Source organism: Prunus avium, chromosome 6 (genome assembly GCF_965620075.1).
Source record: "Prunus avium chromosome 6, drPruAviu1.hap1.1, whole genome shotgun sequence".
Classification (NCBI taxonomy): Eukaryota; Viridiplantae; Streptophyta; class Magnoliopsida; order Rosales; family Rosaceae; genus Prunus; species Prunus avium.
Window position 1 is genome coordinate 22,669,141 of NC_142289.1, and position 72,089 is coordinate 22,741,229.

Genomic DNA, 72,089 nt, shown 5'->3' on the forward strand with positions numbered 1-72,089 from the left:
ATGAAGCCTGGGACCCTGTTGTCACGTGATGATTTGCCTTTAATTCCTTGGCCGCAATTTTGTTCGGCCTTGGCCTCGGCCTACGTTTGAGGCCGAGATGATCATGCCTTAGCATTTCTTCTTTTATTCTTTAAGGAAGGCGAATATGCCCTGGCGAAACGCTGCGTTTCAGCCTCTGCGAACAAGTGCCAGGGCCGAGAGAAAGGGCTCCTTCGGCCAGCTCATGGCCGTGATTTATCAGGCACAAACAGCACTTCTTGGGATTCATCTTCAACTTGTGTTGTCTCATCCTTAGAAAAGCTTCCTTCATATTAGATACATGATTTTCCTTTTTTAGAGACTTAATCACCACATCATCTATGTACACCTCTAGGGAATCGCTTATTGTTGAGGCCCAAAAATTCCAAGGCTGGGCCCAAATATATTTCTAGCCCAGTACGACACCTAACTTGGGAAGAAACCCAACTTGGGTACGCAAGAGTTCGTCATATACGCTTGCACACGTGCCACGCCAAGCAAATAAGCAACACGCCACGCTACAAGCTTAAGTGGGCCCAAGCCACGCGAATGCCTAGGGCTTGCTGAGCGGGTTGTGGTATGGATGGTTACGAGTTTTCATGAGGCCCATTGATGAGCCGAGAAATGGAAGTTTTGGCCTGCTTGGGAGCCTCGAAACTCAAGCCCATTTCTTGAGCCCAATTATGTGGGTAAGCATAAAAGAGAGAAAATAGCCCAATACTTTAGGAAAAATAGCCTAATACTTTAGGAAATTAGCCCATTCCCTTAGTGAACTAGCCCATTACCTTAAAGAATGGCCCAAATGACCTATAAAATATCTGAAAGTCTCCAACACATGGCTGGAGACAAAACAACAACAAAAGCCAAAAGTTACCATGTATGCAGGCTGCTGGGAATCCCCAGCACATGGCCAAAGACAATTCCCAATACAAGCCATCCAAAAAACCAAAGGATACTTGAGCAAAACACCCTTCAAACCAGCGTACATGCCCATTTCTTCCCCCCACTAGATCTAGCCATGGAAGAGGGAAGAAAGAAGGAAAGGAGATGGCCGAAAATGGGAGTCCCCCACTGAAACAGCTACGGGAAAAGCCTAGAGCTCCCAAAACCCTGTTTTTGGTGCGATTGGGCAGAGAGAATTTGACCAAATAGGATGAGTCAAAGGAAGAGAAGAGAAATGAAATGAAAGACTTGGCCAAATTGGATGGAAACCATTAGGGTTTCTTGGAAAGGAGAAGCTTCCAGCGGCTATAAATGAGGCACCTCCTACCCAACAACCAACAACCACATCAAGAGAGCAAGCATCATCTCTCATCCTTACAACACACATCTAGAGAGCAAGCTTCCCTCTCATCTTCAAAACCTAGCAATTTCATGCACTATTCATCCTTCTTTCCCATTTTCCCTTCTGACAGAACTGTTCCAATGCTTGACAGAGCTTTCGTCAAGCTGCCGAAAACTACTCAACACACCCATTGTTATTCCTCCATCTCTCTCTCTCTCTCTCTCTCTCTCTCTCTCTCTCTCTCTCTCTCTCTCTCTCTCTTCAACAAACCTTCTTAGAATCCCTTCCCTATTTCCTTAGAACCCCTGTTTCTCATAGGAATTCACAGCCCTCTGTTGATCTCCGCAAATCTCACGGCCTGGTGCCCCAGGCCGAGGGGATCTGCATCAACACGGGTCGTCCTTCTTTGGTGCAGTGTGTTTGTGCACGGGTGTGCCAGCACGATCTACCGTACATTCGAGGATGGTGAGGCTGGATGGGTAGATGAGTTGCGCGCTTGTTTGAGTTTTCTAATCAGAGCGATTGTGGCCGAGAGAGGAACTGATCTCGGTTGTCGGGTTCACGGCCTGAGCTACAAGGTCGTTAATGGTGGTTGTTAGTGGTGGATTTATAGGTGGTGCTCCGGCGCGTCGCTGGATTGCAACGGTCGTATGATATGTGGGATGAATGGAAAAATAACAACGATGGTGCTCCAGCGCCTTGAAAACCAAGGGTTGTATGATATAGTGATGAATGGATTTTCCTACAAGTTGTCACTACTCCTAACAAAGCAAGTAAAGATACTGAAAGTGCATTACGGGAATATAAATGACAGAAGGTAAATGACAGGAAAATATAATCTGCTCCGTTGGAGGCTTGTGTTTGGTGTTTGAACCCTTTAAACGTAGTTGGAGCCTGGTATTTATAGGAGAGGTCCTGAGAGGATAGTAAGGCAGAAAATCTGCATGATGAGGTTGATCAGAGATAGTGGATAGTCGAGTCGACATTTGGGAACGTGAAGTATGGTGGTGTGACCCCCATAAATCGCGGCCGCCGCCCTGATCGTGTGTTCTGTGTCTTGGGCCATGGAGGAGCATTTAATGCTCTGGTCTGATGGTTGGTGATTTAATCTCACAAGTCATAAGATTTTCGCACCTAATCATCCTGATTTTACTCACCATACCCTGACTTCAATCACTTCCCTTCTTCCCTTGCACATTAAATGCTCTTACGTGGATTGTGGGTCCTCTGCCATAGTCAGGGACGTTACTTCATTAAATGAAGCGTGGGACCTTGATGCCACGTGGCGACGTCACTTGATTTTTCCTATTTTGGCCGTGTATTTGTGGGGGTGTCATTTCCCTCGTTCAAGCTTGCCGAGGCCGTGATGGTTTCGCCTTCACAGTTCACCTTTGTCTTTCGAGAAAAACCGACGGTCAACCCGTAGGCACCATGGCCGAGGAGAAGCTCCTTCGTTCGGCTTTATCAGCCGAGATTTATTAGGCACAAACATTGCCCCCACATTCCCGGATTCTTCGGTTATGGTACGAGTACGGCTGAATGGATTCAAGGGAATGGACCTTTCGTACCCCTTCGACATGACTCTTGATAGTTGGCGCCTTTAATACGCAAGCACGTCGTTCAGGTCATTATTGCCTTGATTCGAGCGAGCCGTCGTTTCGTCTCATCAACTGAAACAACGGACTCTAGGGTTTTGACATGTCATCGCGCGTTTGAGTATGTCGTCAGGCCGTTACGTCTTTCGAGAGAACGTTACGTCGTTCAAGAGAAAGCCATGCCCGTTCATTTCGAATTTGAGCGCCAATATAAAAGCCCAACCTTCTTCGTTCCCTTTTACGCTTTCAAAACTTTCAGACACCCAAGCTCTGCAGAAACTCTCTCTCGAATTTCCAAAATTTTTGAACTTGAATCTCAACACTTCCCTCTTTCTGCTCAGTAATTCTTCGTTTGTAACAATGGTCCCAGTTGTTTCCTTCACTTTCTCAGAAAAAGTCATGAGTTTTTAGCCGATTTCTGGGTTTCTGGTTTCTTGGTGTTCTTCGTGTTCATCGTTTTTTCCAAACTTTTTCCTTCAAACACCCAACTTCAATCGGTTCTAATGGCTTCCAGCACTTCCTCGTCTGTTGAGGCTAGGTCCCAGATCTTTCAGACCGAATTTGAGGACATCTGCCGAGAAGTTCAAGGTTCGGTCCAGTCCAACATCATCGTTCCTTGGTTTGAGGACAATGTTGCCAGCGAGTCTTGCCTCCTCGGCCCTTCTCTGGAGGGTGGCATGCCAAAGAGACTGGCAGTTCACCTTAAAGACAACCTGGTAGATCTCTCAGTTTTCGATAAAGGAGATTACCAGGATTGGAACGCTACTCGGCCGCAGCAGCAATGGCCGACCTCGACCCTAGACTGGGAGAAGTGGCCACCGAGGATGGAGCATTTCTTCGGCCAACAATGGAAGAATCAAGGGATCTATCACTTAATAAAGCTATTTGATCGGCCAATTGTTATGGATCGGTCGCTTTTGGTCGCGACTCTAAGTTTTTGGTCTTCGGCCACGAATACAATGAACCTTTGGTTCGGCATGATGACGCCGACCATTCTTGACATGGCCCCTACACCCTTTCATGTCATGGAATACAGAATTCATTGCTCTTTGATAGGTAGCCCTGCGTTTCTCAAACCAAAAGGCATCCCAACATATTCAAAAGTGCATATATGTCCTGGACACATGAAAGCATTTTTGTGTATGTCCTCTTCTGCCACCATTATTTGATTTTAGCCAGTGTTGTCATCCTTGAATGATAGCATTTGGTTATGAGCGGCTCCATCTACCAACATGTCTGCCATTGGCATTGGGTACTCATATTTGGGAGATGCTTCGTTCAAGTTCCTGTAATCCACACAAACTCTGACTGCTCTTATCTTTCTTTTGAGAACCGGTACAATGTTAGACAGCCAATCAACATAAATGGTTGGTCTGATAAAACCTACTTTAACCAGCCTTTCTATTTCCTCTTTGACTTTCAATTCTATCTCCATGGACATTCTTCTTTTGTCCTGTTTTACTGGAAGGCATCCTTCTTTTATTGGCAATTTATGCTCCACCAATCCTCTGTCCAGTCCAGGCATTTCATGATAATGCCATGTGAAATAGTCTCTAAAATCATGCAGAAGTGCAATGATTTCACCCATCAATGGTTCCTCTAGCAATGCACTGATAAAAGTGGGCCTAGGATAATCTTTTGTCCCCAAGTTTATTTCTGGTCCGAATTCCAACTCCTCTTCCGATAAGCTCTCTTCCTGCTCCTCTGCACTCTCATGCATGAATTCTGCCATATTAACGGCTGGATCGTCCTATTCCATTCCTCCAGAGAACCAACTAGACCTTCTTTAATGATCCTCTAGGCCGTGACACCATGGGGGCACCCGTTCTGATTGACTCCAAAGAAAATAAAAGGACCAAGATCATCATGATAATACCTGGCCTTGAAACATAATGCAGATGGTAGAAATGGTTGTGGATCGGCCTCTACTATCTCCATAAAACCCTCTTCATGCCAGAGGGCCAATTGTTGGTGTAGAGTGGAAGGAACACATAAGCTCTAGTGAATCCAATCCCTCCCAAGTAATGCATTGTAAGTGGTAGAAGTGGTGTCTACCACAAAGAAAGTAATCTTTAGCTTCTTGGTTCCTACTATGACATCCACATCCAGTATCCCATGGGTCTTGGTGATGCCCCCAGCGAAGTTGGTGATTGTAAGAAACGTTAGGATTAGGTCTTTTTCTGTTTTGCCCAGTTTAACAAAGAGTCTGTGAGGTTGTAGATTGATGGCTGCTCCTCTATCTACCATTACTTTAGGGATAGGAATTCCCTTAAAGTTTGTAGTGATGAATAGGGGCCTGAGATGATTGGCCATCTCCTTGGTGGGTTTGGAAAAGCACAACTGTTCTGCAACTATTTTCCAGGTAGTTCCGTCTGATTTGACAGCATTGTTCTGCTGTTTTGGCACTTCTTCCACCCTGGTCAATCTGCATTCAAAACTTTCTTGGGACAGTACATCCCTTTCCATGGTGCTTTCTTGTCCATCTGCCACTCTAAACCTCTTTGACAAGATAAACACCATGTTGATGCCCAAATCACCCTGTAATAAGCTTTCTAGTTCTGCACCGAAAGCTTGAGTTTCTTCATCTAGTTCTCTTTTGTATTCCACCTGTTCTTCTTTAGTTGGCATTTCCTTCTTTAGCTGCTCAGTCACCTTTCTGATGTGTTAGGCAGTCTTCTGATAGGCTCTCTGTCTGACTGTGCCCCTAGATAGAGCCGGAACTGTGGTCTGCTAGTGTGATGCTTCGATTTTGTCAAAAATGCTTGTCGTGGGTCGATTCTGCTTATCCAAAGTTATTTCTAATTCACATTCGCATTTGCACCTGCTGCACAGAACTACTCCAGCTGAGATGGTAGCCTTTGTCCTTCGGTTCACCTCTTTTGTGACTTTTCTACCCATGTTGGGGATGACTTCCACTATCAGTTTGCATTTCTCCTGTTCTGGCCAGTTTAAGTTGACCATGTTCACTTAAGGTTGAGGAAAAGGGTATGTTGTTACTGTGGGAGGTTTCTCAGCTAGTTTGAGCCTTCCTGCTGTTATTCCTTTTTGTATGAAGTCCCTGAAAACAACACAACTATTGACGGAGTGATTCCAAGAGTTGTGCCATTTGCAATACTGCCTGCCCCTGAGTTCTTCTGGCTTAGGCAACCAGTGAGGCGTCTCTATCGCCTTTTGTAGGAGCATCTCATCAAATAAAGCGTCAACTTTGGTCAAATCGAAAGAATAGACTTTGTTTTGTGATGGTTTGTTCAGGAAAACCCGCCTGTAAATGGTGGTGGCTTTTGATCCTTTGGTGGCTTTATCAAAGCCTTGCAGCTGATAAGGTGCTTCAACTTTGCCATTTTTGCCATTGCCACCTCCATTTCTTCTGAACTCTCTTGACCCTCTTCTGATTCCACCTCAACCAAATGCACTGAGGAGGATGGTGTCTCGTAGTATGTACCTTTGGAAGAATTTCTCTTCTGCTGCTCTTCCCTTAGTAGTTCTTCATACTTGGAGGCTTTATCTGCTAGTTCTTCCAAGTCTCCAAGATCTTCCTCTTGAGGGCGGTCTGAGTCATCTGGATGAGAATCTGCCTATATGCTCGACTGATGATGCGTGAGCATTCTCCCTATTGAACATAGTGAAATTTGGTAGTTTAAAATCGAGAGGCAAGGACATTTGGTCAATGTAAGCCGGATATGGCTTCCTGTAAGTGGGTCTTTCTCCTCTCCTGATCTCAGGATCCATCATTTCTCTAATCATTCTCTGCAGTGCCCCCATGTCGTTTAAAGCATTAATAGGGGGTAAGTTACGACCTTGTTCTGGCTGGTTCTGTTCAGCCCTCTGTTCAATTATGTGGTCTAGGTACGATATTGTCACGCCCCGGACCCGGGGGTAGGTGGAAACCCCGTGCCCGGTGTGTGAGAAAATAAAAAAAATAAAAAATAAAAAATAAAAAGAAAGCCGAAACAGAGTTTAAAATAAACTTCTCTTATAAAAATAGATCCCAAAATCTTTACAACTTTACAATAAATAGATAAAGCTCTATCTCTCATCTAATTCGACCTCAATCGGTTTAGTCCTTATCTTGCGCACTAATTCATCTGAAAAATTATACAGGGTGAGGGGTGAGCAACTACCGCTCAGTAGGGATATAAACCTTTTTACAAGAAATTGATATAATTAAACTAAATGACGAACAATTACACATCCAAATATCATATTATTAATAATAATGCACGAATGCACTTCATCTAATCCCGTTAATTCATATAACTGGACAAGCTGACCTGCACGTCCCATACCATGCTTATACCACTTGGTCCCGAATGCCCATTTATATGAACTAACACCCATTTCGACCGTCCCATAATTCCCTTTTTGTTAGTCATCTTGTCTAACTCCCTTTCGCCAGTCCTGAATCACCCAATAAAAACCATGTGCACTGTGGGATCCCTGAGACCTGGTACCTGCCAAGAGTTAGACTCAACTACACAAAAGACTATTTCCATTACCCTCTTTTCCGTTATTATTTTCTCCAACCAACATCTCCAACTAATTTCCATGACATGATATAGTTATGCCTATCAAATAATAATATCATGCATAATATAGTGCTCACGAAATTTAATTAAATCAATCCCCGTAAAGGCTCCCAAGAAATCCCTACCTCGTTTCTAAAGCTAGCTCCAAGTTAAGAAAACACAAGCTCCGACTTCTTAACTCCTCCTGAGAATTTGATCACCACTTACTTTCTTGTTTTCTTTCTTGTTTTTGTTAAGCTCATAATTTCATACATATACATGCCCAAATTTACTTACTTCTTTTGCTTAGTTTCCTATAATTTTGAGTTATTTGCCTCCCTTTGTGTGTTTTGTAGGCCAAAGGAGCATGAGAGCATAATTCATGCCATTCAAGCAGGTTAAGGCCTAATTTGGATGAAGGGAAGAAGAGCTTAAAGACAAACTCATTTTTGGCTACAGCCCCCTGCCAGTCCAGTTCCGTAGGTCATATTGCAAGCTTTGTTTCAGCAACCTACACAGCTCGGATGAGGCAGCATCCTTCATGAAAGTTGTTCCAATGGGTGTGTACTATTACATATCCAAAATGCAGCACCATTGGATAAATATGGAGTCTGTTACCTAGCAAACACAGAACCATGCTCAGGATGGATTTTTGTCAGCGAGCAAAACGAGTTAGCAATTTGTTTTGGCCTTAACTTCTTCATCCGAGCTTGGATTGGGCCAATACTTGTGTGGTTGGATCAGACACATTCTGAACTTCAATTTGGAGTGCTTAAAGTCGTCATTTTCTTAAGAGAAGCCCAATTTGTAAGCCCTTGAAGTTGCTGGTCATGCTGACCTCAGGATGAGCTATTGTTTCTGGTTGGAAGCTTGGTCATGGTGACATGAAGATGAGCTAGGGCTGCTGGTGGGATTTATTGGTGAAGTGCATCAACCAATTCATATTTTCTAATACAAGTGTTGTATGGATTAGCCATATCAAATTCAGATTTTCACTTCCCCTAGGCCTATAAATAGGGATGTTCTCTAAGCTTGTAAACACACCCCAAGGGGGGGAGCTCTCAAACACTTCTCTAGAGCTCCCTTCCCTTCTCTCCCTCAAATTCTCTTAATTTTGCTTTCTAGTTCTCAATTCTAGCTTTCCTTTTTCTTCTTAGTTGTAATTTATTTTTCTTTGTAATGTAAATTCTTTCCTTAAGTTTTCAAGTTGAATTAGTTTCCAAGTTTCAATTATGGTTTTTGTTCTTATTCATTATGCTTATAAGTTAATATGCTAGTTTGAATGATTGATCACCATTTAGGCTTGCATGTTAGCTATCTTGGTTTGAATTAAGAGTATACACCATGCTTTAATTCGAATTGAACTATGAATAGGAAGAGTATGTATGGACATTCGACAACAGGGATTAGATACATACTTGGTTGTTTAAAATGTTCTTCTATGCTTAATGGGTTCCTAATGCTTAATTTTAGGTTAGACAACAAATGATCAAATTAGGGAATTAGGAACACAAGGTTATGACCAAACACCATGGCTTAATCATACTTTAGCTAGAATCAATCCGTTAATCTAATTGAACTTGGGAACTTATCTGCTTGAGTTAGTTATTTCTTTCTTCCTTGTTTTATTTATTTCCTTTCTTTTTCATTTCTGTTTTGTGTAGGGAAACTAAATTGGATCATTCAATCACCAATCCCTGTGGAATTGACCTCGCACTTACATACGCTAAACTACCAACGGTTCGTGCACTTGCGAGTATCACAAGTTGAGGATGCAGCTTAATCCATTTTGGTGCAGCTGAAATCTACGCAACAAGTTTTTTTTTTCTCTCTCTCTCTCTCTCTCTCTCTCTCTCTCTCTTTGCATTTGCCGCATGCAATCTCTAAGTTGTTGTATTGAATTAGTAGTTGAAGTAGGCTCCTATTTATAGTGCAAATAAGAGTTGGCTAAAGATGAGATAGAAAGGGGATGTCGGCATATCAAGTAGGTGGTGTCAATTGGCATGTGCATATGAATGTAATGCTGCCAACTATAAGAAATTATAGCAGGAGGTGTTCAAAGCTAAACAAATTCAAGATATGCATATGACAACTCACAAGGTGATAGTGCTCCTAGCTTGGCTATAATAAAATGGATATGTCTATCACTAATATGAATCAAAGTTGATCACTACAATCCTACTTAGCCACCAAGTATTAATAACATGCAAGAGGTGCAACGATATAAGATTAATAAAACATATTCGAATATTTATTTAAAGCATATATTTATTAATGATAATATTTATGGAAGTATAACATGTACCAAGACAATTATATATATATATATTTAAAATACAGGGTTTCACAGATATCTTCCCTATGTTCTTCTTCTTCTTCGAAATTTGGATGGTTTCTCCAGTTTGCCCCCGGTCTATTTCTGTCATTGTTGGCAAAAGGGTTAACACATCTTTTGCCTCTTGCTAGTGGGGGAAATGGATTGGGATCCATTCTTCTGGGTCTGTAAGGCACCACTATTGGCTATTCAGACAGATGTGCCACTGGTTAACCTTGTGAAACCTCTGGCCGTGGAATAGGTGGGAGTTCTAGCTGATTTCGGGGAGCCTGAACTGTTGTTAGACCTGTTGGAAGAACTAAAATTTCCTATTCCTAGATGACAAGGGCTCCTCCCCTTTGTCTAGCCTGAGTTTTTATCGGTTCAGGCACTCTAGCTATTTGTGCAATGAGGAGATTTTCCTAGTATGGCCATGCCAATCCTAGTGGAGGTCTGAAAGGGAGTTCTAGTTGCTGGACTACTGCGTCTACGTTTGGGTTTCTTGCAATAGTATCCTCACGATCCTTCCTAAATTGTCTGTTGACTTGCCACTGCATCATGGCCGTCATATTATTCAGAGTGTCCTAGCTCCTTTTTGCTGCAGCTTCTTGTCGGAGCACAACCTCTTGTATCTGGTTCAATCTTTTAGAATTGGACCGAGAATGTCTGCTTCTGGTACTGCCGTGAGCTGATTGTCTAGCATCACTCTCTTCTGACTCATGTCCTTCTTCCCGGAAAGCTTGTTGATCTCTTTCCATGGCAAAGTGCGAATTCTGGCTAGAATTTCCAATATTCATACACTAAAAGATGTTTTCTAGGAGTATGTATACTGTGAGTGTCACACCCTAATTTATTTACTTATTTAATTATTTATTTATTGGGAGTGTGAGGTGAAAGAAAAACTAAAACTAAAAAATTTAGATAGCAAGAAACAAGAGAACTGAACATAAACTTCTATTTAAACCAAAGTAATTTACATTGTAATTTTACAAGCAAAATTTCAGTAAATACAGACTCTTTAACAAAACATCCAAAATTATCTGCAACTCATTCTTCTTGTTTCCTTGTCACAACTAAACTTCAAATTCAAAACCTGCAATAAATTCATTAAGGGGTGAGCATTACATGCTCAGTAGGGGCCCTATATGATTAGTGAGATTTTTAATGTGCAATTTATGCAATGTATGAATGAACTTCAATTCTACCCAACCCGTTAATCTATACAATAGGGCAAGCAAACCTGCATGTCCCATACCATGCATTTTACCACTGTGATTCCGAATGCCCCATTATATAAACTAACACCCATTTCAATCATCCCATAATTCCCCTTTTGCTAGTCATCTTGTCCATACCATTGATCTCCAAGTCCAAATCACCCAATCGACAATTATACCGCCGATTTCCTAATCTACTGTGCACACGGGCTCGCCTGAACTTGGTCCCTACAATGGTCAGACTCAACTACACAAAAGAACCTTCCCATTACCCTCTTTTCCATAATTTCTTTGTCAACCCAAGAATTTCAAACACCACTGACAACATATGAACATGTCAATATTAATCAAATTATAATGATAATTGACAATCATGTAAACACCCCAATATCAAGGATAATAATCAAACAATATTACCAAGCATAATATAGTGTTCACAATATTTAATTAAATCAATTTATGCAAAACCTCCCCAAGAAAGAACCCCTACCTCAAATCCAAAGCTATTGTATAACTCCCAGTTGTAAGTTCAAATACTTTGAACTTCTTCAAAACCTCTCCTCACTTCACTCTTTCTTTCTTCCGTCTAGGATTTTTAGGAGGCTAACACACTTGAAGTACCTATGATCAATGAACTTTTGAGTAGACCTATTTATAGTATACTAGAGTCGGTTAGAAGAAGCTTAATATTGTGCCACTTAATCATTCTATAAGTTCCTAGACTCCCAAATAGCCTTTTGCGTTGGCTTGGTAGAGTGCTTTGTGAGCACTCTCCTAACAAGTTTTTATATATATGAATAACTACCATTATTACACCTCAAGCTTTAATGGATTTTGAGGACACCACCATGCAACACGTTAGTTTTCCAACAATGCTTAGTAAGCATATATGTTTTTCTAATAGTTTTTGTAAAGTAAGTATATATATATTAATTGTATAGTAAGTTAAGTAAAGATAGCTATTAACTAATAGCCATTCAAATGTTATTGCATGGTTTTATTCATTTCAGCAATAACTAATAGCTATTAACTAATAGCCATTCAAATGCTATTATATATATATAATAATAATGATAAATAGTGCTGAAATGAATAAAACCATGCAATAACATTTGAATGGCTATTAGTTAATAGCTATCTTTACTTAACTTACTATACAATTAATATATATATATATATATATATATATATATATTATTAATTATATAATTTTTTTGGAGATTGATAATTGTAATTATTTAATTTATGAAATATTAAAAATATGGGGTTTCACAGTGAGGTACCACTGGGCATGCCAAATTGTTCACTCGTTTAGATTTAGTTTCTGTGATGGTAGGGTAAAATTCCCCATTGGCTTGAAAATCATTTGTGGTTAACAAGTCAACTTTCTTTGGTGTGCGAGCGTGCCACCGTTAGCAATTAAAACCCTAACAGATTTATGAAAAATAGATAACTTGCGCCCCAAGTTACTGACTTTGAACAAGTGATTGTGAATTTGGGTGAGGAATATCTCCCAAGTAAGTTTTTTTCTTGCCTCAGACTGGTGAGGACTTTACAATTTCCCATAGTAAACTAGTAGTTTTGACCAAAATGAATATTGAAAATAAATCAAACTGTTTCAAAGAGAAATGCCTATTACACAATTTAAAACAAAAGGGGACTGCCATGTTTGAAAGGACTACAGAACATTGGGCTTCGATTTCTGCTTGAATTGTTGCATGTGATTCAGACTGGACTGGATGTATCTGTGCTGGATTCAAACGTCCCCACCTTCAACTGACAGGGTTCAGCTAGAAATTGATACCAATGTTGAGATTGACAAAGCTTTAATCTATTTTAGCTATGGAGAGGCTTGTTGGATGGGCAAAACTGCGATTTCTTCAGTCTGGATTGGATTGGAAGTGGCTGGATTGTGTTTGTGCCAAATAAATCACGGCCATGAACTGACCGAAGGAGCCCCTTTTCTCGGCCCTGGCATTTGCTCAAACGCAGCGTTTCGCCAAGATATTTGGCCCTCCTGAAGACAAAAGAAAGTTGCTAAGGCACGATCATCTCGGCCTCGATAATAGGCCGAGGCCGAGCCCGAACAAAATCATGACCAATGATATTAAAAAATCAAATCATCACGTGATAGCAGGGTCCCATGCTTCATTTAATGAAGTAATGCCTCTATTTATTGCAGCAAACCCACTGGCCACAAATAAGCATTTAATGCACGAGGGAAGGTGGGAAGTGACTGAAGTCAGGTTGTGGCGACAGGAAACAGAGTGATTAGATGATGAGGTACGGACGGAAGCGAACAATAAAGCTAAAGTATAATGAAAGCTAAAGTATAATGAAAGCAAACTCTTACCGAACGCAAACTCTTACCGAACGGAAAGCAATGCCGCTTGGACGACGAGGTACGGACGGAAGCGGCTCGACAGACACAGTAGTAGCCAAGGGAGGCACAACAGAAACAGTCGAGAGGACTTCCGCTGGGGCGGGCCGTGTTGATTCCACGACAGTAACTTCATCATCCGGCACCTCCTCAGCGGTCTCTTCCGCAGCCTCCTTGGCGGCTGGCACTTCTGCGGATGCTGTCTCGGCAGCGGTTGCCCCCTCAACCACCACCTCATCAACGGCCGCCTCCCCAATCACCGTTTCGGCCGCGGCTTCCTCTTCAACCACCATCTCGGTAGCAGCTGCTTCCTCGACCGGCTCCTCGGCCGTAACTTCCTCCTCGACCACCACTTCATCCTAAGGAAAGAATCGAATTACCAAAGTGTATAACAGGGGAGGGGGTGACCTGGAGAATAAAGAAGAGGGAAGAAATCAAGGAATACTCACAGCCACAGGGGGAGCTTCACTCACAATCACAGGAGGGACTTCCTCCTCATCCCTGCCCTCCGAGAAAGCAAAGAGGGTCCTTTTCCTCGGCCTCTCCACCGTCGCCGTCTCGACCACGACGCTTCTGGCCAGCGCAGCCTCAACCGGTGTGGCCTCAGTACTTGAAGCCTCTCGCCCCCTCTTACGACCCGGGGCTACGTATACAAAGAAAAAGAGAGAGGTGAGATGACCAAGGACGAAAGTGGTTTAGAAAGGCCGGCGAAAAATAATGATAAAGGGCTTACCGGCAGCAGCTATCGGACGAGCCGGCGAAGAGGACGGCACGGTCCTATGCGCCAGGGTCTTCTGTGCCCCCACCGCGACTGGCGCCTTGGGAGTTGGGACCGTGGTCAAAGCCGGTGCCGTCGTTCTAGCCGAGGGAGAGGGCGTCACCTTAGGTGCGGCCACGGCCGGGGTACTCGATCGAGGAGGCCTGGCTGATACCTTCTTCACCTTGCTGCCCTTGGGGGTAAGAAGGTCCCAATCTGCATTTTTCAAGGCCCCCCTCACAGCCTCTTCAACAGGCCGAGTGAATCTGGCCGAGACACACTCCTCATACCAAACCCTTCCATCCTCGTCATAGGCATTACGACGCAACCAAGGCGTCAGAGTAAGGAAGGTCATCCCCTGTTGAAGTTGGAAGGAGATGCCAGCCACGCCGTGCTGCTGGGCGACGTCAGCCCTCCAGGACGAGAGCCGGTTCATTGACAATGGGGAAAGTGGGGCCGTCTGAATCAGGCCGAACTGCCGCGCCACGAAGTTTGGCAGATAAACCTCGGCCCCGTCCTTGGACAGGCCATAGTGAAGGTCGCGCGAAACCAGGAAGGAACCCCAGATCTCTTTAAGATCATTCTCCGTCTCGCCATCAGGAATGACGGAGAGGTCGTGAGTTAGGAACAGGGGGAACGGCCGAGCAAGGCAGACTCGGAACTGCATACCAATCCTCTCGGTCAAGCTGTAGAAGAACCTGTAGCAGAAGGCCGTGGCATTGTGCTTCCTGGGGGCTCGAGTGAAGGCATTGGCCAACGGCTCGGTGTCGGCAATATTGACCGCCCCTCTTAGCTCTGGGAAGTAGGCTTGCAGCCAGAACTAGAAAGCCCAGAGCGGACCGCCGTGCTTCGGCTTCATCCCATCGGTGACGATGTCGCGAAGCGTGCGGTAGATGTGGCCGAGCAGGAATGAGCCGAGTGCTAACCTTCCGCCCTGGGCAAGGTAATCGGCCAGGTGGGCGAACTCCAGGGTAACCTTGTTCGCCTGGGTGCAGAACACAAACTTGCACAGCCAGTACAGCAGGAATGCGGCGTGCTCAACTTCGCCGAGGGGGGCGATGGCGTCGTCTTCGGTGCTGTCTTCTACCCCAAAGTTGCTGTAAAAACTGGAGTAGTTGAGCATGTTCTTCGCCTTGGTCCCGGCGACTCTCGTAAGAGTAGGCCAGACAGCCTTGAAGCTCCCTTCTGCCTCATGAGCAACGAGTGCGGCGTTCACTTCCACACCGAGAGGAGAGAGGCCGAACACGGCGGCCATGTCTAGAACGGTCGGCGTCATCATGCCGAACCGAAAATTCATGGTGTTGGTAGCTGACGACCAAAAGCACAGGGCCGCGGCCAAGAGCGACCGATCCATGACGAGCGGCCGATCAAACAGCTTGATCAAGTGGTAGATGCCTTGATCCTTCCATTGCCGGCCAAAGAAGTGCTCCATCCTCGGCAGCCATTTCTCCCAATCCGGGGTCACGGTTGGCCATTGCTGTTGCGGCCTGACAACATTCCAATCTTGGAAGTCCCCCCCGTCAAAGGCCGAGAGGTGTACCAGATTGTTCTTCAAGTGGGCCACGAGCCTCTCTGGCATTCCGCCATCAATAGAGGGGCCGAGGACGCAGGAATCAGTGGCAACGCCATCGTCATCAGCACAGGGCGAAATAATGTTAGGCAGGACCAAGCCCTGGATTTCTCGGCAGATGTCTTCAAACTCCGTATGGAAGGCTTGGGACCGAGCTTCAACAGATGTAGAGGTGCTGGAGGCCATTGAGATGGATCTAAGATTGGGTGTTTAGAGGGAAATGCTGAGAAAAAGCGATGAACGTAACGAACACCGGAATAAAGCCCAGAAAAGGGTGAGGATCTGTGGGTTCTTGAGAAGACAGAACTTAAGGATTGAAGGAAATTGAGGTTACAGGCAAGGTTCTCTGATGACTTTGAAGACTTAAGAGCGTGGTGGGATTGAAGGATTGAGAGTGGTTTTTGGCAAAGCTTGGGCGTCTGAGAATTCTGAAAGCGTAAAGAAGAAACGAAGGAGTCTGGGTTTTTATATTGGCGCTAGAATTCAAAAACGAAAGGGCGTGGCTCTCTCGAGAGACGTAACGTTCTAACAAGCGTACTCAAAAAGCACGATGACGTGTTGAAAGCCCAGAGGCCGTCTTTTCGTCTGACGAAACGAAGCGACGCCTCGCGTAAGTCTGGGCAATGTTGGCCTGCACGACGTGCTTGGGCATGGAATGCGCCTGGGCATTAAATGCGCCGACTAGCCTGCGCATTTAATGCAACAGTTGTCAATCACTTCAGAAGGAATGCAAAGGGTCCATCCCTTGGAATCCATTCGGCCCCAGCCCATGCCGAGACCGAAGAATCCAGGGATGTGGGGGCAATGTTTGTGCCTAATAAATCACGGCCATGAACTGACCGAAGGAGCCCCTTTTCTCGGCCCTGGCATTTGCCCAAACGCAGCGTTTCGCCAAGATATTTGGCCCTCCTGAAGACAAAAGAAAGTTGCTAAGGCACGATCATCTCGACCTCGATAATAGGCCGAGGCCAAGCCCGAACAAAATCACGGCTAATGATATTAAAAAATCAAATCATCACGTGATAGCAGGGTCCCATGCTTCATTTAATGAAGTAATGCCTCTGTTTATTGCAGCAAACCCACTGGCCACAAATAAGCATTTAATACACAAGGGAAGGTGGGAAGTGACTGAAGTCAAGTTATGGCGACAGGAAATAGAGTGATTAGACGCAGACATTCTCACAAGAATTCTTGCAGCTTGAGAGATTGGGTGACCAGCTATCAGAACAATAAATGCGTCCCCACGGCCAAAGGCCCAGAACCCACGATCAGGGCGGCGGCCGAGATTCACCAGGATTTAGGGGGTCACACCACCATACTTCACGATCCCAAATGTCGATTGGACTACCCACTTGCTCTAATCAGACTCCACTATGTAGGATTTCAGCCTCGATTACTCCTCCAGGAACTCTTCCTATAAATACAAGGCTCAAGACTACTTTCAAGGGGTTCAAACACCAAAAAAAAGCCTCCCACGGAGCAAATTATATTTTCCTGTAGTGCACTTTCAATATCTTTACTTGCTTTCCTAGTAGTAGTGTTAGTTTGTAAGGAAAATTCATTCATCAATATATCATACGACCCTTGATTTTCAAGGCGCCGGAGCACCATCTCTGTTACTCATTCATTCACCCCATATATCATACAACCGCCGCTCACTGAGCAGTGCGCCGGAGCTCCGCCCAAAACCCACCATCAGCACCACCCCTAAACGGCCTTGTAGCTCAGGCCATGAACCTTGCAGCCGAGATCAGTTCCTCTCTCGGCTACAGTCGTTTGATTAGAAGACGAGTTCAAACAGGCGCACCACTTAACCATTTTCATCCACATCAACCTCTCGACTCACGGTAGACCGTGCTGGCACGCCCGCGCACAACCGCACTGCATCCAAAAGCAGGAAGCCACGTGTCAACGCACATCCCCTCGCCCTAGAACCCCAGGGCGTGAGATCTGCGCAGCCGACAGATTGACGATTTCTAGTCCAGGACTGTACCTCAGTACTTGTTCTACTTAATTGTGGATCACCTGCGATCTGTTCTGATGATTTTCAGACATCAAGGCATCTCTGTAAATTTGTTGAGGTTTTCACATTACGAAAAACTTGAATTTTGCTTGATTGGTCTATGCTGAACCAAATTTGTAACGAGAGAAATCTCGTTTCCCTTGTGAGCTACTTCCTTGAGTTGAGTTGTAGTCAGAATTCTGAGTTCTGCCTGTTTTGTTTAGGAGCTGGATGGATTTTCAAACCAAGTGGTTTGATTGCTTCAAAGTCTGAAGGCCTTTTGAGATTGTATGATCTTATTTGAGTTTGTCAGAATAACTGAGAATTTTTGTTTTGATTGAATTTTTGGCTGTCCTCTATCCTATTCACCTCCTCTCATATTTATAGAGAATTTGAATGAGGTTCTATTCCTTAATATCTGGAGGATGTATTTGAGAGGATCCTTTGCTCTAGCGCCAAAAATGGGTAGTGGTTTAGTCTGACAGCAGAAAGCCCCCATCAAAAGTCAGTTTTCATGACGATCAGTTTTGATCTTCTGACAACCAACTCTCTTATCTCTTTTTTATCTCTTGTAAACCCAACTTGCTCTGATGCAAAGCCCTCATGAGCATAAGAAGGAAACTTGGCCCTCTTTTCTGGCATTAAATGGTTATGGGTAGTGGTTTTCCGATTAACCTTTCTACCAACTCCCCATCACATCCTCTGCCCTGTTGAAATCTTGACTTCAAAGTCACGTGGGTTTTTGAGAGAAAGATCTTCTCCAAAATCTGCTGCCTTGATTTCTGAATTTGTGATCAACGGTGATGATCAAACTTTTGGGGCCCTTGGAAAACTTAGAAGCTGGGTTTAGATTTAAACCAATTAAATTTGATTTTTCTATACTAAATCACCATTAGTGGTAGTTAATCTAAAATCTGTAAAATCATTTTTGCAATTTGGTTCGCAATGGTCTGGGCTTTTATAATGATCTATGCTGATTTCTGATTTTAATAAAACAAAGCCCAAACTCATGTCGTTGGCGTGTGGAATTTAGGCCCAAACACTAAGAAAATCTTATACCCATAACAAGAATCATCAAAATAAAAAAAAATTCAGAGAACGAAAAAAAAACATAGAATAAAATAATAGGATGATTAGTTTTTATTTCCACAAGAATAAAGGTGCTTACGAAATCAAACAAACAAACGGGATACAAAGACGTTTCACAAGAGGAAGGGAGGAGATAAAATATCTGTGCAATAGGGTGGAGAAGTTGCAGAGAAGAAAAAGAAAAAGAAAAAAAAAATTAAAACAGTAGGAAAGGAAGAAGGATTATGTGTTGTAGAGAAAAGGATGTAGAAACAAAAACTATGGAGATGTAGAGAAAGAAAGAAGTGAAAAAAAAAAAGGAAGAAAAAGAGTAGAACAATAGGAAAGGGGAAGGAGGAATCACGTGGTGTAGAGAGAAGTTTAATGGTGTTAAGTTTCCTGTTAGTTCAATTAGGGTTATTTTTTTCCTTTTTAATTATGAGATAATTGGATTCTGTTTTAAGGATGATATGTCAACTTAAACTTAAAGTCTCTTGGATTAAATTTTAATGAGGTGGCGTATAAAGAATAGAAGTCAAGCAAATCATGGCAGAGAAAAAACAAGCAGAAGATTCGGAATTCACCTGTAGACACTTTAAATCTGAAATTCAATGTTGAAATTAAAAAATTTCCAAATTAATACCTACATCAATTACAATCAGATTTTATGGAGAGAAATGTACGTTGTCTTTCCAAATTCAACGTAAATGGTAATTAGGGGTATTTTTAGAAGGCTTATTTGCAGTAGTGCCCCCTGAAATTTCAGTCAAATCTCACTTTACCCCCTTAAAGTTAAAATAACCCACTTTCATCCCTTGATCGAGGTTTAGTAACTCACTTTGCCCCCTGCCGTCAACTCCGTCAAAAATTATGTTAAATCTGATGACGTGGCAGGGGTATTTTTGTAATTTCATACACATGAATCATTAAACTAATTGAGTGGGTGAGGTGGATACCACATGGAATTAAAACTTAATTCAAAATTCTTCATTGGTTAAATTAATTAAAAATTTTAAAATCAAAATATATAAAATAATAAAATAACAAAACAAATTAGAGAAAGTAACCAAAAAAAACAAAAACAAACCCAGGCCGTCTCATCCTCCCGAACCCATCCTAATTCCTCCTCCCCCATCTCATCCTTCAGACTCTCTCTCTCTTAGATTGCCTTCACCTAAGGAATCTTTCATCTTTTCTTTTCCCCTAATTTGTTTCTTTGGTTACAAACTTCTGTTCTGGCTGCTGCTTTTATGTCCAGCAATCTCTCTATCAGCCTCTCTCTCTCTGCGCACACAGAACCCAGATTCAGATATGGGTTAGGGTCGTTGCTCTCTCTCTCTCTCTCCCCCCGTTTTGCACACAGAAGATAATGCTGTACGCAGACCTAGTTGGACGAAACAAATTCAAAGGAGTCTGCTAGCGGCCATAGGGTTGTTGGGCGGTGCAGTGGGTATCGTTGGTGGTGGTGGGTGGGGATGGGAGAAACACGGTGGGTATTTGATTTTAAATTAAAATATTGACCTCGTTTGGGGGGTTTGAAGAAACAAAGAAAGAGACATGGAGAGAGGAAAATATAGGGGTTGGGTGGCTTGGGAACTGATCTCCATTATAATTTTGTTTTGCTTTTGCTCTGCTTTTCCTTAGCAGAGAGATTAGAGATCAAATGATGATGGAGGGATGGGGTTGGTGGGTGGCGAGGATTGTTGCGGCTGGAGGAGTGATTGGGTGTTGGGTAGGGTTTTTAATTATTAGAATATATATATTTTTTAATTTTGTTATTTTTAAATATTAAAATATTTAATTATATGTAATGTGGAGATGGACTCAACTTGCCATGTCACCCACTCAATTAGTTTAATAATTTATGTGTATGAAATTACAAAAATACCCCTGCCACATCATCAGATTTAACAGAGTTTTTGATGGAATTGACGGCAGAGGACAAAGTGAGTCATCAAATCTCGATCAAGGGATGAAAGTGAGCCATTTTAACTTTGGGGGGGGTAAAGTCAGATTTAACCGAAATTTTAGGGGACAGTATAGTAAATAAGCCTTTTTAGAAGGGAAATAGCCCTATATGCCACCAATTTTATAATCTTAACTAAAAATACCACCCCTCCCCAATTTTTGTACAACTATCACCTATAAATATAAAATTATTGTCCACTTATTGCTGAATTTTTGTTTGTGCCTGATAAATCACGGCCATGAGCAGGCCGAAGGAACCCTTTATCTCGGCCCTGGCACTTGTTGGCAGAGGCTGAAACGCAGCGTTTCGCCAGGGTACTTCGCCTTCTTAAAAATAAAAGAAGGAAATGCTAAGGCATGATCATCTCGGCCTCAAGCATAGGCCTCAAGCATAGGCCGAACAAATTTGCGGCCAAGGCATTAAAGGCAAATCATCACGTGACAGCAGGGTCCCAGGCTTCATTTAATGAAGTAGTGCCTGTTTAATGCAGCAAACCCATTGGCTACAAAGTAGCATTTAATGCATGAGGGAAGGTGGGAAGTGACTGAAGTCAGGATTTGGTGATGAAGATCAGAGTGATTAGACGTGGACATTCTCACGAAGATTCTGACAGCTTGAGATGTTGGTTCACCAGCTATCCAGGCAATAAATGCGTCTCCACGGCCAGAGGTTCAGAACCCACGATTAAACGCGGCGGCCGAGATTCACCAGGATTTCTGGGGTCTCATCACCATACTTCACGATCCCAAATGTCGATTGGATTGCCCACTTGCGCTAATCAGACTCCACTATGCGTAATTTCAGCCTCGATTACTCATCCAGGGACTCTTCCTATAAATACAAGACTCAAGCTACATTCAAAGGTTCAAACACCAAAACAAGCCTCCCACGGAGCAACTTATTTTCTTATGTAATGCACTTTCAATATCTTTACTTGCTTTCCTAGGAGTAGTGTTAGGTTGTAAGCAGAATCCATTCATCAATATATCATACGACCCTTGATTTTCAAGGCGCCGGAGCACCATCTCTGTTTGTTCGCTCACTCACCCCATATATCACACGACCGTCGCTCCCTGAGCAGCGCGCCGGAGCACCGCCCAAAACCCACCACCAACACCATCACTCCACGGCCTTGTAGTTCAGGCCGTGAACCTAACAACCGAGACCAGTTCCTCTCTCGGCTACAATCGTTTGACCAAGAAGACAGATCAAACAGGCGCACCATTCACCCATCCAACGCTCATCAAAACATCAACGCACGGTAAACCGTGCTGGCACGCCCGCGCACAACCGCACCGCACCCAAAAGCAGGAAACCCCGTGTTAACGCACGTCCCCTCGGCCCGAAACTCCAGGCCGTGAGATTTGCGCGGCAGACAATTTTCACAAGTTCAGAAAGTTTGTTCTCTCTTAGGTCACTCAGCTCTCTCTCTCTCTCTGGCACAGCTCTCTTTCTCTTTGGTTTATGTCTAACGCAGCTCTCTGTATCTCTCTTGGCTCTCTCTCTCTCTGTAGCGCAACTCTCTGTCTCTCTCTTTGCTCTATTTCTCATAGCGCAGCTCTTTCTCTCTCTAGCTTCGTTATGTCTTTTTCTCCCTCTATTCGGTCTCTTGCTCTCTGTTTGGAATCGCGAACCCCTCCCTTTAGGTATGTCTTCTGAATAGCTGCTTGCAACCTTGAAGCTTTAGTGGATTGCCGACCTCGAAAAGGTAGTGTTGATGGTTATTTTCTTAAAATCAGTGGTATTATGTGAAATGGGTTATATTTTGATTGTTTGGGTTTGTGTTAAATTCGTTTTGGCTTTAATTGCTTTGGGTTAGGTTTTGTTGAATATTCATGCTCAGTCATCTGGGTTTATACCAATTGCACTTAGATTGGTCTGGATATGTGAATCTTGAAATTTGGGATTTTCCATTTGATGTAGTAGATCTGTATAGTGTGATTCTGATGTGTTATTGGTATACTGCTGTTGTGTTCCTCTTATTTTACCGTCGTATTGCTGTTATATTCCTGTTATATTGCCATTGTATTGTATGGTTATTGTGGTTATTTGTTCTATTTCTAAGTTGATTCAATTCTCTTATGAAAATTTATTTGAAGTCTTATACATAGTTTTTGCTCTAATTTTTCGTTTTGAATTATTTGTTAAAGTTTATTTATTTATTCATTTAAAATTTTGGAATTGATGAGATATCTGGTCTGGGCTTGAGACTACCCTAATTTATTGTTCTTTATTGTCATTGTGATTTTAGCTAAGGATTGGGTGATGTGTTTTTGTTTTGGATCATTGTTGTTAATATTATGTTAACTCGCAATTGTACGGGGCAATTAGTAGTATAGCAAGACAAGTACGAGGTCGTACCCACGAAGACTGAGAAGTTAAAACTGGTTATGTACTTAGATTACCAAATTCAAGAAAGTAGGAGGTTATGTCTAAAACAGAATTTAAAACAAGAGTGGTTGTGATTGTTGAACAAAAGAAGCAAAATGAAATTGCAAACAAAAACAAGTAAACAAATGTAACAAAGAGTGGTTTTAAGAGTTGGAAAACAGATTTTGAGACTAGGGCATTCGAATCACCATAACAATTCAATTCTGGGTTATAAAGATTCAAGTAACAAGTCTAATTCAGATTCAAAGATTGATTCTAGCTAAAGTATGATTAGGCCATGGTGTTTGGTCCTAACCTTGTGTTCCTAATTCCCTAATTTGATCATTTGTTGTCTAACCTAAAATTAAGCATTAGGAACCCATTAAGCATAGAAGAACATTTTAAACAACCAAGTATGTATCTAATCCCTGTTGTCGAATGTCCATACATACTCTTCCTATTCATAGTTCAATTCGAATTAAAGCATGGTGTATACTCTTAATTCAAACCAAGATAGTTAACAAACAAGTTCTAATGGTGATCAATCATTCAAACAAGCATGTTAACTTATAAGCATAATGAATAAGAACATGAATCATGAATCAAACTTGAAACTCCAAACTTATAAACCCAGAATATTCATGTTAGGTTACATCGAAGCCCTAGTTATGGATTTAGCTACTCATAATGGAAAAGAGACTTGAACAGAAATGAGAAAACATAATGAATGCAATAAGAGTAGAAAAACCCTTTTTCTGAAGTTCTTGTGGTGTCCAAGGCTTCTCCAAGTGCTTCTCCACTTCTAATGCTTCTCCAAGAGCTTCCCCACTTCTAGAAAGATGTATGAAGGATATGGAGGTGATTTGGGATGAGTTTGAGTGAGTGGTGATGGCTAAGGAAGATGAAATTCGTAGGGAAATGGAAGAGAAGAAAGCTGGAGTTGTTTTGGTGATTGTTGGAGTGTTTGGGATTGTGAGAGTGTTTGAGGATGGTTGGAGTGAATTGTGGGGTTGTGAATCCCAGGATTTGTTATGTCTTGAATGTGGAATGGATGTGGTATTTATAGGGAGAGGGGAGTGATAAATCTGAATTCAATATGGCTAATGCATACAACACTTGCATTATAAAAGATGAATTGGTTGATGCACTTCACTAATGCATACAACACTTGCATTATAAAATCTGAATTGGTTGATTCACTTCACCAATAAATCCCACCAGCAGCCCTAGCTCATCTTCATGTCACCATGACCAAGCTTCCAACTAGCTACAATAGCTCATGCCTAGCTCACCATGACCAAGCTTCCAACCAGCTCATCCTCATGTCAGAATGACCAGCAACTTCAAGGGCTTACAACTTGGGCTTCTCTTAAGCAAATGACGACTTTAAGATGTCCATTGTGAATTTCAGAATGTGTATGATCCAACCACACAAGTATTGGCCCAATCCAAGCTCGGAGGAGGAAGTTAAGGCCGAAACAAATTGCTAACTCGATTTGCTCGCTGACAAAAATCCATCCTGAGCATGGTTCAGTGTTTGCTAGGTTACGGCCTCCAGAGTTATTCAATGGGGCTGAAATTTGGATATGTTATAGTACACACCCATTGGAACAACGTTCATGAAGAATGCGGCCTCATCCGAGCTGTGTAGATTGCTGAAACAGATCTTGCAATGTGACCCACGAAACTGGACTGTAGGAAAAATGAGTTTGTCTTTAAGCTCTTCTTCCATTCATCCAAATTAGGCCTTAACATGCTTGAATTGCATGAATTATGCTCTCTTGCTCTATTGGCCTACAAAACACACAAATAGAGGCAAATAACTCAGACTTATAGGAAACTAAGCAAAAGAAGTAAGTAAATTGGGCATGTATATGTATGAAATTATGAGCTTAACAGTCATTTGATATGGTTTTGAGATTGGTTTCATATCTATGATTTTGGTTAGTGTTAAAGTAAATAAATGGGTATCATTCCTGTGGTTTTTGTGGAGGTACACCATTGTATCATACTTATTTTCTCTTCTGATGATATGGTTCTATAATGTATTTGTTTGGTCAGGCTGGTTTGATAAGTGCATGAGCCGTGCTGAAAAGTGGCAAAAAAAACTTAAAATGCAGAGCAATAGGGTCCTTAAATACACAAGTTGAAATGCCTCAGCAGGTTTGTACCTGTCAGTGCATGGATTTAAATGTGTTATTGACTCTTCAACTTTCATAATATTTTTATATTGTGAAAAATGAAAATATTATGTTCATTGTATCAAAGTTACCTGTAAGTAATAAGATCATGTCGTAGTGAAAGATAAGCCCCTGCCATCATTTAATCGCACTCTGTTCTTTACCTTTTACTGAGGCCCTCAGTATAGTCTCTTATGTAGTGTTTTTTGGTATATATGATCACTGCTCTAATTAATTTTTTTACTTGCAGACGAAACTTAAACTTACTGGGAATCCACGTGGTCGTTTAGTGAGATATTCAGAAACTCAGAGTCTGATGGTTTGTTTCTAAGAATCTTTTTTCTTCTGGTTGCTGACTTTATCCTGGTTGAAAATATTGAACAGAGGTCTTCGCATTTATTAATTATTATGGACTCATGTAAAGCATCTGTGCCCATTGTTTTTCACAACAAGGAAAGAAAATAACCTATAGATCACACTATGATTAGATGCTAAAATTAGTAAAGCATTGATGGAGCGTTATGCTTTAGGTTTGCATTCCCTATGTTTCCAGTGAATTTTACACCATGAGATTGAGGGAAGGGAAAGAGGTCAAATAGGGATTCCTTTAGAGCTATTCCCAATTAATTTTTTCTTTCCAAGATGCAAGCAGGAGGCTTAAGGCTACTGAGAATCATATGCCTGTGATTTCTTTCCCATGCCCTACAAAATTTCTTAGATTTATATGGGGGTGGGTTGGGCCATGTTGTGTATGAAGGTTTGTCTGTCTTTAATAATGATTTCTCTCAGGGTGTAATTCCATTCGGAGCTATCTCATTTGCAATATGTGTTTTTTGAACCATTGGGAAAGCATGATGGCATGTAAGTGAGCTCCTGACTCGTGCTATGTTTTGTTTTTGGCATCTCATGTGCCAATCATAAAAATGGTATATTCTTGGTTCTGTTGTTCCTAACAATTTCTCATTTCCTTAGAATAATCATAGCAAGGTTAATATCATTTATTGTTGTGAGTGCATCTAGTGATAGACGTTGAGGACAGAAAGTGCATGTGAAGAAATTGTTTTGTTCAAATAAAAGAAACCTGCATAGAGTGATGTAAAAGATAATGTTTACGTGATTTTTTTTTTGTGTGGTTAATGTATTAAATATCTAAGAAATAAAAGCAGATTTCAATTACAAGTCTTTGGATTCAACATAGTAGAGTAGTTCAAGTAAATAAATGGGTATTTCATTCCTGTGGTTTTTGTGGAGGTACACCATTGTATCATGCTTATTTTCTCTTCTGATGATATGGTTCTATAATGTATTTGTTTGGTCAGGCTGGCTTGATAAGTGCATGAGCTATGCTGAAAAGTGGCAAAAAAACTTAAAATGCAGAGCAATAGGCTCCTTAAATACACAATTTTGCATAGCAAAAGGTGCTTTTTGGTGTAAAAAATGCTCGTTTGAATACAATAGTAGGGTAATAGGCTCTTTGAATACAATGATATAATAATAGGCTATTGATAAGTGCTGAGTTTGTTTTGTTTTGTTTTTAAAAAAAAATATGTGAGCTTAATTATGAATTTGAATGCAATATTTTTGAACAATTGATTTATAATAGAAAAACAACATGCATACATTATGAACAACGACTCTTTGGGCTCGTTTGGTACACCGTATTAGACTTTGGATAAGAGTAAATAGTCTATGTCAGGTGTTTGGTGTCAACTTGTATTATTCAATTACCCGACTATTTTATACGGGTTGGGCTTTTAATACTCTCCTTACCTGACTAACTAATACAACCCACACACCCCGGATTAGATAATACACGCTTAATTAATACGGCTAGGAAAAAAAACACACGTTCTACGAAAAAAGTCAGACGCTCTTTTCATCTTCTTCTCCCTAGGGTTCTTCTCTACTATATTCTCCACAAGTTATTTTCTTCACTCTTCTCCAGGTATTCATCTCTCACTCTCTCTCTTTTTCATACTCTCTCCAATATGCTTCTCCTTACTTCTTCTCTATTCTTTATATATTTCAATTTTTTATTAAATTTTTGTGGAAATTAGGTTATTAATTTTTCTTTTTTGACATTTTTTTTAATCGAATGTTTTCTTTGTATGTGATATATTGATTCGACGTTGTGGGAATATTTAGATTGTTGGTATTAAACAGAGTAGTGCTAGTTTTCGTCCAAAAACAAACAATTGTGCTAGTGTTGGTAGTTTAGTTGAATACATACATACCTGACGATTAGGAGAGCAAAATTACATGTAGTCTTGTGTAATGCATGATTATTTATATTGCTAAAATTAATGCATGGTTATTTATATTACTTTTACTAAATTTTTTTCCTTTATATTATACCTAGATATGGATGAAAGAAAGATTGTGGCATACTTTATTATTAGATTGTGGTTCTTGCATATCATGGTTTGGTGCATGATGTGGTTCATGGCAAACTACAATTTGGAACAACGACGCCAACAACAGAATGCCATTAGGAGTCAAAGGTTTTTCAAGATTGCAACTCAGTCAAATTATTTAGATAGCATTATAGGAATTGATGACATACAATGTGTGAACCAAATTAGGATGGATAGGAGAACTTTCCATTATTTATGTCAATTGAATTTGGTACTATTTTTATTAATGTATGTGAGTATGTTGGAATTTTTATGAGATACTACAATTACGATAATGGGTTATATGAAAAAACAATATTGGCAAAAACAATTGAAAAACAAATCTTGTCATATGAATCTTACCAAAAAAAAAATTCATGTCATTTGAATCTCAATTTCCATTAAAATTATCAAAGATTTTTTTAAAAAAAAATAGTCTGATATGATGTTATCCGAAACATCACCAAACACAGTATAACTTAGTCAGACTATTTATCCGGAACAGCACCAAATGCCTTATAATATTATGGATAAATAGTCAGTACTCTCCGGAGCAGATTAATACTATCCGACGGAAATTAGTCAGTACAGTCCGACGTACCAAACGAGCCCTTTGATCATAGGATATTGGTATTGCTAGTAGCTAGTTATTAGTATTTGTGTCCAAGAAGACCCCATTGTGAGCACAACTTTGACAGAGTGGTTATAGAGATAAGAGGTGCTAAGAAATTAGATATTCTGATTTGTTCAATTACATTGCACCATCTTATTATAGTTACAGCTAACCTCAACTGGCTTACTGAACAGTTGTAACCGATAAAAGAGTTATAACCAACACTATTTATTTGGATATGACAATTTTCTAAATGGCTTTGAGCCGTTGAATTAGTAGGTCAGTTGTAAATAGCTGGGGTTTTGTTTATGCCTGTATATTTTGTTTATTTTTCACTTAATATCCTATAATAGGCTGTAGATAAGTGCTAATTGTTTATTGCTTGTTATTGTCTAGATTGCAACGGACTGAAATTATTTTTATAATATTGGCGTGTAAGGAAATATGGTTTCTCCAATTAAGTTGATGATTGCAGAGGAAGAAAAGTTCCAAGGAAAAGCATTGTCCCTATCCCATACAAAGACTGCAATCAGTACCATGAAGGAGAAATTCAGTCAGCAACAGCTACGAAGGTTTGAAGAGAGCTGTTTTGGTCATCTCCTACTGATTGAGTAGCTGAAGTGGACTTGTTGCGTCGATTCAGCTGCACCAAAATAGATTCAGCTGCACCCTCAACTTGTGATACTCGCAAGTGCACGAGCCGTTTGGTAGTATAGCATATGTAAGTGCGAGGTCGATCCCACGAGGATTGGTGATTGAATGATCCAATTCATTTCCCCTACACAAAATAGAAATGAAAAAGAAAATAAATAAAACAAGAAAAAAGGAAATAACTCAAGCAAATAAGTTCCCAAGTTCAATTAGATTAACGGATTGATTCTAGCTAAAGTATGATTAAGCCATGGTGTTTGGTCAAAACCTTGTGTTCCTAATTCCCTAATTTGATCATTTGTTGTCTAACCTAAAACTAAGCATTAGGAACCCATTAAGCATAGAAGAACATTTTAAACAACCAAGTATGTATCTAATCCCTGTTGTCGAATGTCCATACATACTCTTCCTATCCATAGTTCAATTCGAATTAAAGCATGGTGTCTACTCTTAATTCAAACCAAGATAGCTAACATGCAAGCCTAAATGGTGATCAATCATTCAAACTAGCATATTAACTTATAAGCATAATGAATAAGAACAAAAACCATAATTGAAACTTGGAAACTAATTAAACTTGAATACTTAAGAAAGAATGTACATTACAATAAAAGTAAAGTGGAACTAAGAAAACTTGAAAGAAAATTTAGTAAACTCATTTTGTTACAACAATTGACAACTTGAAAGGAAACTAAGAGAATTTGAGGGAGAGAAGGAAAGGGAGCTCTAGAGAAGTGTTTGAGAGCTCCCCCCCTTGGGGTGTGTTTTGAAGCTTGAAGGCTTCTCTATTTATAGGGCTAAGAGGGAGGAACATCATGATGAACTCCCACACCATCCTTCATCTTTTGTTGCACCTCAAGCTTTCATCACATGGGTTCAAAGGTGGTCAGATGTGGCTGCCCTTTGCTGCCAACCCATGTGATTGCCTTTTGCTGCCAACCCATGTGGTTGCCTTTTGGTTGCTGAAAAACGAGTTTTCTGAACCAGTCTTGGTGTAGGAAGGCCAGAGGTTTCAAAACTTATCCAATGGGGCTCAAATTTGGATATTTTATAGTAGACACCCATTGGAACAACTTCTATGAAGAAAGTATTCCCATCGGAGCAGTAGAAGTATGCATCTTGGGCCTTGCAATTTGGCTGCCGAACAGAGACTGGAATTGACTTCATTTCATCTTTTCTTTCCTTTTTGATTCACATGCATGCACATGCTTCCTCTTTCAATTAAAACCTGATTTCCAGCTCCAAAGTGATCTGCCAATTCAATTCCCATGTTCAAAGGCTGAAGCAAAATGCCTCTCATCATTCCTCATTCTTCTCTCTCTCCTTTCTCTTTGCTTCCCATGCATGCACATGCTTTCTCTATAATAACTCCAGCATGTACCAACTTGCTCATTCAGAAATTCATAGCTGGAAAGCCTCCCAACTTCACTCATTATGTTGGGTACAAAGTCAGTTGCAGCTGGGGTGAGGCACATGGCTAAAAGGAGGCACATGACTAAATGTTGGCAGCTGCAAATCTTGCTGAGCAAGGTTGGGTGTTGGACGGGCTGAGCACTCCACAAATGTCCAATTGGGCTGAAATTTGGATATGTTGTAGTAGACACCCATTGGAACAAGTTTCATGAAGATCTTCACCTCATTCGAGCCCCATAGCATGCTGATCCAAGGCCAAGAAGTTGACCTACGAAATTGGGCTGGAAAGGGGTTGTAGCCAAAATGTGTTTGTCTTTAAGCTCATATTCCTCATATGCCAATCAGCCCTTAACATGCATGGATTGCATCATTTCCTATCCAAAGTCATCATTGTTACCTAAATGTCAATTAACTGAAAGATAAACACAAAAAGGATTAAAAGCACAAGTTTAACTCAAAAACATAACCAAATCATAAGCTAGAAGGGTACAAAATGATATACAATTATGAACCGATCAGGACTTCGCCAATTGTCCACGGCTTGTTACTGAGGAAGGCTGATTCGAAGACAGTTTCCCAAGTGAAAGGACAAAGACATGGATCTTTTGATGGACCTGTAGTAAGGGTGAGTGCTGCTTCAGTTCATCTCACCCGAGTACATGGATCTTTTGTTGCCTTCGTTTTCCCTTCGCGGGATAGTATTGTTAAGGTTCGGTGGCGATTTGTTTTGCATGTGTAAAATGTAGTCTGTAATGGATGTGTGTCTATTGTATGTAGATTCACTTAATATTGATGTTATATTGTATGTATATTGCTTAATATTGCCTTTGTATTGTATAGATAGTGTATGCATATTGCCACCCTATTGGATGTATATTGTAATACTATTGCTATCGTATTATCCTTATATTGCTATAATTTTGCCTATATAGTGTAAGTATATTGGCCTAATATTGCTATTATATCGTATGTCATGGCGTTTGGTCTAATAACAGTCTCCACTTCGTTCAAAGTAATCCTGAATTCAAATATCACGGACACGACAATTGTTATCCATCCTTATATTACCATGAATTGATGTTGACCTTTCAAATGATAGTTGGAGTTGCACATCGATTCATATTCAAAAGGAAAGTAATTCTCTCCCTCAATGAATCATCGTTCAAAAGAAGGTAGCTATCAAATATTGGGTACAAAAATGCAATATCCACGGTAAATTAATTGGGCACAAACCACATATTACAAAACCAGGATGATTTTTGGCATGCTTGAAAAGAGAAGGGCCAAATACAACAAAAAAGAAAATCCATTCAAGCTTGTACAATGGAACGCACAATAACCCTTTTACATGTCCTTCCAACACCAGTGTGAAGTATCATTGGATGGTACCGTATAACTCTAGGTCCATGCGGAATTTGAAAGAAGAAAACTTATTCGGAATCTTTCATATTTGTAACCACTTTGCTTGTTCTCGGAGGAAGAAACAAAAATAATAATAATAATAATAAACGGTGTGATTTCAATTATTTCAAAAGATTGATGTCAATACTGTTTGTTTGACATTATAAGGGCATCTCTCACACAATTAAGCCCACAAAATAAACTAAACATGCTATAAGCTCCACAGTAATATTTACTTCATCTCCATAATCAGAATATTGGGGGAAAAAAACCACGGAGAAATACATGAAATGAAAAACAACTCGGCAGTGACTGTGAGATTGTGTACATAAAACTTGGAACAACCAAACCAATTAAAGCTAAGCCATCTCATACGTATGCCTACATAAAATAACAGTGTATGGTCATCTTCTTTAGAATATTGCAATCAACACTTGGTTGAGACCGACCTGCAAAAAAAACTGGGTTAAGTACAGAGATAGAGTTTATGAATGACAGTTCCAGAATTAAGACCTATGTTAATTTGTAACTGCCACCGAGTCAGTTCATAGTGCCAAATGCAGCTATCTGGCACACATATATGACAAGCCAAAAGAAAAAAAGCAAAGTAAAAAAGAAAAAAGAGGCATGACATCAATGGGAACCTCAGCAGAAAGCATCAGATATGCATACAAGCAGATTGGCTCCATTACAATGTTCAAGAATGATGTAAATACTAGATAAAAGAGTTCTTATTCAAACCTCAGCAGGTTTCTCGGTTTCATTCCTGGACCCTCCCTCCCAATAATATAACAACTTGAACAATATAAGGAAACTTCAGGGCGATTGCCCCAAAAAGGTTATGTAGAAACATGAAATACATAAGTACTCTCCCTAAGACCTGCTTAGATTTCATCCTCCTCGAATGGATCTTGTTCAGGGTAGTCACCAACCTGAAATTACATTAGTCACATTAGTCAACTCCATGAACAAGTCATGCAGGAAATACACAAAGGCACTCAATAGACTGTTAGCTAAAAGGTTTGAAGTTAAGAATTTTACAATGATATTACTTATCCGCTGTGAATGAATATAAAGAAACCCTTTCAATTAAGTCTTTAAAAGCAATTTCATTTCACATAAGACACTTCAGATGGAAAAGGTATGTGCACTAGAATGGTAGGAATCCAATTGCATTTAACAGTCATTGCTGACTCCACGATTTGCAATTAACCAAGTCATCATTGAGGAATAGTTCCTAAGCTAACTCCCCGCCTTAACCTTGAGTTCTTCTTCTAATGTATAACAGTAAAAGTCTTAATTTTTTTTTTATTGAAAAACACTCACACCTTCTAGATTAAATTGTCAAATAGGACTCCGTATATCGAATTTTACCTTAATCATTGACAAATTTCATTTATCATACTTTTGCAACAGTTCCCAGTAATACAAAATCTACGAGTCCCTCTTAACAAAACTACCAGAGACATATCACTTAGTTATCACAGTTTGAACATTGGATGACAGTCCATACCAAGAAGGATATAGGTGAACTTTCAACTTATCCAGGGCTAAAAGGTGAGCCCCAAACTATTGTTCTGTTCATGAAGCGGTTGAAATACCAAAGATGGGTGACAACCTATGAGGTAACAAGTCATATTAAACTTTAAAACAAACACATTCCTGTTCCTTGTGAAACAGCCAATCGAACCAAACAATAATATACTCCACATCTTGATAGGAAAATCAGGAAAAAAAATCATTTCGAAGTGTTCTAGAATACAAATGCATACGAACCTTTACTTTGTCTGGCCGAACGATTCCACCATGAAGTGGGGGGCAATTGAAATATCTTGTTCCTTTCACCCTATGATATGAAGAAGAGGAATCTCAACCAAATAATATGCAAAAAACAGGAATGCAAATTTAAAATAGGCAATTCAAAAATGTCCACTCATGGTATAGCAAAATCACAACATGAAAGAATTTTGGTTCTAGCGGATTTAGTAACATACCAAAGATCACCAACACTGTAATAGACACCAATTTCAAGAAATATAAGGTTGTATGTGCAGAATTTCAGAGGGAAGAATATTCAAAATTCACCAATCTTAGAAACTAGTTCAGTGACAAGAATGGCTATTGATTGGATTCATACACATATGGGGTGAGCCCTAAATTCTCCAAAGCATTTAAAATTGTATAATATGAGTTTAGATTCCATTATCTTCGTAACACATAACAATTAGTGTTTCTTTTTGCTCGTAGTGCACTGTAATATAATGTTGCACTGAATGACACAAACATGATTTACCAAACCTGATAAAAGAGAGAAAGAATGAAGAAAAGCATGCTGTAACAAAACATGTACACTACTAGCTAAAAGGAAGAACAAAAATAATAAAGTAGAAGGGACAAAAAAGTGTATCTTTACTACCAGACAATATTACATGTTATCAACCAAAACCAGATGAGAAGCATCCACCAATTTAACACACACAAAACCAAGCGTCAACCAAGAATTTACTTTTTGCAGGTAAAATGAGAGTTATATATATTATTTCCTATGGGAATTTTCTCCTTGAGCAAAATATACTCACGAGAATGGAAAAATTGTGATGTACTCAATCAAAAGATAGCAGACATAATATATTAGCTCATAGTCTAGCTTATAGATACTAGGCTCTTTTTTTTTTTAGGTTGAACTACTCTACTATGTTGAATCCAAAGACTTGTAATTGAAATCTGCTTTTATTTCTTAGATATTTAATACATTAACCACACAAAAAAAAAATCACGTAAACATTATCTTTTACATCACTCTATGCAGGTTTCTTTTATTTGAACAAAACAATTTCTTCACATGCACTTTCTGTCCTCAACGTCTATCACTAGATGCACTCACAACAATAAATGATATTAACCTTGCTATGATTATTCTAAGGAAATGAGAAATTGTTAGGAACAACAGAACCAAGAATATACCATTTTAATGATTGGCACATGAGATGCCAAAAACAAAACATAGCACGAGTTAGGAGCTCACTTACATGCCATCATGCTTCCCAATGGTTCAAAAAACACATATTGCAAATGAGATAGCTCCGAATGGAATTACACCCTGAGAGAAATCATTATTAAAGACAGACAAACCTTCATACACAACATGGCCCAACCCACCCCCATATAAATCTAAGAAATTTTGTAGGGCATGGGAAAGAAATCACAGGCATATGATTCTCAGTAGCCTTAAGCCTCCTGCTTGCATCTTGGAAAGAAAAAATTAATTGGGAATAGCTCTAAAGGAATCCCTATTTGACCTCTTTCCCTTCCCCCAATCTCATGGTGTAAAATTAACTGGAAACAAAGGGAATGCAAACCTAAAGCATAACGCTCCATCAATGCTTTACTAATTTTAGCATCTAATCACAGTGTGATCTATAGGTTATTTTCTTTCCTTGTTGTGAAAAACAATGGGCACAGATGCTTTACATGAGTCCATAATAATTAATAAATGCGAAGACCTCTGTTCAATATTTTCAACCAGGATAAAGTCAGCAACCAGAAGAAAAAAGATTCTTAGAAACAAACCATCAGACTCTGAGTTTCTGAATATCTCACTAAACGACCACGTGGATTCCCAGTAAGTTTAAGTTTCGTCTGCAAGTAGAAAAATTAATTAGAGCAGTGATCATATATACCAAAAAACACTACATAAGAGACTATACTGAGGGCCTCAGTAAAAGGTAAAGAACAGAGTGCGATTAAATGATGGCAGGGGCTTATCTTTCACTACGACATGATCTTATTACTTACAGGTAACTTTGATACAATGAACATAATCTTTTTATTTTTCACAATATAAAAATATTATGAAAGTTGAAGAGTCAATAACACATTTAAATCCATGCACTGACAGGTACAAACCTACTGAGGCATTTCAACTTGTGTATTTAAGGACCCTATTGCTCTGCATTTTAAGTTTTTTTTGCCACTTTTCAGCACGGCTCATGCACTTATCAAACCAGCCTGACCAAACAAATACATTATAGAACCATATCATCAGAAGAGAAAATAAGTATGATACAATGGTGTACCTCCACAAAAACCACAGGAATGAAATACCCATTTATTTACTTTAACACTAACCAAAATCATAGATATGAAACCAATCTCAAAACCATATCAAATGACCCAAAACAAAAACACATCACCCAATCCTTAGCTAAAATCACAATCACAATAAAGAACAATAAATTAGGGTAATCTCAAGCCCAGACCAGATATCTCATCAATTCCAAAATTTTAAATGAATAAATAAATAAACTTTAACGAATAATTCAAAACGAAAAATTAGAGCAAAAACTATGTATAAGACTTCAAATAAATTTTCATAAGAGAATTGAATCAACTTAGAAATAGAACAAATAACCACAATAACCATACAATACAATGGCAATATAACAGCAATATAACAGCAATACGACGGTAAAATAAGAGGAACACAACAGCAGTATACCAATAACACATCAGAATCACACTATACAGATCTACTACATCAAATGGAAAATCCCAAATTTCAAGATTCACATATCCAGACCAATCTAAGTGCAATTGGTACAAACCCAGATGACTGAGCATGAATATTCAACAAAACCTAACCCAAAGCAATTAAAGCCAAAATGAATTTAACACAAACCCAAACAATCAAAATATAACCCATTTCACATAATCCCACTGATTTTAAGAAAATAACCATCAACACTACCTTTTCGAGGTCGGCAATCCACTAAAGCTTCAAGGTTGCAAGCAGCTTTTCAGAAGACATACCTAAAGGGAGGGGTTCGTGATTCCAAACAGAGAGCAAGAGACCGAATAGAGGGAGAAAAAGACATAACGAAGCTAGAGAGAGAAAGAGCTGCGCTATGAGAAATAGAGCAAAGAGAGAGACAGAGAGTTGCGCTAGAGAGAGAGAGAGCCAAGAGAGACACAGAGAGCTGCGTTAGACAGAAACCAAAGAGAAAGAGAGATGTGCCAGAGAGAGAGAGATAGCTGAGTGACCTAAGAGAAATTTCTGAACTTGTGAAAATTCAGCAATAAGTGGACAATAATTTTATATTTATAGATGATAGTTGTACAAAAATTAGGGAGGGGTGGTATTTTTAGTTAAGATTATAAAATTGGTGGCATATAGGGCTATTTCCCTTTTTAGAATCCAAAAGGTGCAATAAATCAAAATTTAAGCTTAATCGGGTAAGTTGCTGAGTTGTATCCTAATTATGGGCTCTTACCTAAATAAATTGAGTTTTATTTATATAAAAATAAGAGGTGAGGGGCAGGATGTAAGAAAAAATTAATTTAAAAGGATAAAACTAAATTTACTATTAAAAAAAAAAAAAACAAAGTGCTCGAGATCCGAGCCAAAACTCGGTGCACTCACTAAATTCACTCACTCACACACTGTATGGCCTCCAAAACTCAACCTCATCAGACTCAGAGGCAAAGCTCTCCAGCCGCCTATCAATGGCAGACTACGAAACCCACCACCACTCATCAATCCCAAAAGAGACAGCTCTGCAAGCCCTAAACACCATCATCCAGCTTCACTTCGAGAAGACCCTGGAGAAGAAGAGGTCCATAGACCTCCAGAAGAAGGAGCTCCACAAGCTCTTCCTCTTGTTCTTCATCTTCCTCAGCCTCATCTTCTTTGCCGAGGCCCAGTCCTCGAGGCTCCAATGCCGCCACTGCTGGGTCCCAATCGTCCTCCTCTCCCAGGCCCACCTCATCTTCTACGTGGCAGTTGCTCAGACCCTGCGCTGCATCAATGGGTTCAAGTACCAGAGGCGCTGCCACAAGCTAACACTTGGGCTGGCCACTGAGAAGCTGAGGGAGATGAAGATGAGGCTGAGTAGCGCTAATGGCGGTGGAGGGGACTTTGATGGGGTTTCTGAGAATGAGTTTGAGATTCATTATCAAGAGCCTCCTGAGAGTTACTTTGGTAAGTTCAAGAGGAATTGGGCTCTGCATTTTGGCTTCTTGATTGTCATTTATGGCTTCATGGTGGCCTCCTCTGTTGTTCTCCTCTGTTTTTAGGTTTTTTTTTTTTTTCTTCCTGTGATTAAGGTGAAATGTTAGAGAGGAGAGTTTAGAACTTTTGTCAAATTTGATTAAATTCTAGAATTCTAATTGTTATCCATTGCCACAAGTTTGCCCTCAGAATTTACATTCATCATCTTTCTTCATCTTTTTAGCTGTGATCTTTTTCTACATACCAAGTTAGGATCTGGGTGCTTTTTGTTCTTAAAAAATGTGTAAAAAGAAGTGGGATGCTTTCAAACGAAGATGTTCAAAACAAGATGTTCTTTCTTCGACCAAAAGAGAAGATTTTTATTTTCTTTCTTTGACCAACAAAAAAGATTTTCTTTCGAGTAGCTTTATACTGTACAGTTTGGAAGTTATTTCAGTATTGCCACTACAACCAAGAACACAGTTAGGTTCATTCTTAGTTTTCTAATAATATTGTTTGAATTTGAATTTTGAAATGGACGAGTACATCACGTGTGAACAGTGATGGAGAAATACACACAAAATACACACGTGATGGAGAAATACTTGTGTGAAATGAGGATGTGAATGTCACTAACTGGGGTCTGAGAATGTGACCAACCGGGGGCTGAGCGATGGTCCATGTGGATAGATTCGGCACTAATGATATGTTTACGTGTTAGGAACAAAGGAAGTCATGACTCGAGGAGCTTAGATAGATGAATTAAGTAATTAGAATTGGATCAACTACTCTCCTAATCTTGATTTTAAGGATATTTAATTACGAATTTAACGTAAAACTCACAATTATTTTATATTCATTATGGGCAAGTAAGGGAGTCAGGAATTGGAATTATATACCCATTCCTGATTAGTAAACATGATATGAATGTGAATTCAAAGAATTTCTCTAAAAGTTTAACCCCAAAAAGGTATATCCCCCTAAAAGAATTGTAATTTTCTTTATAAATTTGTCAATAGATTCGTACAATCTTTATGCATATATAATTTGAATAAACTAATCAAATTACTATTCAAGTAGACTAACGCCTTGATCTGGAGACCATGTCCAGTACTAGGTCAAATCTGTACGAGGATTTCCTTTTGAATAGAGAACCGGTATAAAGGGAGCTGTTAATGTTCAAACCAGAACCTTTTGAGCCCCCGGCTTACGCTGGGGATAGTGCATTGCACAGTGATTTATAAGCATTGACACAAAGTCTAAATTTCTCTGCAGCCATTGCCTGCAAAGATGCACAAATATCTTATCAGAAGTTAGGAATATAACAATGAAAAATAAATCACAAAACTCTGACCTAATAATAATATGATAAACAAATCATGTTCATGGCAACCAAGTGCAACTAGTGCAAATAGCAGAGAAGCAACAAGAAGTTAAACAAAGGGCGTGCAGCAAAACAGGTCATTGTGCATAACAGCAAGACCGAGCACCACGGCAAACCAGCATACAACTAAGTCAACACTCAGCAAAGCAAGCCGGATTGGAGCCAGCGATAATGACAAGTCAGCATTAACATCTTGACAGCCAGCTCAGATCCCGTTCATAGGACAGCTTCAGTTAGCTTATGTTAGGAAAAGTTTTTATTAATTTATTTTTATTTTTATATAAACGATAGTTTAAACTACTCTAAATTACTCTAATCTACCAGAGAGGGGGATCGAACTCGGGCACAAGGGGGTGGGTACGCTGCCATTATTCTCTATAAGCTCCAATGGAGATGTATTTATTCGTTATTTGTAAACTGTTAGGAAACAGTTAGGAGTTTTGAATTTGTTATGCTTAGTTGTAAACTTGTTAAAGTCAGGTTATGCTTCAGTTGACTTGCTCCCATTGTGTATATAGGACCTAACTGACAACGATCATTTGGACATTCGTCATCTCTGTGCCAATGTGATTGTTGTTAAGATTTTTCTTTGCAGATTCATCATTTTCTTCAACTCATACTGTTCCAGTTCACAAGTATGCACTGTAGCATGAGTATGGTATTTTTATCTGTTTTAAAGTAAAACTTACCGGCGTAATCTGGCTAGCTAAAAAGTGCAAAGTCATATATCAATTCAAATAAACCAAATTAAGGGATGCGTATTTTTGTCTTGGTAATTAAATGTTAACAATTTTCAAGGTTGCCTTAAAACTTATTCCATATTTGTCAAAGCCTTTTACAAACAGCTTTTTGATGCTCTATCAAGCCGCTTACCCACACAAAAATGAAAAATCACACCGTTGAATAGGCTATGACTAACAACTAAACATGATATTTTGAACACACTCAACATTCAAGAGAATTAAAGAATTCAAATTAGTCAAAGAAACAAAGATTAAGAACTGACCTGTGAAGGGCCTTCATGCTTGTCAGGATGCCATTTTAAAGCTGATAAATGGAAACTGCCAGAAGGAGTCATAAGTTTAAATAATACTGAAAAAGAAAGCGGTGAAATATAAAATAAAGTACAAGAACTTTGTTCAGATACTCCATACAAAAATTTGGAGAGAGAAAAAAGGCCCGCTGAAGAACTTACGCTTTTTTAACATCTTCAGTCTTTAAAGGACCTGTTGGAGGCAGACCAAGAATTGTTCTGTCAGCATAAGATCCTATAGTAAATGATTCATCATCAGACTCCGTGTCACTACTATTCTCCCATCTTTTACTTTTATCTTTCCAGCTTGATTGCTCTCTCCACTCAAATCCAGATTCTGAATCTTTAAAAGAGGAGTCACGACACGAGTCAAAAGACCAGGTGTACGATTTCTTGCCAAATGTTGCACGAAAGATCGACTCAGGATTGTTGTCATAGTCTTCAGAGAAACTCTCTCTTTTGAACTTGCCTGAACAGGACAGAAAGTGAAGCATAAGGTTTGTAAGATGCAACTAATGCAGGCAAATCATAACCTTTACCAGTCAGCAGAAAAACACATGGGGGTTTTAACTTTCTACATAGAATCTCTGACTTTTCGCAATGAAATAAGTAGATATGTAAAGTTCTGAAAAATCTTACATGAGAGCAGATTCTTCTGACAGATATTAGCTACTTCATAAAGTTCTAAGGGTTCGTCAAGAAACATTTACATTTGGGATTGCAGTTCTTCCTATTGTGCATCCAAAAATCAGAAATGCATCTGATACCTAACCAGGTACATGTCACATATGACACACACCTCAGATTTTAGACTATTTGGTTTATAGATAAGATCTATAACTTTAGTTTACAACATAGGAAGGTTTTATGGTAATGATTATTCAGCATAGTTTCTTACAAATCAAGTGAAACATTCAGCCACAAGTTAACACAACAGTTTAAAATTAATTATACTTGTATAATGTGTTCGCTTTAAAAATGAAATAAAAAGCACACCTTTTTTTCTGTATAGCTGAGAAGCACATCAGAAATGGGAGTACTTTTCAAAGTATTTAAGTGTATAATACACAAATTTTCTAAGTAGGAATAACTCTAATCAAGTGCAATAACCACACAAGGGTTTCTTACAACCGCCCATGCAATTAATTCTACACTGAACTGATGAAAAGATCATCCAGCTTTTAAAGCATTAAAGAAAATATGAGCGCTAATCCCTTTTTTTTTTTTTTTTTTTTAATCAGAACAGAGACTTCATCAATAAAATTCATTAAGTCACAGCATGGTGGTGACTAGTCTTGCACAAAATATCCACCATCCAGACAACATTAAAAGCAAACTTTTTATCATGAAGAAATCTACTGTTGGCATGAGAAAAAGTGGATCAGCAAATCATATAGCTCAGATGCAGGCCAAACATCAAAAAAGAAAGTACAGATTATTAGACAAAATTGTAAAAGTAAGCAAACTATTAAATACAGCAGACGTAGGGCATAGAAAACAAATATACATAGAAGGATAGGTTTAGAAAGGACAAATAAGAAGACCTCACGTTTCGTTTTCTTGTGGTGTGATTTCTCAGCATGTCGAGAAGATCTCGACCTATGTTTCTGAGGAGAGCTTCCTGAATCATTTTCATTCTGACAGTGAAAACAAACTATGTATCACTACAGTAAAAACTAAGTGCACTTTTTTTTTTAATATCAAAAGCAGACACAATTATATTTATAAATAAAAAACAATCAGCAAAACACCATATTACGTGCTTCTGCCTCTGAGACATGACGGGGGAACTCTAATACCAGGAACTAGATAACTGAATTTCTAAAGTGCAAAGGGGAATTGATAGAATTGAGACATCTCCATTGTGTCTTACATATCAATAATATATATATTTAATGATTAAGGATCCACAAGGCCATTAGAAAAATTAGGAGCTATATCATCTTGAATTCATGAATTCATGATATGTTTTAGTTTTTTTCGTCACTACTTTTGAGATATATTTTCAAATGGCTCCATTTAAATCATGTTTAACTATATCCAAATCCAAGTTGAATGGATTGTGGACATTCAATCAGAATTTAATGCCCCAAGTATCCTCAGAGAAATATAAAAGAAATGAAACACATACACAAATTAAAAAAATTATTTTAATGCAACAAAAAAGAGGGCATTCCAATGTATAGATGCACCCCTCGTTTCAATATAATGAGTAAAACAATGGAATTTTGCCAAGTTGTTTCATATATAGAGACTTCAACGAGACTATATACAAAAACAAGAGAACCAGTCTACCTGAATGTTCTGAAAGAAATTTTTAGAGGACCCACTGTTGAAGAGGAGGTTTTTCAGGGCTTTCTTTGTATCAGCACGCTTCTGACGTGTTGCATATCTGATGTAATTCTGAAATGCACATTTCAAATGTTAAGCTTCAATTTAGAAAATTCATAATCAGGAAAGAGACAGAGAGGCAGGGTGGGAAAACTGATACTAAGCAGTGAAACAACAGACTCCTAACTGGGTATAAGAGTTGGTACAACCTTAAAAGAGGGTACTCCCTTGCTTTATAAGAGCATACAATAAATGGAAAGAGGGACAAAACTATTGCAAGAAATAAGAGAATATAAAAGGCACATCTAAATTTATTTATCTTTCCCTCTGGACAGCCTGTTTGACTTGGAATTTAGATTACACTCTAGAACATGCGAATGAAAAGGTTTGATAGCTAATAAACATTTAGCAGGTTAAAGACCAACCAGGGATTTAAAAAACATTTAAAAGAAAATATGAATAAAAAAAGACCGCACAGTCTAGATTCTGGCATGCATCTGCTTATTGAAAATCAAACATGCTGCCGAACAGGGCTGAAATGCAATTTGAAGCAGGGAAGATGAATGGAAATAATAGCTTTTCAAGCTACAATGAACTTGGCAATAAAAAGCAAAAGAACTGAAGAATAAATAGTTTGGAAACATCAGATGACAGCAAAGTAGGTCATCAAATATTACAGCAGCACCAAAATTTATTAATATTACATATTACGATACTCACTCCGGCTAGCATCCAATTTGCACTTATTTTAAGACTGGAAATGCCCCAGAAAGGGAGAGTACAACCAGGTGTGAGAGCACCAGAGCATCCAAGATCTCTCTCTCTCTCTCTCTCTCTCTCTCTCTCTCTCTCTCTCTCTCTCTCTCTCAAGACTTTTTCATTTGCTTGGAGCTAAACTTTCCATTTGAGGCAAAAACTTGTTGCAGAACCAGCAGTTTTCTTAAACTCCTAAGTATGCTACGTAATAATTATCAACAAATCTTATGTCCCATAATGATTTGTGAAGCATCTTTTTTCAAACTTGTCACTGATCAAAATCCCTCCTTCCACATGTATAAGAATTTTAAACATGCATGTCCGTTCTGTCTCTGCCATCAAATGGCATACTCAAGAAGCGCCTACAATCTGTGTATTGGTAAAAACTAATTTGCCTACGTTGGCTTTCTACTAAATCACGGATTGAAAGCATTTACGTTCACTTCTCCTGAATTAGACGACATAGGTAGACTGAAGACCAAAACATTCTCCCTTCAAAATTAATCATTAAGCATAAAAATAGTCTTATAATTAGAAGAATATTTGTGGAATATGGATGTGTTTTTTCCAACTAATCCTAACATAACTTTTTTCTTTTAGAAAAATTGTGTTTGTGAATTGACAATTTTTTATAGGGGAGATAAATGATAGGAACTAGCCTTTCTTGTGCCAAAGGCAAGAGTAGAAGTTTGCATCTTTCAAGACTATTAAACTCTTAGGACTTTTTCCCAAACAAACAACCAATCAAATTTCATTCTTGAGAATTAACAATTCCCACCTATGATTATCATGTGGAAAGCACAACATAAAGGGGGAAAAAGATTAAAGTCCTGTGTGCAGTGTCAGTTTTTGCTGCCTTAGCTTGCTATCATTGGCATGTATTTTCTATAAAAGAATTCCGAAATTAGCACAGAATTAATACCTTTGATGGTTGTTGACTGCTTTTTACATCCTGCAGAAACATTTGAATCATCAAACATTCTTATAGAAAGCAAAATCGTGTTAGTTCAAATTTTATCTAATTGACGAGTATTCTAAAAAACTTTATAATTTAAAAAACCTAAACATGCATCACAAACATTAAGATACAGATGAATCAATTTGCACAATCAAATTACACCAAGATGCCTTAAACCTCTCTCGGTAACCTTGAAATTTGACCTACACCTAACACTGACCCGATCACCTGGAAACCTTACAAGACGAACAAATCACCACTTATATTATAGATTCTCTCTGCCTTGAAGTCAAAGATCAAAAAAGGAAACTTTAAAACTCAACGTAGAGACCAAACATTAGTGCCAATTTCTAGAGAACCAAGAGAGAAGAAAGTACAAACTTAAACGGCCATTTAAGCATAGGGTGATCAACAAATTTAAACAGCCAACGACAACAAACACAAACTGATTAACCAAAACATAGTCAGTTATTCCATCATCATTTTTAAGAGTCAAGGTGGCAGTAGAAAAAAAAATCCTCAATCAAAGACATTATTAATAAATAAATAATAAAAAAAGCACAAGTAAGAAGATAACATGTTTTCCTAAACAAAGCTAGAAACCGCTCTCTTTTCATTCAAAAAGAAATGTTATTGCTTATAGGATTTATCATGTAAATTTTTGCCTTCACAACCTCTAAGAATCTTCAAACGAAAACAAAAAATCATGTTCATAAACATACCACTAAAAGACGAATTAAGCATACAATTTTAACAAATCTTTGATATGGAGAGTCTCATAAAAATGAAATCATCAAAGAGAAAAGCAACTCACGAAGGTCCATTTGTTCTTCCACTTCTCGCATGAAGTTGGAGTAGAATGAAACCAAGCGAAGCGGGTTGCTGTAGAAGTTGACGAAATCAATGAATTCTTGAGTAGAAACAAGTTTCTCCATCTGAGTATTTGCATTTATAAAAAGGAAAATCTGAAAAAAATTGTATCAAGGTTCACTGGCGGATCTACGTAGGGGCAAGGGGGTCAAGTGACCCCTGCAAACAAGAAACCACGGCCTGGGGAGAAGAATTGTGAGCCCTGAAAAGAGACAGAGGGAGAGACTGAGGCAGAGAGGAAGAAGACGGAAATAAAAAATGGGGAGAGAGGAAGGAGGAAAAAAGGGTTAATGACCTAAATGGTCCCCCAACTACTGCCAGATTATCATTTTGGTCCATCAACTTAAATTTTCAATTCAAATGTCCTTAAACTTTTTTATTTGTACCTAAATGGTCCATCCGTCAAAGTTTGTTTATTATACTGTGAAATCGAGGGACAAAACCGTATTTTTAGGTGAGAACCCTCTGCCTAACGATGAAGCATTCGTAGGAATGCATTCCCTCCCATTTCTGTTACAAGCTCCACCAAAACCCCCAAATTAGAACCAACCCTAGGTTTGCAATGTCGGAGATTTCAACGTCAGAGATTTCAGCGACCTCAAGTGGGACAAGTCGGTACTGCGCCTGTGGGACGAAGATAATTCGTAGGACTTCGTGGACAGATTTGAACCCAGGAATAGGGTTCGATGCTTGTGATAAAAATTGGGTAAGTTATTATTTGGGTTGCAAAAGTTGTTCTTTTCCATTTGTAATTGCTTGATGAGATCTGAAATTGGTACTTGGTTTGATTTGCCAGAATAGCAGAAGAGGTATGCATTTTTTCGAGTGGGTGGATAATGAAACTTGTCCAAGAGGAAAACAAGTGGTCCCTGGTTTGCTTAGAAGACTTAGAGCAATGGAGGAGGAAGGTAGAGCAAAGGAAGAACAATTGAGATCCGTGGAAGCAAAAAAGAAAGAACTGCAGCATAAATTGAAAGAAATGGTTCAGGAAAAAAAGGTTTTGGAATGGGGTCATGGGCAAAGACAATTGAGAATGTGGGTTTCCTTAATTTTGTCTTAGGGTTTGTTTATAACATTTGTGATGAATGAGAAGTTTTAATTGTTATGGGGTTTGTTCCTTTGAATGTAAATGGTGAAGACTTCTGTTTCAATTGTAGAATGAGTGTGCATTAGTGTTCTCAAATTTTCTTGAATTTGGGTTATTTGAATATCTGGGAGATGCACATATTAAAAGCCATTCCATTGTTGACTACACATGCAATTTACAAAATGAACATCCATATAAACATTCAAATTCCAATTACAGAGTTTGAGCCCTTCAAACTCAAGACCAGTTAGACCAAGGACACAAAATGCACCTGCCTAGAAAAGTACATAACCCAAAATAGACAACCAATTACACAGTTTGAGTTCTTCTAGCTCCAAACCAATTAGACAAAGTACAGAAAATTCTCTTACCCAAACAAGTACCTAACCCAAAATAGGCAAGTAATTATAGAGTTCTAGCCCTTCAAATGCAAAACCAATTACACAATCTAAAGTTAGAATCAGTCCCTTTTGTCACAAAAGGCCTCTGACCAGACAATGACATATTCCAAAATACACAATATATGACAGCGTTGACAATAATTTCCCCTATTTTGAGGACATGTTATTATCATGGGAAATGTTGTCCAAAGATGGTCCTCCTTGTCCCCTTCCTCTTACAATTGGCCATGAAGATGGTAAGCCTACAGTTGGCCGTGAAGATGGTAAGCCTCTTCCTCCACTTATGCCTCTTCCTAAGCCTCTTCCTCTAATTGTATTTAGCTTTGAAGAAGGTAAACCTCTTCCTTGTCCAATACCTCTTGTCACCTAAAAAAGTTACTGATCTTTATTGTTTTCCAATGACATAAGCAATAAAAAATTGAATTTTTGAGAAAATAAAGCTTACACTTTCTTGTGAATTTGGGTAAACAGGGGCTTGAGCAACATTGCCTCTTCCTCTACTTATGCCTCTGCCTCCTTCTCCATTACCTCTTACCATCTAAAAAAAATAAATGATTTCAGCTCCCTAATGACTTTTGCAATTTAAAACCACAAGAGCAACCAAAGCTTACACTTTGTTGTGCCATTGGGTAAGCAGTAGCTATTCCTTCACTTACGCCTCTCCCTCTAATTATGCCTCTCCCTCTGCTTATGCCTCTCCCTCTTACTATGCTAGATCCTGGTTGTGAAGAAGGTTGTACTGGTTGTGAAGAAGAACCTTGCTCCATTTGAGCTGAAGATGCATTAACTTGCAAATGTATAACAAAATTATTTCAATGAAATAACATAGAACTAAACGTAGAGCTAAACAAGGTGTCTAACAGTCATACCTGTTGGGTTTCATTGTTTTGTCTGTCACATGTTGCTCTATTATGACCTTTTTGACCGCATCCTGATCGGTTCATAATTGTATATTATTTCTTACCCTTCTAGCTTATGATTTGGTTATGTTTTTGAGTTAAACTTGTGCTTTTAATCCTTTTTGTGTTTATCTTTCAGTTAATTGAGCTTTAGGTAACAATGATGGCTTTGGAGAACATAATTCATGCAATTCAAGCATGTTAAGGCCTAATTTGGATGAATTGATGAAGAGCTTAAAGACAAATTCATTATGGCTACAGCCCCCTGCCAGTCCAGTTCCGTAGGTCATATTGCAAGCTTTGTTTCAGCAACCTACATAGCTCGGATGAGGCCACATTCTTCATGAAAGTTGCTCCAATTGGTGTGTAATATAACATATCCAAAATTCAGCCCCATTGGATAAATCTGGAGTCCGTTACCTAGCAAACACAGAACCATGCTCAGGATGGATCTTATCAGCGCGGAAAATGAGTTAGCAATTTGTTTCGGCCTTAACTTCTTCCTCCGACCTTGGATTGGCCCAAATAACATATGGCTGGAAAGAAGACATTCTGAACTTCAATTTTGAGTGCTTAAAGTCCTAATTTGATTAAGAGAAGCCCAAGTTGTAAGCCCTTGAAGTTGCTGGTCATACTGACCTCAGCATGTGCTGGTTGGATGCTTGGTCATGGTGAGCTAGGTATGAGCTATCATTTCTGGTTGGAAGCTTGGTCATGATGACATGAAGATGAGCTAGGGCTGCTGGTGGGATTTAGTGGTGAAGTGCATCAACCAATTCAAGATTTTCTAATACAAGTGCATCACCCATTTCAGATTTTCTAATACAAGTGCATCAACCATTTCAGATTTTATAATTCAAGTGTTGTATGCATTAGTCTTATTGAATTCTGATTTTCACTTCCCCTAGGCCTATAAATAGGGAAGTTCTCTAAGCTTGTAATAACACCCCAAGGGGGGGAGCTCTCAAGCACTTCTCTAGAGCTCCCTTCCCTTCTCTCCCTCAAATTCTCTTAGTTTCCCTTTGTAGTTCTCAATTGTTGTAATAAGATCATTCTATTAAATTTTCTTTGTACTAAATATCAAACACTTTTCCTTTCTCTTCTTCTAATTCTCTAAAGCTTTCAAACACATGTTCTTCCAAAATCCTCAAAGTTCTCAAACATCTCTCTACTTCCCTTCTCTTCCAAAAGTCTCCATGTCTCAAACACTTCACAAACACATTTCTCTTCCTTCCCTAAGTTCTCAAATTCTCCAAGTTCACAAACATCCTCCAAGTTCTCAACCACTCTCTTCCAAATTCTCAAAGTTCCTAAACACTCTCTTCCAAAATCCACAAAGCTCTCAAAACACCTCTCTACTTTCTTCTCCAAATCCTCCAAGTTCTCAAACACTCTCTTCCAAATCCCCATGTCTTAAACACATTCCCTTCCAAAATCCTCAAAGCTCTCAAACACATGTTCTTCCAAAATTCTCTAAAGTTCCCAAACACTTTCTTCTCCCTCCTCAAAGTTCTCAAACACTTCCTTTCTTCCTCAAAGTTCTCTTAGTTTCCTTAATGTTTTCTTAGTTGTAATTTATTTTTCTTTGTTATGTAAATTCTTTTCTTAAGTTTTCAAGTTGAATTAGTTTCCAAGTTTCAATTATGGTTTTTGTTCTTATTCATTATGCTTATAAGTTAATATGCTAGTTTGAATGATTGATCACCATTTAGGCTTGCATGTTAGCTATCTTGGTTTGAATTAAGAGTATACACCATGCTTTAATTCGAATTGAACTATGAATAGGAAGAGTATGTATGGACATTCGACAACAGGGATTAGATACATACTTGGTTGTTTAAAATGTTCTTCTATGCTTAATGGGTTCCTAATGCTTAATTTTAGGTTAGACAACAAATGATCAAATTAGGGAATTAGGAACACAAGGTTATGACCACACACCATGGCTTAATCATACTTTAGCTAGAATCAATCCATTAATCTAAATTGAACTTGGGAACTTATTTGCTTGAGTTACTTATTTCTTTCTTCCTTGTTTTATGTTCTTTGTTTTTGTTTCTATTTTGTGTAGGGAAACTAAATTGGATCATTCAATCACCAATCCCTGTGGAATCGACCTCGCACTTACATATGCTATACTACCAACGGTTCGTGCACTTGCGAGTATCACAAGTTGAGGATGCAGCTTAATCCATTTTGTATGGCCCCGTAATTATTGGAGTTTAGCAAGTAAATTTGGTTTTTCTTAAAATTAAAAATAATAAAAATTAAAAAATTAAAAAATTAAAAAGTTTAAAAAAAAATTGAAATTTGAGTTTTTATTTAATTTTCCTTGTAAATTGCAATTTGGAACTTCTTTGTTGTTTTTTTTTTCTTTGTGTGGTCAGTTAGTTGTAAATAATAATAAATTTTTAAAAAAAATCAATTTGGAAGTTCTTTGTTTTCTTTTATGTTCTTTTTTTTGTTTTGTTAGGTTAGTTTATTTATTTACGTGGTGTGGTTAGTTAGTTTATTTCTGAGTGTTAAAAACACATTTTTATTTCATTTCAAACATTACAAACAAAGAAAAAAAAAAGTAAAACAAAAAAAAAACTAAAAAAACAAAAAACAAAAAAAACATTCAAGTAAATTAAAAATAAAAACAACTTCTTCATCTTCATCTTCATCTTCATGGCATGCCTCTATTGTCTCTTACTTGCAGAATCTGCAGCAGCTCCACATGGTCCTCATTTTTTCTCTGCAGTGCTTCCACGTGCTGATTGGCACAGTAGAGCCGCTTCTGCAAGTCCGCCACCATAGCCTTCAAGGAAGCTATTTCCTCGCTCATCGCGGCACACTCCCGTGTTCTCGCCAGCAATCGCATACCCAAATTGGTAGCCGAGACCGCATGGAGAACAGTTAAATTATTGGACTCCTCCACCGCTGCTTTGTCAGACCTCTGTGCCACATGCAGATGATCTGTCGGTGTGAGCTTGCTGCCAATCATGCCTCCAAGCAGCGCTGCTCTGTTCGGCATTGCCTCAGAAAAGTTCGGTATTACCTCAGCAAAGTTTGAGGCCGTACCGTGATGATATGTGGAGTTTGGGAAGACATGGTTTTGAGGAGCCCTTATCTGCGCATTCGGTGGTGCAAGGGACAGTTCAAGGCTAAGATCATCAAGGTGAGTGCATGAGGATGCCATTGTTTTGTTTTTGGATTTTTTGATGTTTTCTCTAAATTTGCAGGAAGAAATGCGGGGTGCTCTTCTACTTCACCGAGATGAGTTTAAATAGACTTATGCAGATGAGGGAGCCGAAAGCACTTCGGATCTCGAGGGTGCTATCCTGTGCTATTTTCTCTCGGATCCCTTCATTTCTGGCGCAAATTGCGAGCACGTTTTTTTTTTTAAAAGGGAGCATGTCTACACTTTCACTTACTTTTGCCTCCCTGTTTTCTGATGTTTGTGTTTTTGCTTTTTCAGTTTTTATTTTATTTTATTTTATTTTATTTTATTTTCAATTATTTTCTTCTTGTTTGACTGGTTTCTTAATAATGTAGTTGGAAGAAGAGACAAAATTAAAGATGCGTCTTGGACACCTGGTGCAAGAATCCCAACTCTTCTTTTAAATTATTGTTTGAATTGCGTGTTTATTTCAGTTTATTTATTTATTTATTTATTTTGTTTTTTATTTAATTAGGTAGTATAATTTAAAACTCATAGGATATTCTTTGAAGGAGCTAAATTTTTGGTAACTCCAGTGAGCAACCGCAGTCTATACAGTGTCTAGGAGTTCTTTAAGGCGACACCTTCGGTGTCTAAGAAGTTAGGGTTTTAAGCGGGACCATTGTGACCCCTCCAACCTTCCCGGAACCCCTGGCTGTGTTTTCTGAGGCCCTTAACTGGTCATCCTTAAGTTTTTCTCTTAAAAGAAAAAGCAGTTATTTGTGTATTTACTTAACTAAAAATAAAAAATAAAAATAAAAAATAAATCTTGTTTGGGTCTTCGTGTTTTTGTTTGATTGTCGTTCTTTACATTTAGGGTCAATCGTTTCTTTGAGATAGCTAACGTTTTTATTTCCCAATTAAAGAAAAAAAAAACACACATACACTTTAAAATTAAATAATAAATAAAAACTGAAATCATTTCTTCTTGGCGCTCGGTGTCTCGACCATAGGAGCTTTGAGTTTGGCCCTCTGGCTGTCCTCTTCCGGGGCTTCACGCACAGCCTCTTGGGGCTCATCACTTGAGCTCCCAAAGATCGCAATCTTAGCTTGAGCGTAACTACTCTCGCGATCCGCTTGCTTGCGTTTACCCGGTCGGTCTAGGTCCTCCAGTTGCTTTCTCATGTCGCGAGAGTACAACTCTACCATCTTTGATAGATTTTTATTCTCGTCTCGCAATACTTCTAGCTGGTGTCGATTCACCTCCACAATCCTTGACCTCTCCCTTTTCAAGCTTTTTATAGCACTCTGACAGTCTTCAACCAAACTTCGCTCCGCCGCCAACTGAGCTTTAAGCACCTCTACCTCATGGGACTTCGCAAGTAGGCGATGACCCAAACTTGCGACACATGCTGTACTCTGCACGCTCAGTGCCAGGGCATCACTCGTGACTCGGTTGTCATCCCTTGTCCCGAACACATGTATATCTTTGGGAGTCACTAAATTTCTGCCAACTCCAATAGCAACATCGTTGTCTAGGAGTATTGAGTCATTGACAGTCACAGGCCCCCGTGCGGAGGCAAAGTAGGGCATCCATACTGGTGCTACTGCTTGGCCTCGTGTCTGAGTCGGTGGAGCTAGGTTGAGATCTAACGAAAAGGGGTAGGAAGAAGCCATTTGATTTCTCACTTTTTTTTTTCTTTTTCTTGCTTCTTTTCTCTTTTGTGTTTCTGAGTTTGTGTGTTTTTTGTTTTTTGTTTTTTTCCCTTCTTTTTCCTTCTTATAGATGTAGTCTTTGACAAACAAACCCTAGCCGTTGCAGCGTCTAAGCGTTTTCTGAATATCCAGCGTTCCTCGAGTCCCACAACCTTCTCACTTTCCAACCGTTTCCAACACATTTGTCACGACTTGCTTTGTCTGAACGGACGCGTTCAGCAAAGTTGTCGCACCTTTCCATGAGCCCGTAATTTTCGCTTGTGGATCTGCGGCGCCTCTATGCGTCGACACGTGGCTCCTGCTTTCTGCCCGTGACTATCCATGAAACGACATCAGGGACCACATTCCCTCTTTTTAGAAATCCCGCTTTGCGCTCATAATTCACGTTTTATCTTTTTAAGAAAAAAATTAAATTTAAACGTGTGGGCTTCAGATTTCATGTTGGGTCGGGTTTTACCGTTGTTGGGTTAATTTCATTTTGGGTTGGGCTTTCAATTGTTTGGGTTTCAGTTTGTGTAAGACTATCTGTTAGGGCTTACTGTTTTGAGTGTTTTACTGTTTCGTGTTTTATTTATTTATTTTATTTTATTTTATTTTATTTGATTGTTTATTTTGTAATTTTTATTTTGTAATTGTTTTATTTTATTTTTGTATGTTTTGTGATTTTTATTTGCTTTAATACCCTTCATTTGTTGTTATGACATTGGTTGTGGCTAATTTTTAAACATTGAGGACAATGTTCATTTCTAGGTTTGGGGGTATTGGAGTTTAGCAAGTAAATTTGGTTTTTCTTAAAATTAAAAATAATAATAATTGAAAAAAAAAAAATTATTTATTTTTTTGCTTGTTTTTATTTTAAGTATTGTTTTGTTTTGTTTTTGTTTTGAGTCACTTTCCGAACACTTATGATGAGATAGTGATAAATGTTTGCATGACAATAAAAATTGGATTTCATTTTATTTTAGTGTTTTTTTTTTTTATTAAAAAATAAAAAAAAAAATTTGGCATTGTTCTAGCATGATATGTTTGAAACCTTCTTTACACTTGCCATTTGTTTCATAATTTTCCAATTAAAGGATTTGCATGACCCAAAGAATTGTATCAAGCATAAATTAGACTTATATAACCATAAATGTGAGCTTTTGAGCCTTGTGCTTCATTTCATGAGTGTTATACACATACTCTTATTTTCTTGTCATCAAAGTTGTTGTTTGATCTCATTATTCATTGATTTGGTTGAATACTTAAAAGTCATTCATTCTTTTGCAATTTGACTTCACGACATTTAAGAAGTGATATTAAGGCCCTCTTTGGATCGTTTGTGCCTTTCAAGCTAACCTTATGCATGCTTAAGCATGATTTTCCATTGTTAACCATTTTGAGCCTACATGTAAACCTTTTCTTTCATTTAACCAATTATATTTCCTCGCCTTAGCCTGAAAAACAAATATTTACCTTTCTAAAGAACTCATGAGCTTTAATTGGGATGTGTTTTTCATACTAAGTTTGGGAATTTCGAAGAAAAAAAAAAATCACACAATTGGTGAAAGAAAAGAGAAAAGTTGTGATTAAGTGGTGGTTGAATGAAATTTCATTTTTGGGCCTTCAAAATAAATTGGTGGTTGTTCAGGAAAGGAGTGAATCAATGTAAATGAAGGGTATAAGGAGTTTTGATCAGGTAAAAGAAAAAAATCTAATCGTGATGATTCGAAGTCTTGTAAACAATTATTTTATGCTCTTGCATTGCGAGTTCCTTGGACTTTGTATTATCCATATCCTTCATTTCTTACTCACCTTACACCCTTGGCCCCATTACAACCCATGTTAAAGACCTAAATTGATCTTAAATGTCATGTGATTGAATTGCATTCATTTTTCTACTTTTAAGTGTTTGACATCCTTCTTGAGATCATATTAATGCAAGTTCTTCATATTTCTATTGCGAGTTAAGTCCCTTATGGTTTAACTCTATTCTCATGTTTATAACTGAGTGTGCATTATAGCCCTCTTCTGAGTGATTCATTTGTGAGAGGACAACTTTGGTGAGATTTGAAGTTGAACTTATGCTTTGTATGATTTTTGAAATTGTGTGAAAACTAAGATTGGGGAATTTGTTGCATTTGGCTATCACACTACTACACTTTGAGCATATTGTGTTTAGAACTTTGCCGCTTTGTAAATAATGTCTAAAAATTGAGCTTTTATTGTTAAAACGTTTAAGTCATGTGCATGAGTCATTTCTCTTCAGAAAATGTTCGGAAAAATTGTTTTAAGTTCTTTGTGTTTTTGTGTTTGTTTTTGTTTTTGGTTTTGCTTAAGGACTAACAATCTTTAAGTTTTCTAATTACTTTGTTTTACAGAGTCAGTAAAACGTTTGTGGGTATCGTATCTGTTAAACCCTCAGGAGACACAACTCCTCCTACTAGGGATGCCTAGAGGTTTAAAGGCTTGTTGCATATGCTAAATGCAATCGAGTTACCTACGAAAGTGGTTTAGTTAACTTCTAGTTTTGTTTTTAACTTTGTTTTGTGTTGTTTTGCTCGAGGACTAGCAAAATCTAGGTTTGGGGGTATTTGATCGGTTCATAATTGTATATTATTTCTTACCCTTCTAGCTTATGATTTGGTTATGTTTTTGAGTTAAACTTGTGCTTTTAATCCTTTTTGTGTTTATCTTTCAGTTAATTGAGCTTTAGGTAACAATGATGGCTTTGGAGAACATAATTCATGCAATTCAAGCATGTTAAGGCCTAATTTGGATGAATTGATGAAGAGCTTAAAGACAAATTCATTATGGCTACAGCCCCCTGCCAGTCCAGTTCCGTAGGTCATATTGCAAGCTTTGTTTCAGCAACCTACATAGCTCGGATGAGGCCACATTCTTCATGAAAGTTGCTCCAATTGGTGTGTAATATAACATATCCAAAATTCAGCCCCATTGGATAAATCTGGAGTCCGTTACCTAGCAAACACAGAACCATGCTCAGGATGGATCTTATCAGCGCGGAAAATGAGTTAGCAATTTGTTTCGGCCTTAACTTCTTCCTCCGACCTTGGATTGGCCCAAATAACATATGGCTGGAAAGAAGACATTCTGAACTTCAATTTTGAGTGCTTAAAGTCCTAATTTGATTAAGAGAAGCCCAAGTTGTAAGCCCTTGAAGTTGCTGGTCATACTGACCTCAGCATGTGCTGGTTGGATGCTTGGTCATGGTGAGCTAGGTATGAGCTATCATTTCTGGTTGGAAGCTTGGTCATGATGACATGAAGATGAGCTAGGGCTGCTGGTGGGATTTAGTGGTGAAGTGCATCAACCAATTCAAGATTTTCTAATACAAGTGCATCACCCATTTCAGATTTTCTAATACAAGTGCATCAACCATTTCAGATTTTATAATTCAAGTGTTGTATGCATTAGTCTTATTGAATTCTGATTTTCACTTCCCCTAGGCCTATAAATAGGGAAGTTCTCTAAGCTTGTAATAACACCCCAAGGGGGGGAGCTCTCAAGCACTTCTCTAGAGCTCCCTTCCCTTCTCTCCCTCAAATTCTCTTAGTTTCCCTTTGTAGTTCTCAATTGTTGTAATAAGATCATTCTATTAAATTTTCTTTGTACTAAATATCAAACACTTTTCCTTTCTCTTCTTCTAATTCTCTAAAGCTTTCAAACACATGTTCTTCCAAAATCCTCAAAGTTCTCAAACATCTCTCTACTTCCCTTCTCTTCCAAAAGTCTCCATGTCTCAAACACTTCACAAACACATTTCTCTTCCTTCCCTAAGTTCTCAAATTCTCCAAGTTCACAAACATCCTCCAAGTTCTCAACCACTCTCTTCCAAATTCTCAAAGTTCCTAAACACTCTCTTCCAAAATCCACAAAGCTCTCAAAACACCTCTCTACTTTCTTCTCCAAATCCTCCAAGTTCTCAAACACTCTCTTCCAAATCCCCATGTCTTAAACACATTCCCTTCCAAAATCCTCAAAGCTCTCAAACACATGTTCTTCCAAAATTCTCTAAAGTTCCCAAACACTTTCTTCTCCCTCCTCAAAGTTCTCAAACACTTCCTTTCTTCCTCAAAGTTCTCTTAGTTTCCTTAATGTTTTCTTAGTTGTAATTTATTTTTCTTTGTTATGTAAATTCTTTTCTTAAGTTTTCAAGTTGAATTAGTTTCCAAGTTTCAATTATGGTTTTTGTTCTTATTCATTATGCTTATAAGTTAATATGCTAGTTTGAATGATTGATCACCATTTAGGCTTGCATGTTAGCTATCTTGGTTTGAATTAAGAGTATACACCATGCTTTAATTCGAATTGAACTATGAATAGGAAGAGTATGTATGGACATTCGACAACAGGGATTAGATACATACTTGGTTGTTTAAAATGTTCTTCTATGCTTAATGGGTTCCTAATGCTTAATTTTAGGTTAGACAACAAATGATCAAATTAGGGAATTAGGAACACAAGGTTATGACCACACACCATGGCTTAATCATACTTTAGCTAGAATCAATCCATTAATCTAAATTGAACTTGGGAACTTATTTGCTTGAGTTACTTATTTCTTTCTTCCTTGTTTTATGTTCTTTGTTTTTGTTTCTATTTTGTGTAGGGAAACTAAATTGGATCATTCAATCACCAATCCCTGTGGAATCGACCTCGCACTTACATATGCTATACTACCAACGGTTCGTGCACTTGCGAGTATCACAAGTTGAGGATGCAGCTTAATCCATTTTGGTGGAGCTAAATCTACGCAACACATCCACGACATCTTATTTCAATGAAAACCCTTCTAAGCTTGGCTGGTGGGGCAATATAATTTGGAGGCCTAGGGTTTGGTGGGATGGGGGCTGGTATTTCAACTCACCAGGCTCCTTCGTCCTAACTCTTTTAGGCCTACCCGGTTGTTGCTTATAAAGTGGAGGTTTAATTAGAGGAAGGCCACATTTACTCCATTGGTCCATTGAAGGGATGGGGTGAATCACTGGTTCATAAGCCTTCATATAAGTCTTAAGCTTATAACAATCATCCACATAAGCAATTGGGTTTTCACCTCTTTGAAATATTGCTGAGATTGCATAGGGACATGGTATTCCACATAAATTCCACCTCCTACAAGAGCATGTCTTTGCTCTAAGGTCTACAACAAATTCTCCACCATAAATGTGGCTCACTTGATACAATTTCTCACCAGCCAATCTAGAAATGCATTGAAATGAACCTAACTTGTTCTTCTCAATTATCTTGAAGATCCTAGGCCCAACAGAGTATCTCCAATTCTTACATGCAGACCTCCTACTAGCCATCCTAAGCATCACATACACCCTTATCCTCTCCAAGCAACTCAAAATTGTCTTATCCCTTGCATCTAGTATGGCTGCATTGAAACTTTCACATAGATTATTCAACAAAAGATCACATTTATTATTCAACAAAAGATCACATTTAAAATGTGACTGGAAGTGAGATTTGCTCCAATTTTTTGCAGGTCTCTTCTTCAACCACTTCCAAGCTTCCTCATCCTCATTTTTCATCTTCTCCATTTCTGTCTCCCACCAAGGCACAGTTGTAGCTCTTGCTGCAGCCCATAATATATGTTTCAGAGCAAGACCAATATGTGATGCCCTAAAGTTACTGTATAGGTGTCTCACACACATCCTGTGCTCTGCAGTTGGAAGTACTGTCTCTATGGCAGGTACAAGTCCCTTTTGTTTGTCACTAATCACTACCCAAGCTTTTCCATTTGTAATCCCTAAATCTTCAATAAGAAGATTGAAAAACCAAATCCAACAGTCTTTACTCTCAATATCAACCACTGCATAAGCTACTAGGAAATAACCATTGTTCCCATCCACCCCAACAGCCATCAAGATCAGTCCAGGATAAGGCCCTTTCAAATGGCAGCCATCAACACCAATAACAGGTCTGCAACCTTCTAAAAATCCCTTCTTACAACCAGCCAAGCACACATATATCCTTTGAAACACTGTCTCACCCTTCACAATCTGAGTTTTAATCTTCACTGTACTACCCCTGTTTGCTGATTTCAATTGTTCTGCATAATCCCACAACCTAGCATATTGTTCTTTGAAAGTACCTTCATTTAAATCTCTAGCTAGCCTCTTTGCCCTATACACTTGAAGTTTTGTGACATTTATTTTGTAATCTTCCAACACATCTTCTTGAAATGATTTCAAATCAAACTTTGAGTTGCGCTTCAGCTTGTTTGCATATATGTCACAAAGCCATTTTGATGTGGTATGCCTAAGCTTGTCCACTCTTCCACACTAATATTCTAGGCTCAAAGTTTTTATTGCAAATGTCCCTTCCTCTGTATTAATCTTTGATCCATAAACCTGGAAAGAACACCCTTTCACACATTTAGCCTGAACTCTTCTGTTGTCATTTTTTTTTTTATCAATTTCACTTCCCTACCATGTATAATTGCATGCTCCTTGATAGCCTCTATCAGTAGTTTTTTGTTTGCAAACTTCATTCGCAATCTAAACTCAGGATTTTTCAAATCCACATCTCTTCTATACTGCTTAAACTTTGGCAGTTTTTTCTTTTTTCTACCGTTCCCCTCATCTTCAGTCTCACTTCCAGTGTCAAATTCTGATGTGTTAGCACCATCTGATGACACCTCTCTTGGAGCCCCATGAGTAGTCCCCTCATCTGCTACATTCTTTCCAACAGTTGGCCTGACCTCTGCCTCATTTTCATTGAACTCATAATCACTGTCTTTAATTTCTGAATCTGCTTCTTCATCTTCATTTGGCGCCTCTGCCCCTTCATTATCAATTATCACATGTGCCTTTACATCTTCATTTGGTAATTCTGCCCCTGCATCTTCATTTGGTACCTCTTTGACCGCATCTTCATTTGCCACTTTTGTCCCAACATTCTCATGTTAGCTGCGCAAATCTCACGGCCTGGAGCTCTGGGCCGAGGGGATGTGCGTTAACACATGGCTTCCTTCTTTTGGATGCGTGGCGGTTGTGCGTGGGCATGCCAGCACGGTCTACCGTGCGTCGAGATGTGGTTTGGATAAAATGGTTTAGTGGTGCGCCTGTTTGAATTCGACTTCTAATCAAATGATTGTGGCCGAGAGAGGAACTGATCTCGGCCGTCAGGTTCACGGCCTGAGCTACAAGGCCGTTTAGTGGTGGTGTGGATGGTTGGTTTTGGGCGTTGCTCCGGTGCGTTGCTCAGTGAGCGACGGTCGTATGATATATGGGGTGAATGAAAGAGTAACAGAGATGGTGCTCCAGCGCCTTGAAAATCAAGGGTCGTATGATATATTGATGAACGGATTTTCCCTACAAACTAACACTACTCCCAGGAAAGCAAATAAAGATATTGAAAGTGCATTACAGGAAAATATAATTTGCTCCGTGGGAGGCTTTGGTTTGGTGTTTGAACCTCTTGAATGTAGCTTGAACTTGGTATTTATAGGAGGAGCTCCTGGAGGAGTAATCGAGGCTAAAAATCTGCATGGTGGAGTCTGATCAGAGCAAGTGGGTAGTCCAATCGACATTTGGGATCGTGAAGCATGGTGGTGTGACCCCATGAATCCTGGTAAATCTCGGCTGCCGCCCTGATCGTGGGTTTTGCGCTTCTGGCCGTGGGGACGCATTTAATGCTCTTGTTTGGTGGTTGGCGATCTGACCTCAATTTGTAAGAATGTTTGTGAGCATGTTGGCGCCTAACCACTCTGATTTCTGTCACCAAATCCTGACTTTAGTCACTTCCCTTCTTCCCTCGTGCATTAAATGCCCTTTTTGCGGCTAGTGGGTTTGCTAGTCAGAGGCATTACTTCATTAAATGAAGCATGGGACCCTGCTGCTATGTGACGATTTGACTCCTAATATCTTCGGCCGTGTCCCCTTCGTCCCTCGGCCTCGGCCTCGGCCTGACGATACCGTGTTTGCAAGGCCGAGATGACTATGCCCTCGCAACTCTTCCTTTGTTTTGAGGAAGGTAAAAGCGCTGCGTTTTGGATTGCGAACAGGTGCTGAGGCCTAGGGGGAAAACCCCTTCGGTCGCGCACGACCGTGATTTATCAGGTACAAACATCTCAAAAGTCTCCTCATCTCCAACTTCAATATAAGCCACCTCCTTCACTTGGTAATTCTGAGTCACATCCCCATCACAATTCTCTGCATCTGCATCATACTCATACTCTTCAATCTCACTATAGTATAACACAATAACCTTATTGGATAGTATGTGACCAACCATTTCAACCATAGTAGCATCTGATGTAACAAGCTCAAGTCCACCCTCAGCATTTTTACACCTAATTTCCAAACGTTGCTCAACTTGAGAAATGTCAACATCTTACCCAAGACCTCTCCCAATTTTCAGTAAATCTAACAAGGACAGAAAATCCTCTATAATATTGTCCAAATAACAGACCTTACCCTTTTTATAAACCCCATTTTCAAACCAGCCCCCATGATGTAATTCTAGAGTGCACATTCCATTGGTAGCTACAAAATTGAAACAACAAGATGTTATTCTAAAGTCATTGAAACAATAGTATGTTATTCCACTGAGTTGTGTGTGAAGCAGACAACCAAGGGACCACATACGTTTAAAAAAACCCCATATTCAACATATAGCAACCACAACCAAGGGACCACAGACATAAAGCTTACACTCTGCAGTCCATGTAGCAAAAGCCACAACCAAACCTGACAAGAAAACGATTCCTTTACCCTTACTTTAAACATAAAACAACCAAAAAGCCGAACACAAACACAGAAAAAGGAATCTTTTACGAAACCACAGTTCCAGACAAGGACAACTCATCCATTTCCAAACAAAAACAACATAAAATGCATTATAGAAGCCCTTACCGTATTTGGGAGTCTTTCCACCCGAACGGAATTCGAACTCCATTATCAGCAACTAGTGAATTTCCCAAAATCTCCAAAATCCCCAAAATCAAACCCTAACCCTAACTCCCAAATTCGAACTCCAAAACTAACATTGAAATTACACACTAACTTCACTAATTCAACGACTCGCACACTACTACAGCATCGTTCAATTCTGGAACTCGCATTAGAATCCCTTTCAGTCGATGGTTATCGCGGGCAATGAGAGAAACACGGAGCAAAGTGGAGGTATTTTGATTCTGAACGAATAGACCTTCTCAAAAAGTCGCATATACCCTTCAAAACTCAGTCACGTGGCCATCGCGTGATCAAAACTCACAGAATCTGTAACGGATGGACCATTTAGGTACAAATTAACAAGTTTAAGGACGTTTGAATTGAAAATTTTAGTTGGTGGACCAAAATGATAATTTGGCAATAGTTGGGGGACCATTTAGGTCATTAACCCAGGAAAAAATATAAAAAGATTGAGGGAAATTGACTTAAGATAATCACAAAAGATAAACCATAATCAAATAAACTCACTTTATAAATTTCAATAAGAAATACTCACTTTATAACATGAAAGTACCCAATTGCCCTCCATATAAATACATCTGTATTGACCCCTTATCCCCTCAAAAATTCATTTTCAGAAACCCAATTTCTCCCCAACTCATCTTCTCTCTTGCACTCTCCCAAATCTTGCTCAGCCATGACTTCATAGAAAACAGAGACAATAACGGCCATGGCGACGACGTCGGTGGATTCTCCAAAGTCTGACCCATACACTGACACTGAGCTCGATACCAATCCAAACCTTAACCCTAACCCTAATTCTTCAAACCCTCCCCGCCTCCTCCAATGGTCCTGCTGTCTGCCTTCTCAAGTTTGCCGGAGACTTCGTTGGCGGGGCATTAATGGGCTCCATTTTTCGCTACGATCCTCTCTCTCTCTCTCTCTCTCTCTCTCTCTCTCTATATATATATATATATATATGTATACATGCGTATGGAGTGTTATGCTTTAATTGCTTAATTGTGGTGTTTCTATATGGGAATTTGAGCGGTGCTTGTGGGAGCAAATATTTTCGTCTCCAATCACAGCACGCCACGTGGAAAAGAAGATTATCCCTTAAATTAATTAATTAAACCTATTTATTTGGTTAATTAATTAATAGGGATAATATCTTAATTATAAGATATTTATCTTTATTTAATAAGATAATATCATTAATTAGGATATTATCCTAATAAGGGGATAATATCTTAATTATAGGGTATTATCTCATAATTAATGAGATAATACAATTAATTCAGATATTATCATAATAAAAGGATGTAATCAAGTCCGACTCAATCTCTACGAAACCCTAGCCCCGAGGCTCCTATAAATAGATGACTTCATTCATCATTCAAGGTACTTAAAAAAACCCGACATCTAAACCTACTCCTGATACCCGAGAAAAATACCCGAAACTCTCTCTCTCTCCCTCTCCACTCTCCACTCTCCACTCTCCACTCTCCATATTTTCTCCACACGGCTCCGGCCACCCGGTTCACACCATACATACAACTCCGTACCCTTTGCTTAGCTATTGTTTTCCTACAAACACTCGAACTAACTTAGGCATCGGAGGGCCTTTGGCCAACACCCCCCCGGGTGTGGTCTATTTACTCCAATCTTTTTTACAGGAATCGAGAAAGAGAGAGAAGGAAGATCGAAGGTTGAAGGATCCAAAAGCGAATATTCTCCCGCGAGATTATTTGCACAAACAGTGCAGATATAGGATTTTGAGTGGTTGAAAAAATATGATTTTCGTTAATAGTGTTTTGGGCTTTGCGAAAGGGAGTTAATTTTCTCTTTCTAACTAACGAGTTGTTGGAGTTTTTGGTGGGGTTTGTTTAGTGTTGCTAATGGTTGAGGTATGCTAGTGTTTTGAGATGTGAAATTGTGGTTTTCTCTAATGGTTGAGGTATGCTAGTCTTTTGTATTTTTCAGTTCGTATCATGTGGGTTTCTGTTGAGTATTGATATAGTGATTCTTAATATCCTTTCGGATATGTTTTCTGCTGAAATTCTTTATATGAAGTGTATGAATTTTGAATTTGCCTTATCAAAACCTGATATGGATGCAAATAGGTCTTGTTGTGATTGATTTTGTTATTTATCAGAACATGGGAAAGCTGAAAATAGGTATCTTCATGAGATGCTTGGCCAAAATTTGAAGTATTGCAAGAGCATTAAGTAGACCTTCCCTGATATGTACTGCTTCAGAAAATTTTGGTTGTTCTTTTTACTTTTGCCTTCTTTAGGAAGCTTATAAATTACATGTGGAGCTTCTTGAGGCAGACAATTCCACATTGCCCCATTTTTTGGCCAAACCACTATCTGATGATTTTTTAATTGTTCTTTTTGTTCCTAACCATGTTCCGGTAATATCACTTTGTACAGTGATAGTTACTTTTCTTCAATCTTATCATATTGGAATGCAGCTGTTTTTTAAGTTTCATTGTTCTATGTATTACTGTTATGGATGTTGTAGCTGTATCTAGTTTTGTATTGCTATTATGGATGTTGTTTGGTTATATTGATTAAGTTCACCCTTTGAGGTGTTTTGATGTCTGGTTCTATCCCTCTTATTTTTTTTGACAGTTTCTTTGTGCTTTATGTGTTCCACTTTTTGCAATTTTCTCTTGTTGGTGTTCTAGGTTAGGAATCTCTTTGCCAATTAGTCTGAGTTTCTTAGGTCTTTTAGTTTTTGATTGCAGTTCATGTCTAATTTTCTTTTTTTTTCTTTTTTTTTGGTATTTGTTTCTCCGTTTTGCTAGTTTCTTGTTTTGCTATCTCTTTTGTAGGGCTGACTTGTAGGGTTCTTTTTTCTTTTTTTTTTTTTTTTTTTTTTTTTGGTTGTCATGATAGTTTGACCTAGATTTTTGGCTTCTAGAAGATTGTTGTCACTGAGAACCATCATCAATTTGGAGTGGGACAACATTCCATTCAGTTACAGGAAGTGTATTGTAATTATAAGGAAAAATACATGTAATTGAGGAACTGTATATTTTAGCTATCATTCAATGAAATTCAGTTCAATTTACTTGAATCTGTTACTTTTATGTATTCGCAAGTGTGTGCAATGGAAAAATACTTTTACTTATATTATACATTGAAGAGAGAACATTAAGATGGACTATTGGAGTTTTTGTATTGTCACTGTATAGCCTCCTATTGCTTTAGTTTTGGCTATTGCTTTAGTATTGCCATTGTATTGCCACAATTGTCTTTGTATGTTGTATTGTGGCAAATAAGGCAAGTGGATCTCTATCGTCGTGAAGGTTGCAATGAATTGCAAATAAGGCAAGTGGATCTCTATCTTCGTGAAGGTGAGGAATTGAGCTTCTATGAAATTCTCTTGCGAGCCTGACATCAGAGAGTGGTCATGATTGGTTACCGTTCATCTGATGTTGAGAGAGCTGTCGTCATGATTGGATATTACAAATTCCCATATTTTCATAGTCATCGATGACAATTGATACAGAAAACTATATTTTGATTCTCAATTTTCATTTGCTTGCGTTGGTTTTATGGATGTGGCAAGTTAACTTCGTATGATATAGAAACCAAGGGGTGTACAATGCACATAGTATGAAGTTTGAATGGTTTGATTGTGTTTGCAATAGGAATTTCGTATGTAATAGGGCATGAATGTCTTGTGAGAAGAACCCTGTAATTTATGTAGGAAGCTTTGGTCATACAATACCAAATGTTAGAAACTAAATGATTCCAATTACAAATGTGAGAGAGTCAGAGTCTTTAACTCAATGTTTATACTTACACTTTTCTCAATCTTGAGTTATGCTGTCATACTTTGGTGAATAAAAAGCAATTGGGAATGTTGCTGAAACGGGGACTGGGGAACTACACATGCGAGTGAATATCACCTTCATAACACAGCTCATCACTTGGAGGTTCGAGATTGGACAGAAGCTACTGGTTTCTACACGGTTAGAAGATGGCTTTGAGAAATGAAGGTGCACCATCGTTTTTGTTTCACCACATAATCATTGTTGTAATAGGAGTGGAATTGGATATTAGTTGTGCTTTGATGTGATTAGCTATTCCTTATTTATTAGTTGTGGTTTCATGAATTAGTAACCATGAAACTAGAGTGGATAGAGAAACTGCATATGTATATGTTTAGCTAATAAGTAGCCTAGCAATATAAACTCAAGTTTATGTATTGCATTGTTATTGCCCTTTATTGCTTTTTTTATTGTGCCTCTATTGCTGTCTTAACTCTTTTTTCACCTCTGTCTTGACAATTATAAAGTTGAAGTTGGACTATCAGCTTTACGTATTGCCTTCTTGTTGCCCTGATATTGCCTCCCTATTGCTCCTCTATTGTTGTCTTGGCACCTTATTTTCACCTCTCTCTTTGCAATTATAGGGTTGAAATTGGACTGTCAGGTTTACGTGTTGCCTTCTTATTGCCCTTTTATTATGTTCTTATTGCTCCTCTATTGTTGTCTTAGCACCTTGTTTTTCACCTCTGTATTTGCAATTATAGAGTTGAAAGACTATCAAGTTTAAGTATTACCTTCTTATTGCCCTTATATTGTTTTCCTATTGTACCTCTATTGTTGTCTTAACTCTTTTTTCACTTATGTCTTGACAATTATAAAGCTGAAGTTGGACTTCCAGGTTTACGTATTGCCTTCTTATTGCCCTTTTATTGTGTTCCTATCACTGCTCTATTGCAGTCTTAGCACTTTTTTTGTTTCTTCTTCATGTCTGTCTTGGCAAACAAATTGTAGTTAGACTATGAATTCTTTGTATTGCCTCTTTATTCCATTGCCCTTGTATTGCACCACAGTTCAATTTAAGTTTCTAGCCACCTGCTTTACGTTTCTACACTAATCATGCACATAACATCATACATGCACATTTAATAAATGTTACAAATAGCTGCATCATGATCTATACAATTGGGTACCTATAAGGATACCTATTTCCAAAAACAAAAACAGTGACATGTTAAGAACACAAATTTTACATAAAGTTAGGTAGCAAAGATCCCCACTTAATGGAATGAGACATACAAACTAAACAATTGTAACATTCTAAATGATATGCTTCTTGTTAGTGACGGGGATAGCTTCTTTGCATGTACTTCGATAGTGGCCCTTCACATCGACTTTGAAAGAGGAGGGAGGAGATTGACATTTTGGACATTTTCGGGAATAACTCATGTCCCTTGAGGTGGTACAAGATAAATTGATTCAGCATATGCAGCTGCCCATGTAGCTTGAGTGTAATACGAAGAGGCAAATGAGTATGGGTTCAATTTCAAGTTCCGACATACCGCAATAGCATGCTTGCATGGGAGTTGCTCTAAGTCAAACTCCCTATATGTACAACTATGGTTTTGCAAGTGCACGAGACCGTTCATATCACCATCAAGCACATTATACTTCACATCATTCATTTTAACCACATTCATCCTTGAAGCAGTGTTTAATCTCTTCCTCAACTTCTTTTCACCTAAATTAGGGCACAACATAGATTTACATTTCATTGACAAATCTCGATGTTGACTAAACCAATTCTGAAGCATATTCCTAATTTCCTCGATCAAGTGTACCACTGGAAGCATCCTTGCAAAATGAAGAACTGAATTAATGGGCTCTGCAATATTAGTTGTCATGACATTATATCGTCGTCCGTCACAATCGGCTCGAGACCACTTATGGAGCCCTGTGTGTACTAGATAAGTTTGCACTCGCTCGTTGTTTATCATGGAGAAATAACGATTGAACTCTGCTAGACGGTAAGACTTGGCTGCCCGCACAAAAACCCCCAATATCGAATCCTGCTTCTTCAACTTAAATGAGGCTTTCATATTGCTCTTCAAGTGATAAAAGCAAATACCATGTGCTGCCTCAGGAAAAACTCTTTTCAACCCATTTTCAATGCTAAGATTTTGATCAGATATGACAACAAGATTCGAGAAATCACCAATTGCACAATGTAGTTTTGTGAAAAACCATTCCCAAGCTGCATCCGTCTCCAAATCTCCAATCCCAAAGGCAAGAGGACATATATAACCATTTCCGTCAAATGTGATGGCAACAAACAAAACACCTTTATACTTGCACTTCAAATGGGTAGCATCAATAGCAATCACAGGACGCATTGAGGACATAAATCCTCTTATGCATGCACCAATTGACATAAAAAAAAAAGAAAAAAAGAAAGTGGTTGGCTGCATCAGTCTCAATGTATGTCAAAGTTCTAGGATTTGTACGCTCCAATTAATAACAATAGGAAGGGAGAAGAGCATATGACTCTTCTACAGACCCTCTAATTATCTTTAAAGCTAACTCTTGGCTTCTCCAAGCTTTAGAGTAGCTTATGGTCACACCAAAATTTTGTCGCACATCTTTGATGATATCACGTGCAGTATAAATGGTGCGGGAATCCTTCAATCTGTGCTTCACAGAGTCGGACAACAATCAAGTACTAGCTTGAGGATGGTGACTACTAAGATACCTTAGACCACATTCATGAAATGGATCGTATTTGACAACCCTAAACTCATGTAACCCAACTTTATATGCCCGAAGTCGCCAAGGGCAAGGAAGTTGCCAACAATGAACACACAACCTACGTTTCACAGATTGGACTGTTCTAAATCGAAAGTGGCCTCTGACTACTGCTAAACATAAGGTTTTTATAAGGGCAAGCTTATTTGGAAAAACTCTTCCAACCTTAAAATTTGCTTCCCAATTTATGCAAGAAAGACCTCCACCATAATCAATATCTTCCACTCTTACCATGCACCAAATGCACCTGGCTTGTATGCATTTGAGTCCAACTTGATTGTTGCGGAGTTTCAGATTGCACTTGTGTAACATGCACCGTGGAGGCTTGGAAAATGCTTTCTAGATGAGGATGCACATTTGATATAGAGTACGCTTCCTCTTCGTTGCTAGGTAGGGATTGTCAATGGGCCGGACTGGGCTAGCACATCCCAAGCCTATTGGGCTTGGGCGAGGCCAGGCCGGGCTTTATTAGATTAATTGAAATATACGGGCCGGGCTAGGCTTTTTCTACAAAATAAAAGCCCAAGCCCACCCCATGGGCTAGGCTTTTACGGGCTTCATCGAGTCAGATTCACTGTCAACCTCTCCACTGGATGTCATCCAATCTGGTCTTATGGCTCTAATGTTCATTAATTCTTTTGTGCATTGCTCTTCTTGTGTTGCATCTTGCATCCTTGAATTTCCTAAGGTCCAATCTTTCAAACAAATTAATGCTTCTATTGTATTTGGACTCAATCTTGCCCTCTTCTCAGATAAAACTCTACCACCTGCACTAAAAATATATTCTGATGCTACAGTAGAAGCTGGAATAGTTAGTAAATCACAAGCCATAAGGGAAACAATAGGATATAATGATTTATTGCCTTTCCACCAACCCAAAAGACTAAATTGACTATCATCAACAACCTCTATTTTTGGTAAATCAAGATAAAGTTGTAGCTCAGACATAGTGGTGGAAGAAGAGGAAGATGAAGATGAAGATGATAGCTTTGCCCTTTTTACAATAGGGATAACTATAGAACCAAGAGTTTGACTCAAGGTGCTAGAAGTTGGACTGGAAGATTGCACATTTTGGCCTACATCAAATATTACACTCCTCTTATATATATATATATCAAATAATTGAAATAATAAAGCCTTTAAAGATGAAACTTTTAAGTCAATGGTTGGTTGATCAATACCCATCATCCTTAACCATTCACCAATTGCAAATAATTTAAACCTATGGTCCATAATAGTAGCAAAGCAAAACACAATAGGAAACTCTCCCCAATATTTTTCAAATTTTGCTTTCATTTCAGTCAAAGCATCCTTAAAAATAGAAATTTCAGCATATGCAGCAAATGATCCATGAATATTGATTAAACAATTAAAACACAACTCGAAGTAGGATAATACACATAAGAAAATATCTTTGTTGAAGAATGAAAGATTTGTAAAAACCCACTAACAAGGTGAGCTATTGCCCAATCTTCTTCATTAGGAACTTGCAAATTGCAAGAATGTGATTCATTTACCTTTAGAACATACCTGTGCAAAGGGGCTTTATATTTTATAGCTACACATAAAAGCTCATAGGTGGAATTCCACCTATTAGGCACATCATTGTCTATATTTTTCTTTCCCATATTGAAATCACTACAACATTTGACCCAAATTTCGTGTCTCTTATTAAAGGAATTCATGCTACGTACAATATCAGTAATTTTATCAATAGATCGATGGAGATAAAACTTTCAGTCCATCTTGTACAATTAAGTGTTGATATCTCTAGAGATACAGGAATAGTCATCTCTCTTATTCTTCTCCCAAAGGAGGATTAAATAGTGCACAACCAATTACAAGTATGGAAAGAAAATAAAGGCTAAAAGTCAACTCCTATGAGGAAGCCTCTAACTATGCCAATATGCTATTATGTACAATTAAGTATATACAAGTCAACACTCCCCCTCAAGCTGGAGAATAGATATCTTGAATTCCCAGCTTGGCTAAAGAAGACTCAAACACCTTGCTAGAAACTCCCTTAGTAAGAATATTAGCAAGTTGATCATTGGTTTTCACGTAAGGAGTGCAAATCAATCCTTGTGATATTTTCTCCTTGATGAAGTGTTTGTCAATCTCAATATGTTTGGTTCTATCATGTTGTATAGGGTTGTGAGCAATACAAATGGCTGCCTTATTGTCACAAAATAATCTATTAGGACCCTGAATAGCAATCCTCAAATCTCGAAATAAAATTTTCAACCATAATAATTCACACACACCGTGGGCCATAGCCCTAAACTCAGCCTCATCACTAGATATAGCAACAACTGATTGCTTATTACTACGCCAAGTGACTAAATTGCCACCCACAAACATGCAATATCCTGTGGTTGATCTTCGGTCTGAAACTGAACCGGCCCAATCTGCATTTGTATAGGCCTTTATAGCAAAGTTATCGTGCTTTGAAAATAAAAGGCCTTTACCAGGTGCTGATTTCAAGTATCTCAGTATCCTTTCAACTGCCTGCATGTGGACCTCACATGGCTCGTGCATGAATTGACTGACGACACTCACTGCATAAGCTATATCTGGTCTTGTATGAATCAAATATCTCAACTTCCCTATCAACCTTTGATATCTCCCCCTATCAACAGGTGTATCATCAGTTTGCTCTCCTAATATATGATTTTGTTCAATTGGAGTGTCCACGGGCTTGCATGCAAACATTCCAGTTTCAGTCAGAAGATCAAGTACATATTTTCTTTGTGATACAAAGATTCCTTCTTTTGAATGTGCCACTTCAATGCCTAAAAAATATCGTAGTGTCCCCAAGTCTTTGATATCAAATTCCTTGGCCAAATGTATCTTCATCTTACTGATCTCCTCTATATCGTCCCCTGTCATAATGATATCATCTACATAAACAACAACAATAGTAATCCTACCATCCCGAGAATGTCGTAGGAACAATGTATGATCTACTTGACTAGGATGATATCCATACTTTTGCATAGCTTGAGAGAATATATCAAACCATGCCCTAGGAGACTATTTCAAGCCATACAATGATTTTCTTAGTCTGCATACTTTCCCTTGAGAGGTCTCATCTATACCTGGAGGCATGTCCATGTATACTTCCTCCTCTAAGTCTCCATGGAGGAAAGCATTCTTCACATCAAATTGTTGAAGAGTCCACCTCAAGTTAGCTGCCAGAGATAAGAGGACCCGAATTGTGTTCATCTTTGCAACTGGAGCAAATGTGTCTTGGTAATCTATCCCATAGGTCTGAGTATACCCTTTTGCCACCAACCTTGCCTTGTATTTGTCAACAGAGCCATCTGCCTTATGTTTTATTGTGAACACCCACTTGCAACCAACAAATTTCTTCCCCCTTGGCAACTCCACCAACTCCCAAGTAGAGTTCTTTCGTAGAGCTCTCAATTCCTCATCCATCGCCTCCTTCCACCTTGGATTGTCTAGTGCATCCTGCAATTTTTGAGGAACAGATACAGAAGACAACTGATAGGCAAATGATTTAAAACATGGAGAGAGACCATGAGAAGACATGAAATTTGAAATAGGATATTTGTACTTTGATGGGCAAGAACGAAGTGGTCTCCTTAAGGCAACAGGTAATTCATTATCAATTGGAGGAACAGAGTTTATAGGGTTATTTTCAAGTAAAGAAAAAGAAGGTTCAACAAACTCTACCTTTGAATTACCTATCACCGGGGCAGCATATTCGTCATTTCTCTGAAAGGGCACCTTATCTCTTTTTGTATACACCAAATCATATGGTGTCATACGATGACCCACAGGTGGGAGAGTCAAAGAATTGCCTTCTCTTCCATTATCATTTTTTTCACTTTCATTTTTTTCAATTTTTTCCAACTCAAACATTGGCACACCATAAGACTTATCTTCACTTCTTATATTCTCCCCCTGAAGAGAAGTCTCAGAACCAAGATGAGAGAAATAAGCATGTTCCTCATGGAAAGTAACATCCCTAGTAACAAAGAGTTTTTTGGAAGGAGGATGATAACATTTGTACCCCTTCTGAGTGGAAGAGTAGCCAAGAAAAATACATTTGAGGGAATGAGGGTCAAGCTTACCACTATGATGAAGATGCACAAAACTAATGCAACCAAACACTCGAGGAGGAAGATGATTAACAGTAGAAGGAGAACATGCAGCAGTGAACACCTGAAGGGGAGTTTGAAATTTGAGAACTTGCGAAGGCATCCTATTGATCAAATAAGCAGCAGTAAGGACAGCCTCCCCACAATAAGACTTTGGTACAGACATGGAAAGAAGTAGGGAACGAGCAACTTCTAGAAGATGGCGATTTTTCCGT

At 38.8% G+C, this 72,089-nt stretch overlaps 3 protein-coding genes across 3 annotated transcripts; 1 reads left to right on the forward strand and 2 right to left on the reverse strand.

Annotated features, from left to right (window-relative positions):
- Nucleotides 1–37,086: 37,086 nt before the first annotated feature.
- Nucleotides 37,087–37,922, forward strand: LOC110767938 (uncharacterized). Its single transcript, XM_021971603.2, has one exon. The coding sequence runs from the start codon at nt 37,204–37,206 to the stop codon at nt 37,771–37,773; it is 570 nt and encodes a 189-aa protein (XP_021827295.1). The 5' UTR covers nt 37,087–37,203; the 3' UTR covers nt 37,774–37,922.
- A 738-nt stretch (nt 37,923–38,660) lies between these two features.
- Nucleotides 38,661–45,271, reverse strand: LOC110767937 (Chaperone DnaJ-domain superfamily protein). The gene is made up of 7 exons (XM_021971602.2): nt 44,964–45,271; nt 44,114–44,143; nt 42,400–42,507; nt 41,654–41,741; nt 40,267–40,573; nt 40,078–40,132; nt 38,661–38,969 (listed from the first exon to the last, which is right to left on the reverse strand). Exons 1-7 carry the CDS (start codon nt 45,096–45,098, stop codon nt 38,895–38,897), a joined length of 798 nt encoding a protein of 265 aa, XP_021827294.2. The 5' UTR covers nt 45,099–45,271; the 3' UTR covers nt 38,661–38,894.
- Nucleotides 45,272–66,393: 21,122 nt separating this feature from the next.
- Nucleotides 66,394–67,341, reverse strand: LOC110746534 (uncharacterized). The gene has a single exon (XM_021946763.2). The coding sequence runs from the start codon at nt 67,339–67,341 to the stop codon at nt 66,394–66,396; it is 948 nt and encodes a 315-aa protein (XP_021802455.2).
- Nucleotides 67,342–72,089: the final 4,748 nt, after the last annotated feature.

Coding starts and splice junctions, on each gene's coding strand:
- LOC110767938 (XM_021971603.2), top strand. CDS start 37,204: ATGGCAGACTACGAAACCCACCACCACTCATCAATCCCAAAAGAGACA.
- LOC110767937 (XM_021971602.2), bottom strand. CDS start 45,098: ATGCAAATACTCAGATGGAGAAACTTGTTTCTACTCAAGAATTCATTG. Junction 42,508..44,113: donor GCAGTCAACAACCATCAAAG/GTATTAATTCTG, acceptor TGTGCATTTCAG/AATTACATCAGATATGCAAC. Junction 40,133..40,266: donor ACTGAAGATGTTAAAAAAGC/GTAAGTTCTTCA, acceptor TCCTTCTGGCAG/TTTCCATTTATCAGCTTTAA.
- LOC110746534 (XM_021946763.2), bottom strand. CDS start 67,341: ATGCGTCCTGTGATTGCTATTGATGCTACCCATTTGAAGTGCAAGTAT.